The sequence below is a fragment of the Centruroides vittatus genome, unplaced genomic scaffold, assembly GCF_030686945.1.
Source record: "Centruroides vittatus isolate TY-2023 unplaced genomic scaffold, ASM3068694v2 contig_1213, whole genome shotgun sequence".
NCBI lineage: Eukaryota > Metazoa > Arthropoda > Arachnida > Scorpiones > Buthidae > Centruroides > Centruroides vittatus.
In genome coordinates this window covers 592,301-664,389 of record NW_027120776.1, presented here as the reverse complement: position 1 = coordinate 664,389, position 72,089 = coordinate 592,301, and the positions used below count along the sequence as shown (strand labels likewise).

Here is a 72,089-nt window from a genome sequence, read left to right as displayed (position 1 = left end):
AGTTATGACCTTTAATTCTACACAAAAAATATTTTAGGAACTCTCATCTCTTGTTTAAGTATCTTAAATATAATAAGAACTCAATGTATCAGCGTCATTATAAAGTGTCAGCCTACTATCTTCATAGATCCGGATTCGAATCTAAGGCTTTAGTGTTATTTTATTTGGTTAATGTTACCTTAGGTGCCAAGATGGCGGCTCGTCTCTGATCCAGTAAGGAAACAGTGAGACGCACGTTCTAACCTAACCTAACCTATTCTAATAATTTGGTTGCTAATAATTATGGTAATTTATTATAATAGGTTAGGTTAGAACGTGCGTCCCACTGTTTCCTTGCTGGAATTAGAGACGAGCCGCCATCTTGGCACCTAGGGTAACATTAACCATTTATTTACATCTAGCTTGAATAAAGCATTCTTTTATTCACCAGGGATCGTCCCCATAAATTACGAAACGCTATTTTTATACACTTTTCAACTAACATCCCATCCCGTAACACTCCGTAACGCCGTCGCACACACCCATCCCCAAAATTACGCAAGGCATATCGTCTATCGACTCCCTTAATTGTACTGAGGGGTAACGTGGTACCGAATGTTGTTCGTTAATTACACGCTTAGTGTTACTCATTACACATTCCAGAAACAAAAATGAATCATTGCTACTCAAGGATTCAGATCCTAGCATCGTGTAACGCACACCCTCTTGTAACTCATCGTAAAAATTACCTGCATACCCCGCGTTACGTGATTTATATTTAGCCAATTCTTTAAATAAAATAGACACAGCGCTTGTTAGTATACAAGATGGTCCCTTGATAAATAACCACGAAATTCATTTGTATATGAAAAATGACAACATCAATTGCCGCGTGTAAACAAAAACTGTGTGTATATTAAATTATATTTTTCCACGTTTAACTGATAAGAATGCATAAATGAATGCTTGCATTGTGTACTTAAGTAAACACTAATATAAACCGCGTGAACTCCGAAGAGAAACTTAAATCAAAACTTTAGTAAACACGCGACTACACTCTGTCGCGTGTTTACTAACACGCCATCAAATAATAATAAATGACAAAACGCAGTCATTTATTTTCCTAATTAACAATTGCTAAATAGTAATAAATGTCAAGTGCATTTTTCAAACTATCAACACGTTCATCTATTTAAAAAAAAAACTGTACAAAATGGCCGTCCCGTTAGAGATTATGCACGAAACAACCCCGGCATTGTCACGAAACAAATAAACTTGAGATTCCCTGACAGTGGCATCTTAAATTATTACACTAAGTGACTTGTGTTGGTCGGACTTAAAAAAAGGGGGGGGGCTTAGTAATTGGAAGGAATCAGGAAGCCGACGTTTAAACAAGCAATCAGAAAACGTCTACAAAGAACACCATTCTACCCGCATTAAAATGTATGCAAAATGTTTATTGCCGTAAAATCTTTATACAAAACATTTGGCACAAATCGGCAATGGCACCTAAAAGCTAGACATGAAAAATAAATATTCTTAAAAAATATTGTTTTGGTTGGTTTTTTTAAAAATGTCGATGACTTAGCGCGACGGTATATAATCATGTAAATATATATATGTATATATGTATAGTGTATGTATACATCGGTAACATCATTGTTAGTATACGTGAGTATGACGTATTGATCTTCGGTCACCTGATCATGCCGGCCACTTCCGGATCGGCTTTGAGGACATCCAATTGCTGAGCTCGAACTCTTCGGTGTCCGGATCTCAGGGAGTGCACGGAACGTCCCGAACGAACGGAAGTTAACGAACGCGAAGACTTGAGGCTACCCGGTCGGCGATTAACAATACGTCCCGGTGTTTGCCTCTGAGACGTTTCGCAGATCCACAAATGTTCGAGGGCCTGGAAGGCAGTCAGTCGAGATGTCGGTTCCCTCTGCAGAAGGGAGCGAACGAAGTTCTTGCCGTCTTCGGACACGTTCTCCCACACCTGAAACGATAATAAAAGTGAGCAAGTGGGCGACCAGAGCCACATACACATGTTTACATTACCAAAATAGCAGCAAAGCAAGGTCGGGTTCCGATTACCGAGAGAAATGCGGGCGCCCCATCTGGGCCAGCGGCCTCACGGATTTATATATATATATATATATATATATATATAAAGAGGGAGATTGGCAGAGTCAGGAAGTAAAAGGCCCGTTCCCACACAGACAGGAAGAAACGATGATAATGCAGCCATCAACTTTACCCCGCCCTTAAAAAGGATGTCCTGAAAAGACACCTGGATTACCCGTGGCGCCATCTGTCTTTAAAGAAACGCACGTAACGTACAACTATAAATGTCGGATCTTCCTATTTAAGCTGTCAACGAGCGGAAAGATAGTAAGAATAATCAGAAAAGGCACTTGAAAGAAAGCGAATGGTCAATGGCGGGAGGGGGGTTCGGGTCCGATATTCGCTATCTATCAGCTCTTCGAATGTCCGAGAGAGGGGACGAACCCTCGATAAGATAAGCGTGGGTTAAAATAAACAAAATTTCTGTTAGATCAACCTCAGGGACACATCCGAGCACAATGAACAAAAGGCAACACCCAATCTCGGGAATAGAATTTCGTCCCGCTCGACTTTCGAAGGAGAAAACGAGAGCAGTCGAATATATATCTTCCAAAATTTAACCTTTCAAACTCCCGTCTGAAGGCCTTTCGGTTTATTTACTTTCTCCCCCCGCCTTCGCGTGTTTTAGAGCGCGTGTAATCTGGAAAACGTGGATGGGCAAAGCGCACGAATTCAGACGAAAGGTTACGGCCTCGATGAAATCTGTCGAGTGAAACGGTTCAGGGGAACGCATGCGTCTTAGTGGGTGCCACACCCTAAGATTTGGCGCCACATCCTCCGACCAGACACGAGAGACTCGGGTTCAAATGACAGGTCGTGATACAAGTCGGCATCCCCGGAAGGGGAGAAAATGGAAGCGTCCATACAAAACGTAAACAGCCACGCGCATTATAAGGGGAGCAACCACACCCGACCCTGAACACCCGTCTGTTTTTCTTCCTAAATAAATCTCTAACGCCTTATCCGGCGTGGAAGGAGGAAGGAAAAATGGGGGAGGGGAAAAAAAGAGGGATAATAAAACGCTTTGTTTCGTTTTATAATATTTTTATGGCGGTAACCCGACCCACTGAGCTTTTCTGAAGAATAATTAGCGGCGCTAAAAAATTAATTTCCACGAAATGACACCCACTTCGCCTTCCATTCATGTAAGCTGCAAAGAAAAATAAATAAAAACAAACAAAAAGAGGCACAGCTGAGGTCACACACTCCACTAGAACTGTTAAAAACAAACGAAGACATTAAATGCCACCATGTAGAAAAATGGGTGCCGTTTACCTGATTAGACATGGAGAAGCTGCCCTTCAGGATCAACTTGAAGATCTGAGAGTCCTGTTCGGCATCGAATGGGAAAGTTCCACTCAGTAGAATGTAAGTGATGACCCCCACGGCCCACATGTCCACGGAACAGGTGTAGGGCCTCCTGGCCACCACTTCCGGAGCGATGTAGTGTGGCACCCCGCAAACCGTGTGCATGTAAGGATTGCCACTAGCCTTTCTAGTGCTGGCGAATCCGAAATCGGTGATCAAAATCCTCGAGTCGCTACCCGGATGGTAATAGAGAAGATTATCGGGTCTCAAATCGCGATGGGTGATGCCCAATTTGTGTAAGTAGCCCACACCGTTCAGCACCATCTTCAGCACCCTTCCCGCTTCGGATTCGCAGAAGCTCCCTTTCGTTTCCAGTTTGTCCAGCAGGCTACCACCTGTGGCCAGTTCCATCACCATGTAGACCTTGCGGTTGGATTCGAACACCTCCACCAGCCTGATGACGTTGGTGTGGTTGATCCTCCTCAGCACGGACAGTTCGGCTTCGAACACCTCTCTACCTTCGGGCGATTCGATCATCTTGATGGCGTACGGTTGCTTAGTCACTCTGTTTTCCACCCTGACCACGCGGCTGTAACTTCCCTTTCCGATCACCCCTTTGACGTCGTATTTGGCGGTTATCCTGGGGTCGTTGCAGCTTCGGCTCTCTCTCCTCCTCTTCTTGGATCTGCATTCTCCCGAAGTCCTCCTGTTGGGGCTCCTCCTCGATTTCTTCCTGCTCCTCTTGCTCTTCTGCTGCTGATTTCTTCCTATTTCCTTGGCCTGAGATGCGTGAAAAGTCAGAACGGGGGTGATCTTGGCATCGTTGTCGCCTCCAATGGAGTCGTCGTTGCTCAGTTTGCTCTCTCGGCAACCCATCGAGTTAGGCTTAGCGCTAAGATTCGAATATGGCGAATAAAAATGTCTTCCTCTTGCGTTTCATAACGGGAAAACGTTTACAGCCTTCCCTTCACCGTTTCGATCGATCGATCGAGCTTACGGCCTTCCGATTTGACGATTTTTAAACATCGAACGAGACGCAGACGACATACCGACCGTTCCGTACCTCGCCTGCTGCGAGAGTGTTCCTATCCTTATGGTTGCTATGGTAACGTACTCTCGCAACCGAAGACTTTCTCTCTTCCTTATCGTCCACTCTAAAAATCCACGTGTTATACAAACACTCGAAAGTGACAAAAACAGTCCCCCTCCCGATTTCAGAAAAGTTTTTCCACTTCTCTTAATGTTTATTCGGCAGTTTCAATATTAAAAAATAATTTCGATAAGCGCTGGTTTGAGAATAAACGTCGTCATTTAAATACAAATTTAAATATCTTCCGTCAAATATTATTTAAAAATTTAAATTTATTTTCGTTTTTATAGCTTAATTAATTTTATAAATGCCGTATTAATATTTTCACAACAAAAGTTCGTATTTATTTTTAAATTTATTAAAGTTTTAAGTAAATTTTTTTTTAAAACTTATTTACATTACTTTTAAATTTTTATAATAAATTATATAAACTGTTATGTATTAATTTTGCATCTTAATTTTTGAAAATTAATAACGATAAAGTTGTTGTAAATCGTGCGCTTGTTAAAAATTAAATGTAAATTGAAGACGAAGATAACGTTGATGAGTAAAATCAAATATTAATTATATTATATAGATTATACAAACAACTTTAAATTTATCGCGTATAAAGAATTAATAAGAAATAAATTTGAATGTATAAGCAATATTTTATAATGACGTAACGGTATATTATATAAAATTGAAAAATTGAAATCATCCAATCAGATGATTGATTAAGAAATTTAAATTAATATTCTTAATTTAGTTTCGAATTTTAATATATATATATTTCGTTCTTTTAACCATAATTATTCAATTATAATTTTAATTACTTTATCTAATTATTTTTCTGATAGTTTATAAAGAATGCTCTCTACTTTGAAATAAAAATAATAATTAAATTTAACATAATTGTATAATAAAATTTTCGAATAATAAGCAAATTTTTCGCATAAAATAGTAATTTTAACTCATATAAAACGCTGAAAAAATTTTTAAAAAATTTAACAGCCAATAAACCGATGTAATTTTAAAAAAATCGATGGAAATCGAACCCAATTTTGAATCAAAATTTATTATCGGCGGCGGGCATTAATTTGTAAACATTTATTGATAATAAGGAAGAACATTCGGAGCATCCTCTGGCGCAATACAGGATAGAAGTAGAGGATATCCACCTTTAAAAAAAATAATAAAAAGAATAAAGTGAAGTTTGGTAAAGGAAACAAGTGACTTGTAACACGAGAGGCAAAAGACACTTCATTAATCATGGCTATGTGGGGTCAGGAGGCCACTTGGCTTTTGTGTTGTTGGCGAGGGTGGAGACGGAGCGAGGGGGACTTTTTTCCTTTCTTTCTTCCCAATTGGTTGATAAAGAAAAGCAATACTTGACTATGTCCCCGGATGAATGCATCTAAGCTCCTGCGGGGGGGAGTTATGTCAACAGAAAGTTCTTTTATAAATTTTCAACCAGAACAATCAATTCAATCTTTCTTCTTTTTTTTTATTTTGTAAGTTTAGCTTTAGAGGATATCGTCTATAATCTTGTAAAATTAAGAAGTACTTTCTTTTTCTTTTCTTAAATAAAATTAAGAAGTGGAAGCGGGGCCGAGTTTATACGTAAGTTACCACAGCTACAGCGTGGTACCAAGCTACATCTTAAAGCCTTACGATATGAGATTATGGCTTAAGGCTTCGTGAAATCATGCTATAGCTTAGGAACTTGCGGTATGAGGCTACAGTTTAAGGCCTCACAATACTAGATTACAGTATAGAGCCTCGTATACCAGACTACAGTTTAAGGCCGCGAAGCTACGGTTTACCCTTTTAAATTTATTTATTATTTAGTGTAGGAGGAAGGGCACCTCGGGCCACAATACATATAAATTCGAATTTAAGCGGAAGCCATTTTTTATTCTTAAAAATAATTAATATTTCCGATTTCAAGCAAAAATAAATGGTAAAGGCGCAGATCACAGAAAAATTTCTACTCCTCGTTTCTTCCCCCCCACCGGATTTGAAGATGGCGCGTGTTTTAATAAACAAAACAAAAATTGTCTTCCGGATGACGTAATTATCTCGAACAAAGAGTCCGGCAACGTTTGATACTTCACAGAACTAGTCTCGACCGCGGCGACATGAAAAGAGTGTTTCGTCAGAATGGTCCAAGGACCTACCCTGCCTGTAACAATTGGCTCACTTAAATGATTATGCACACTAATTTTACGTTAAAGAGATGGTCCTGTGTTCATAGTTTTAAGAAATTATAAGGCTCCATCCTACGTTAGGGAGAATTTCAAGTAGTTAAATGGCTTCAACTAGAGCAAATAGCCATGAATTCCTTCATTGCAATGGACTACAGGGGGCACAATGCGGGTTGCAAACACCGAAAACTCTTCTCTTTCTTAGTTAACAACAATTGGCGAAAATATTACTAAAATATTCACGCAAACCATAAATTTTTCTTAATTTATCGCCGCCATCGTCACCATCCGGTGCTTACAACTTCCTCCGACTTCAATTTTCTCTTCGAAAGGGAGTGGCGGACATCATCACGTGGTCTTAATTTGAAGGGGACGAAATTCGCCACATTATCAGCCAATCAGAAAAATGTTAGTAATGAACCGTGTCCAACTCGTATAATCACGTGTTCCCCTAACTCATAACGGGGGTGGGAGACTCGCTCTCCTTTTTTTCCACCCCTCTTGGCTCTCCTCTTTCCTTAATTCACGTCTTATAAACAGGGAAGAAAATCTATTGTAAGAACGAAAATGGAAGCCCGGTAGATAAGTGCAGCCATCTGGTCGAATTAAAAACTAGAGGGGGGAGGGAAAAAAATACTTGGAATTCTGTTCCGCGTTTACTTATAGTAGCACACTAACTGATAAAAAGGAGTGTTTCCGCTCCTCCCTTCTCAATGAATTCCTTAAAAATAAATTGAAATTTGAGTCCATCCTAAGAGGTGTCAGTAAATAAACCCAATAAAACTACTTGCCCCACCCCTCACTTTCCCCTTACTGACTACTACTACTACTACTACAGTAACAATTACGCGTCATAATGCTATCGAGACTCGAGAGCTGACGTCACACTTGGAAGTGCAACGGGAAATGAATGACGATAGGATTAAGTCAGATTATCTTACGAAGGGGTGGTTTATAAATTACGATTTTCGCCGTAGGAGGGGGGTAGGGTGTGTTTGCGTGTTCTTTTTTTTCGGTTTAATTATCAATTAAAATTTTTTCCCGGATTTTTCGTGTGAGCGGTTTATATTTAGAAACGGCGAGATAATAATAAATAAAGCTATTCTAAGCTGCTACGATTGCACATTTGATCCGTGGTGTAAACATCGGGTGGGGTGATCATCCGTGTTATTTAAAGTCGGCATGGAGCTTTGGCATTCCGGTAATCCGTAATAATAATAATAATGCTATATTCTGATGGCCGAACATCAATGGGTCCGAGTTCCCCCCCTTATCTGTTTGGCACGGGTTTAAAGGGGCCGAAAGGTGATATCTAAACGCTCGCGCGATTGTCACACAAAACGCGCGACTGTCCTCGACCCCGTAGAGATAATTAAGTTTATCGAAGCAGCAAAAATATTGAGGCTTGGCAGACTAATCGGGGTGCGGATCTGAAACGCTTTTTTCCCTCCTCCCCTCCTCTGTGGGCATTATTAGTTTCCTTGTTTTTTTTTTAGTGTGTGTGTGTTAGAAAAAATGAAATGGAGAATAAAAACACCTTCTATCATCTGACAAGAGTTTAAAAAAGCAACATTTCAGCTGGGTCATTCCAAGAAAAGAATCCAAAGTCAGACAGGTTGAAGGGAGTGTTGGTTAGAAAATGGTCGTGCACAAACGACGGTGATTGATGGATCAGACAGGAAACGAAAGCCAGAGGTGATTGGACTCGATACAAAGAACAACTTTGATCGAGAAGTAAACATTTAATCTACTCAAATTTCACTCCCCCTCCTTCGACTCTTAAATCCTAACTCTTTTGTCATTTCGCACCCCCTTAAAAACACGAGATGGCCCTCTATTGTTTCTAGTAGAAAGTAAAAGAGGAGAGCTTCTGTTTCGACACCCCAACACGTAAAGTAGGTCACGTAATTTCCGAGAATAATATACGACTGACCAGAATAGTAGTAGTAGTAGTAGTAGTAGTAGTGTATCGAGTGTACACTATTACGCAAAAACACTTAAAATCGGGGGTTTTTACCCCCCGTTTTCGATGTTGGCACGCGCTTTTCCCCCCACCTCTTCTGTAACGAGGTTTATTGCGTGTTTGATACGTCGACAGCCAGGAAACGGTGGAGTTGTATTCGTAATACGCGTTATAAAGGGGTTGAAGTTATTTGCTGTCAGTCGGAGATTCATTAATAAATCGGACACGCCCACGTTGTAACCGATCCCAATGGGTCAAAGAGCAGCCATCTCACTCTTCTGTCGGGGTCATAGGGCTCGGAAAGAAAACGTTTATGACCTGACCAAAGTCACGTAACGGCTAATGGTCCATTAATAGGGCATCCTCGGGGACACTAGATGACGTATCTTGCCATAAATAAGGCAGAATAGGTGTGAGCATCGGTTTCGCCTCCCCTCCCTCCCAAACTTACTTATTTCTACAAAAAAAAAAGAAGTGAGTAGTGTGACCTTGAGGCATTCGTCATTATCAATTTACAGAAGAAAATTCCTGTATGTAATTTTATTCTTATTATTTTTAACATTTTTTAAGGCCCGAGAGAGGGCCCGGCCTTTGAACTTTCTCTATTACTTTTGTATCGTGTATTTTACATAAGTGACTCTCTATAAATTTTCAGGTCCTTCTCGTCTGGGGCCCGGGCGGAAGGCCCTACTGACTGCTCCTCTCTATGAGGCCCGATTGTTTAGGTGTTAAATTGATTATTGAGAATTGTTTAGAGGAAATTGTAATCTAAATTGGGCTGTTTTTAATGTTAAATCATTGGAACGATTGGGATCAATAAGCCTTCAGGCCCTAATGTTTGTAGATAAATAAATCAATTGAGAGCGAGGCCCCTGGCATTTGACTAGTCCCAGCATCTCTCTCAGATCTTGATAAATTATGCCAATTTCTTCAAAAATGAAGCCGATTTTACTTATTTTAGCATAAAATATACATATTTTTTTCTTAAACAGTGGCGTTTGTCAAGGCCTTAGGCATACATGACTTGTGAGGCCTCTTATACATAAGTTTATGTACTGTAAAACACGTATCACACGATACTTGATATATATCGTATAAAGTCTAGGGCCCTAGCTAGTACAGGAATATCGAAAAGCATATATTTACGGGTATTTGAGGCCTTTATCTATGCCTAAAATTGTCACTGCTGTTAATTTATGACGACTTTCAATTTATTACTTGTAAACAAACCGTATGTAACCTTGACTAGTGCAGAAAAAGTGAACTTAGTTGATCAACAAGTATCAGACTTCCCATGCGTGCAATATCCAACTGTAATATGAAAATAATTCAAAATTTTATGCCCAAATTTTAATCCCTTTGTGGATCTAGTACTAAAGTGCAGGACAGTCGGATGGCCCAAGCAGAAAGGCACCACCATGCCTCTACGGGCGATCCAGAAATTTTCAAGTGCTTTAACTCACGTACTGTCAGGCCTGTCTTTTATCACTCGACCAAACAATGACGAGTATGGAAAAAGGCCTTTTTAAGGCCCGCAAGGCGGACAGAATATTTAATACTAAAGTAGGCAGAGATCTTACAAACAAGTGAGACTTAACAGGACTCCCCCGAAAATTATCTAGGCTAATCGTTTTCATTATAGGCTACTGTACTCGCTACCTACCCCACTGTGGGCCTGGCCAAATCCACAATGGACTCTACATAGAGGCCCTCTTATCGTCAAAAATAATCGAAGATCAATATGGGGCAATCACGAACAAATGCACTGACTGGACCCATTCTGAATACAGCTGGGATCGCTCCAATAGCAAGGCTTACATTTATGATTTTGCACAATCTTGAGCTGTCACAGATTGCGGCAACTGAAAGGGCTTTCAATATAGACAAATAACTTCAATTGAAAAATATTTACTCCCATAATTACACCAGGTCCTTAAGAGTTTGCCACTTCCCTGGTCTCATTATTAGGGAGCGGATGGCACATCGTGGTAGTAGCACTACTGCATTGAGAAAAAAGAATTGCAGATGGCCTGCCTAAATTGTAACAGGTTTTTGAATCACTTTAAAGCATGCACAAACACCAAAACGATACCACTAAGTGACTCTCCACTTGGTTTCTAGTTCAAGAAGGGATCGTCTAATGATTTTTATCCTAAACGTGGGCAGGTATGTTTATCTTCAATAGGCTGACATCTTAACTGCCTCAGCCATTTGGGACCTATATATGATATTTATCTGTTTATAATAATAAAAAACGATGAAAGTTGTTTCAATGTCACTAATATTAAAATAATGTTTATTGTTCCATAACTGAACATTATTTAAATTCATGATTAGCATTTTTTTAAAACAGTTCTCTCTGTTCTCCTTCCTTTTTCCGATATTAAGAGGGCTCTTTGTATACCCAAAAGAGTTCAGTCGGATCTAGAAATTGGTGGCCGGCCGGTAAGGGGACCCGAGACACCCTATGAACATTTCTGAGGATCCATCCTGGATTTTAACCTAGTTTTTTTCAGAACAGTAAGATAATGTCCATCTATGATTAACTATAGACATATTGTTTAAATATAAACAGGATACTTAATATTATATACTCTGTACTAATATAGAAACAATAAATCAATTATAAACATGACTGTACAAATAAACTGTATGTATCATTCTATCACATTTAAGGAATATTTTTCCACAGAATTTCATGTCGTCAAAACATAAGTGGCAAAGTTTGTTCACTAAGCACTATTGCGAGGAGAGCCGCTTTTTATCTGTCAAAGATCTGTATCCATTTTTAATTCCTTTAAGTTTGCCGGAGGCTCTTTTGCCCATACAATTGGTAATCATTAATGTTAAAATTTTCGAGACCCCTCGAAACTCGAGGTTCTAAGCTACTGCTTACATCTCTTACCTGTAAATCCATCCCTGCATCTACGTATGATGTCATGCAGTGCTTCTCAAACTTTTTGGACCACTGGAGGGTCGTGACTGTTAGTCGTAACGCTCTGTTCTGTGCACACAGAACAGAAATAGGAGATGATCTATTGCTCCCATCACCTCCTATCGTGCCTAATGCCCCTTTGGATAATTCAAATGCCCCTCAGGGGTGATATCACCCACTTTGAGAAGCACTGATGTAATGTATGATAAAGAAGATGTGGTAGAATCTACCTGCAATCCTCCTGCATTTGAAGATGGCCTAGAAACCAGGTTGAAAACATTCTTGGAGTGTATCCCTATTGTTAAGTGGTGGATAACCGTAGAAAATCCAGCTAAGGATACGTAACTTTGAAGTGTATATTGGACTTGTATTCTTTTGTTGTAAAGATAATGGAGAAGATGTCTTTGTTTATTGTTTTTAAAGCATATAAATATTTAAGAAGCATAATTTTAGAATTATCTTAAAATATATCTCAGTAATAGTTGACTTTCAGACCCCTTTGTATGTACAGAGTGACCCATACGTCTGGAACCATAGAAGTTGTGTTGATTTTTGTTTATTTTTCTTACAGATAAAGCATGCCTTAGCGTAAGGAGGAACGAATTCAAATTATTTTGACGAGGTGGATCTGCAGTTTGCATAAAGTCTTATTATTTAACATCATAATTGGTATATAAGATGCTTTTTTTGGGGCAAACTATCAAGAAGTTAACATAAGTACAGTTTCAGCCGAGATATAAAACACCAATAGATTTTGTACATGATTTCTTACTGGATTTTGTTAAACAATGTACTTTGCACATAATCAAATTGGCTGTAGTCATGTCTTTGATTTCAAAAATTTAATATATTATTGTTTTCTGTAAGAAACACATCCACATATTACTTAAGACAGTGCCAAAACTGATAAAAATACACTAAAAATAGAATGCTTTATCTAATCAACTGCTTGAGCCTAGAGTCTAAGTTCTATACAATGAAATCAAATTTACTTTTTATTATTACAGAACCCCGATTAACCAAGGTTCCATATTATCCCAAGCAAACTTGTATGCGAATGCATTAATTTTCTTATACGGTAATTGATATGCCATTTAAAACATATATGTAATTTTTAATCCAAAAAAGCTGCGGGCATCGGTTTTATCTAAATTTTTGGTTATCCGAGGCTGCGTCGGTCCGCGTTACCTCTGATAATTCGGTCTGATGTACGTAAATGTGATTACGACGGACTATCAATGGAAGCTTGGCTTACGGGGAATAAAAACTCTGGATTCCAGCAGTAACCCAAAGAAATATATCTGTTTCAAGTTAGTGTGTTTTTTTGTCAATGTGTAGGCTTATGTTTTAGGAAATGTCACTTTATTAAATTCTTGTAATATAGTTTATCCTACGGAACAATCTTAAAATGATATTTAGTGGATCTTCTAAATTGTTCTGTAAGACATAGCAAATCTTATACAGCAATGATTTTTATTATTTATGAATTTCGAATAAATTTTAAAAAATACCTCGTTATTTTCTTCTTTTTCTTCTATATTATCATAAAATAATATTAAATATATTGCTTTAATTGAAAAAAATTCAAAAAATAAATATCTGTACATCATTTTTTTATTATTTTGTACGGGTTCTAACTGCGTACGGTTTAACATTTTTCGCTTGTTTCTTCAACGACGACGGTTCCTAATAACGAAAAACAATAAAATCGTTCGTTTAGAATATTAATTTAATTAATCAAAAATTCATTTAGTTATCTAACGCCGTATTATTTTTAACATAAGAGATAAAAACGTTAATTCTAATCTATCCTCGACATCTAATACACGGTCTTTTTTTTTTCTTTCGGACGGATACTTACATTATCCAGTCGATTAAATTGATTTTCGAAACGGTACGAGCGGAGGAAGGGAGTAGAGAAAAATGGACAAAACTCAATAAGTTATAATATTACTATTCTCTCTTGTTCTTACATAAGTTCTGTCTGCGCAAGTGGATTAAATGCTAGCATTCAAATATGTAACATTATCTTTCAAAAACAAACCAAGGGTCATTAAGTACAGAAATTTAAGTCTAGCAATACTTCAACCATCCAAAAACTTTATAAGATTCGTCAGAGGAAAAACAAATTATTAATATTTTTATATTACTCAATCCTGTTTATAATTCTGACAATAATTCATTAAAATAATTGTCTAACTTTACTGTTATAAATATATATATATATATATGTAAATAAATAACTTATTTTTACAAGTATGCACTTAGATATATATATATATATATCTAATAATTTAAGTGGTAATTAATCAAAATTTTTCGGTTATAAAAGAAGACTTTTCTAATGTAAAGATAAGAATTTAAATGATCGGAGGTTAAAAACGTCAGTATTTAAAAAATATTATGTAACGTTTACTATAAATAAACGTTTAGACGTTTCACAATTCTTGTTTTCGCGGCAGGAAACTCGTACGCGAGCTTACTTTATAGCAAGGAAATATAATTAAATACGTATATTTTTCGATATTTTACATTAATGTACAGTACCTTACTCTAATTTTCTAAATTTTCATTAGCGGCTAAATAATGTAATTAAGTACTGTTATCGCACCCATTTTTGGTAATTTTGTAAACGGATTAATTAATGACAAGCGTATTAATTGATTCTGATAATAAAATGAAGGTTTTTCCGAATATACATGCATGAAAAACTTTAAATCCGACAAGGCAGTCTTACGTAACGAGCCAAAAACGCTCGATACCTATAATTTTCTTGCCGTATTCTAAAGGTTCCTGGACTTTTTATACGCAGAAATAGATATTTAACAGTAAATAAAATGACTGTCGACATTTTTAACTTGTTCGATACATCATCAACTAGTCACAAGTTAAAGAAAATCCTGCTCAAACTAATAAAGTTAAATGAGTCAAAAATGCTCATTCAAATTATTATTATTTACTGTTAAGGTGCATAGTTCTGTGTATGAAAAGTCTCAAAAAATTTAAGCTGGTAAAATATAAAAAGTAATTAAAGAATTATAAAATTTTATACCTTACCTTTAAAGAATCTGATGGAAGAATTTCATTGTCTTTCTCATCATTTGGCACTTCATTTTCTTGCTAAATTATAATAATAAATACATAAAATCTATTAGATATAAAAAAACACACTAAGTTTCTAATCAAATATTGTATTTCCATACATTTAAATTTAAAAAAAATTGACAAATAATTAATTTTATTTATTTTTCTCCCTTAATTCTTTCTGTTCTTGGGAGTTTTTTATGTCCGAGATGCACTCGAGCTCGGCCTACAATGGGGACTGCTAGGTGGGAGGTAGACCTTGATGTATCCAAATTAATCACAAAAATATCCAAGATTCCAACCTCGAGATTGAACTAGGACCTCAGAATATCAAGCTGATGCCTTACAGTATTAAAGTCGTAACGATCGGTAAAGTCTTTGTTAAGTTCGACTTCACTTGAGATACGACACGCGATTCCCTCCGTCTCCCCACCCCTTGACCTTTGCCATCAAAATTTAATTGCTTTTGGGAACCTATGATCTAATAAAGTGGGCAAAAAACCCTAGGAATTTTTCACGGGCAGTCTGTCCTAGATATATCGAACCCCGTTTGCCACCCAGTCATCTCCCATTGTATGCATAGCCGAACCCACAATAGGGGGTTGCATAAAATAGTTATATGACTAAAATTTAACTACATATGGATTAAGGGATCATGTGTACATTATACATATTTTGATATATCATATACGTAACACAGGGTTTCATACAAAGACATAGAATTTCAATATGAAAGGAAAATACGCTTTCCGAAATTACCGGGACAGAAATTCATTCAAGTATATGAGATCGATCAACTTCTTGTCTTCCTACAGCATCTACGTTATTCAACTGGATAAGTGTACGCGAGAAATTTTTAAAACGAATTTTATCGGCGAGACCCTTTTGCACGCATTCCGACAAATAAGTTTTGCTCTCGTCTTTAAGTAGATCGTTTAATTCATACATTGGAGAGCTTATTTACCAATTTAAATTACAGAAATAGATTTTTTTTGTAATTTACTTCGGCCTTTACGAAAAAAAGTTATTATGATATCATTTTACGTTGAGAATACTTCTTCCAGTTACGTAGTTTTGATACAAATTACCCGTGGATACTAATGAGAATTGCTTCCGAATACAAAGAGAGAAAAAATTTTGAAGAGAGTGAAAGGAAAAAGAAAAGAAATTAAGAATTTTTTTCATTCAAAACAGCATATTCCTTTCAGTTACATGAGTTCGATACTTTAAAACATAAAAATTAAGACTTGCCATGTAGGAAATACAGTAAACGCTTCTTTGGGAATTTCATAATTGCTAGTTCCGTTACATAAGCAAGTCGGATTTTTTTCCCAAAACAAATGTTTTTTAGCAAACTCTGTGGAGTTTTTCATATTTAAACGACCTCATTACAGTTTCTCTGTCATAGATATTGAGTTACAAGTTTGTAAAAAAACGTTTTTCTTCTTAATTTTTTTCACTTTCATTGTTAATATATCCGTCTTTATCCTTGGAAGAATTTCAGATTTGTTTTTATTATGTATTCCATTAATTGTATTATATAATTTTATTATTTATAAACATAAAATAATCTTAAATTAGTAGTAAAATTATATTATTTTACTGATATTATATTAATAAATATAGATCCCGAAACTTAAAATAATAAACTTATCTTATTTGTTTTCACTCCTTATTTAATATTTAAAACGATTAATGAATATTTATTTATTTTTAAGAAACCGGTCGAGAAAAATTGACGATAAAAAGTTGTCGGAACTTCTCGATCCCGGCGTCGCTTCGAACTTTGAAATTGAAAATGCAAAGACTTAATTGTTAGAACAAATGTATTTGAATTAATGATTGGATAGTTGATTGATCTGTGTCGATCGACAGCCCCGAAGACCCGAGATCGAATCTGGGTGAGCAGCCCCGGGAATTTTTCACAAGTGTTCTGCTCGAGATATGTCGAGTCCCATTTCTCACCAAATAGTGACGTGGACCCGGTCAGAAACTCATAATGAGTATGACTAAAAAGAAAAAAAAAGAGCCTCCTCTTAGTGTCGACAGGACAGAAAGCAGTGACATCCACAGACTATAAAAGAAGGGCATCATACATATTATATAATATACAAGGTGCGTCTGAAAAGTTCGGTGAATGGTCCCATAGTTGAATAACCGTGCTGGTTAGGATGTTGCCTCACGCAGACGTAGTGAGAGACTTACCAACTAGTGCCCCCTAGCGTCAAAATCACAACAGTTAAACAGAAGTGCAGGCAGCAAACAATGCAATGCAGTCAGTGTGAGGAGTGTCACTGCAAAATGGAGCAACGCGTGAACATTACGGCACTTCTTCGTTACATGCCAGGTAACAGTTCTTCAACACCCCATATTCTCCAGATCTGGCACCTGCAGATTTCTTCTTGTTCCCCGCCTGAAAGGCCTATGCTTTTCTGACATTGTGCAGATCCAACAACAAGTGACAACGATGCTTCGTGCAATACCGAAAGAAGTGTTTGCTCACAGCTTCCAGTAGCTGTACAACCGATGTCAAATGTGTGTTGCCGCTAATGGTGATTACTTTGAATGCCAGTAAAAGTATTTTGTTTGTCTCTCTTGTTTCCTTTATTTTATGAGACCATTCACTGAACTTTTCAGACACACCTTGTATATATATAGAGGTATCTCTTGATTAACACAGATACTTAATCCCTCGATGCTACCGCATATAACAAAATCGCATTAATCAAATACAGTGGTACCTCTGTACTTGACCGAACAATCACTACCTGCTAGAACAAATTGTCAGTTAATAACAAATACTTTTATTTTAATTTTGTCATCAGTGAAAAAGGGACGGTACGAAATGGCACAATTTCATTGATCAAGCAGACAGTAATTAAAAATATGATATGTTAAATTTTTAAGATGTTGTATTTTTTCTAACGTTAGCTCTAGCAAATTGTTCCTTTCACGGCCAAATAGCAAATGGTAATCTGCCAACAAATCAAATTTCACAATAATTGGACCAAATATTGAAACTTGGCACGCTCGTAAACCACTTAAAACGTAATTTGTGCTTGCCGGTAACCTTGTATTATGTAATTTTCCTATTCGAATGCTACCATACTGCCGGTCGGACAGAAAGAAGGGACTTTTGTGGAAGGGGGAAGTGAAGTAATTCGACCAAAAGTAATAGTCGACCTCTCCTGGAAGAGAGGATGGTCAATAAATACTAATTAATTCCAGTCTACTATTAATTCTTGAAAAGTGATCTGTGTTAGATAGGTTGTGATGACCCCGCACTTCGATCACATGTGGGGTCATCACAAATGAAGCAATGTTGCCATGATAATAAACAGGAAAAATAAACATCACTTACTACTTTGTGCCTTAAAATTGTTGCGCATATATTAATTTGGCTGAACGTTAGAATATCTTTAAGCAGTATGCATTAGTAAGGGAAGACGAAATCAGGAGAGGGGGTGTCCAGGTTTTGTGATAGATATGTCCTCATAAATATTGCATTTATAGAAAAATTATTAGAATTAGTTTGGTTTATTTGGTCACGGCAAATCTGCCAAGAAGAATGCATCCCACGACGACTTTATGTAAAGCTGGCCTCTATTTAAGTGCTATTAATGTGAAGAAGACCCAGAAAATTCCACATGGCCAGTCCGCTGGCCACGCGCAAACCCACGACCGACTACTGGTGTTCAGTGGTTTCATTCACTCTGTTACTGGAGGGAACTTATTGAGCTGCAATTTGAAAAAACTGTAGACCTATAAATTCCCATTGTTGTCCATCCATCTATCCTTCCTTAATCTTGAGAATGGAGTTAGATGGATGAAAGTCGAAACCGGACATGGAAATTGTAAGAGAAAGAGGACAGATTAACTATATATGAACTTCCAATTTGTACCGCAAGTCACATTATTTCAATTCAAAAATTTTCCCCAGAATGGAGTTAGATACATAACCAGCACAATTCTTGCTAACAGGAAAAGTATGACGTACAGGGGCAAAACACTACTACACTCCGCACAGGCAAGTGCTGTGTGCTACCTGTCGCAGCAACGGCGTAATGGCACATCTATTCTGTACTATATCATTATTGCAGTAAGTCAATTTGCTTAAGACCCGGAATACTTTATTCACAGATACAATGTTATCTGAATTATTGGTATATTGGGAGTTTTGGGTACCATCAAAGCTCTGTAGCTCTGGCAGGTCCCTAATCTGAATAAAGATAGAGGTTGGTGGCAGGAAGAGAATCCAGCTTGTCAAACCAGAGTGCCTTCTGTGTAATGGATATTTTCCCAGGTGTGCGGGAAATCCACTGTTCACTACAGAACATATTCTATGATTTTTGGTGGTTTGAGCGATCCACTAATAGGAGATTCTACTGTATGTATATGTACAGTGTAGTACAAAAAGTAATTTTTTCCTAAATGTAAATATTAAACTGTATTCATTTGTAGGTACTGTACATTTCCACAATGAGCATTTTACAGGTACTCCTCACTTTACAACCGAGTTCCGTTCTGACGACTACGTCGTTAAGCAAGGAGCTTGTGTCGGGAATACAAGATTGTTGTAAAATTATACAAATTATGCAACAAACTTCAAATTTATTCACAAAAAAGACTATTATGGTATGCTATTAGCCTATTATAGTACTATAAGGCAATTATAGTAGGCGCAAGCCTATTATAGTACACTTAGTGCACATGTCACTATTTGCCACTGATCAACACTCAAGCTGAGAAAGGGGATTCCCCGAATTGCAGGTCGAAACTCGATTGGTCATAAGTGCGAGTGGTCGTTAAACAGATAGGTTGTAAAGTGAGGAGTACCTGTATTTGCAAATAATTATGTACGCATGTATGTAATGGACTGTTTGGGTACGACTTGTTTCGTGAATCGCGGCTGGGCTGTTAAAATGCACATTAGCGGAGACAAGTCTATTTACTTAGCGAAGGAATAAATTATCGACAAATCTGTGATAAGGTTGTTACCAAAAAGGGTCTCTCAAACTTCTGGAGCCCCGAACAAATACTGCACGTTGCCTGGCCAAGTTATATGAAACGATCTGTAATTGATTACGTAACATTAATCAATACTAAAATTAAATTAGTATAAAATAAAGATTTGTATATTTTTGCTGTCTTTCTTATTAAGTTCTTGTTAAATAGTACTTTTAAATTTTTGTGAGGCTGTACTGGAGCTTTAAATTTATATTAAATAGAATAAAAATATAAAGCAAAAACTCACCTTACAAATGTTTATGGTGTAAATATGATACAGAAAAAATACAATATAATAATAGTAGTGCGCCCTTCTATGTTATCATAGCTATAAATAAATGCTGCCGTTCAAATCGGGTAACTAAAGGAGAGTGAACATAAGATATACGGCGATCAAATAACTAACACTACTTAACTTTCAAACCAATGAGGAAAAAGTGATGACACTTTGGAATTCTCTATTGGAGGTTATATATTTGGAATGAAAAAATCTTTCAACTTATGTAATTTGTTATGTAGCACATAAAATGTAAGATAAAACAGATGTGTAGAGTCGTATAGAGTTTGCGTATGTATCGTAATTTTTTCTTTTGAGATTTAAATTATTAAATATTTGGAATATTATGTCCCTTTATAACTATGACTGAGACGATTGCTTTGTTTATTCATAAAATGTTTGAGTTATAAAGCGGAAATTAGACAACCGTCTCTCTAATTTCACAAATGTTTTAAAAAAACTATACACTTTTTATGTTAGAGGATGCAAATATTGTGACATTTGTTATTTAATTTAACTCGCAATTAGGGCAAGTCAAGAACTCCAGGAATTTTCTGATGGGGTGGTCTGTCCAGGACATGTCAGACCTTATACTCACCATCCAGCAACCCCATTGTAGGCCTGGTCAATCCACAATGGGCTTGCAAAAATGTTCCTTATTCTTGACTCGTATGATTTTCAAGTAAATCTTCATATTTTCCTCATAATTACTCATTAGAAAATCACAAGTATATTATAATGAAAGATTTGAATCCAATTGGATTTTCATAGCACTTCATTTATTTCTTTCGTCGTAGATTAAATCCATTTATTATGAGTAAAACTGATAATAATGTCTCTACCAGAATAAGTTTCAATCCAATGCATATTTATAGTTTCAATACAAATAGAACAGTTTGAAATTATAGAATTATACTACGACATAAACTTTTAAATAATCAAATATTACCTTCGGAGAATCGGGAGAGACTTCGTTATTCTCATCTTTAATATTTAATTTTTCATCCTATAAAACGAATGAAAATTTTTAAATATACATAAAATAAATGTAAAAATTCAAAGATATTTTATAAAAATATATAGAGATGCTTTTATTGAGCACAAATTAAAGCATCTACAGACATATTTTGCCATCCAAAAGCAATCAAGTCTGGTGAGATGATATTTTAGGTTGTGAAAAACATTTATTTAGAAAATAAAAATTAGTACAAAAGCTTGTCACTATGGAACTTTTGGTGCTGCAAGCAACAAAAAAGCGCTTAAAAAGTGTAGTTTATCAAAGACACGTTGCAAGTTCGGCAGCCTTAAAAGACAGTATCACGCTGTGTCTGGAAGCATCACAGAGAACGGTCGGCTTTGAACACACCGTTCGTTGTCTTCGAACCATTTTGAAGGCATAAAACCTTCAAAATAATACTTAACAATGAAATTAATACTCTAAACAATGAAAAATTCCCAAATACAGTAACTAGTAACCCCTCGTTACATTGCGAATTCGAGTGTATCATGCTTTTTTTGGGTCCCCCGAATTTTAGATGCACTCAAATTAATAAATTTTAAAATATTAATTGCTATTGAATTTCTTTTTGGAACAAAATACGATATTTTATTCCGATCGTTGTCCTCGAAACTACCACTGCAAGTAAAATGATAATTTCGTCGAGATATAAAGAAGCAAAATGGGTGGACGGATCAATTATTGTTTGTTTCGTTTCGATATTAAAAGCTGTTTATTTATTGGATTCAAGTACTGTGTCCTCGTTTACAAGTTTCTGTGAATTTGAAATTTCACTGTGTAATGTATAAGGAAAAGATTTCTTTATTTCTGAATGGAAAGTTCTAAAACTTTTATACAGTAGTAACTTTATTTTGCCTTCTAAAGAACCTTTACTTCGTAACTTTATAAGTTTTGGCGCTCTATTATACGTTCAATATTTATTTTTGAAATTTTCGATTACCGTTTGTGGTATCGATGTTTACATAGACGTAATTTAAACGATATAACCACAAATAAAATTCAGTATCGCAAAATTTAGCTTATTTTATATCAGAAACACTTGCCGATGAAAGAATAGAGGATAGAGATTCCATAGTATAATCAGTTATATCGCACTTTTTCTTTATCTCCCGACAAGTGTGATATAACAAGAGGCAACTGTACTAATGCCAAAAATTAGGATATTTATTATTAAATTTAGCACATAAATTCACTTTGTAACATGATGGACTTCACGCCAATCACTGAATAGGCAAGAGACGAGAAAATTAACATTCAGGCGTTAAACTATGTTCTTGTCTCTTGCCTATTCAGTGATCAGTGTGAAGTCCACCATCCTTACAATTAACTTTTACTATGAATTCTGGACAACGAACATCCTTTTTTACCATGTTAAATTCAATTTCATTCCTGAAGTTATTATTATAAAATTTAAAAGGACTTCGCACATCTACATATTTAAAAATTGATATGTAATATGTATTATAGCTTTTCTCTTTATGATAAACAATAATCTTAAAGTCCGACAACCAAATGGCCGAGATGACAAGGCATCGGTCTACTGCTCTAGAGTACTTAGGATTAAATCTGGGCAAACAACTTCTCGTGGGAATCTGTCCCAAATATATTGGGCTCTGTCTCTTGCCATCCAGCAGCCCTGTCATGCGCTTGACCAAATCCACAATAAGTATGTAAAAAAAAGACCTCTTAGTGTCCACAGGGTGGAGAGAGAAAAATATATCATAAAATAAGGTTAACGTTACCCTAGGTATTGAATATGGCAGTGCTTCCGGTAATCTCGATGGCGTGAGTGTTTAAAAGTGATTTCTAGATGGCACATATCGTACTGATGGTTTTTTACGCAAATTTTCTTTAAAATTATCCATTCAGGGAAATATGAGGAATTATGTGTATTCTGAGCTTGGTTATGGTCTAGACGGATGGTGCATGTTGTTATGTTTTCAAATGGTGTTTGTGATTTTTTGAAAGGTTGTACAATATTTTTTTGTTTTTTTTTTTAAGTTAACGAGTAGTAAACTTTGGTTAATGATAATTACTGTTTAATTGTCATCATAAAAAATGTAGGAAGAAAAAATTCTTTGATAATTACTGGTGAAAATGTTGATAGAGGGAGATTTCTAACAACACGTTTTACAAAATATGGAAAACTGAAGAACCCGACGTGAATTGTGGTTGTGCGTAAATATGCAAATTAAGAAACATGACTCGGCAGATAACTGTTTCTCGTGGAAATATGCAAATTAGTAGGTTAAGCGACATTTGCGAATGTTTGTCGTTGCATGCTGCGTGTATCCTACGTTAGTTTTATGTACGATTTTTAAACAACCAAGATATTTAGGTGAAATTTATTCCTAAATTTTTGTTAATTATTATGATAATTGTTATTAATTTTTAATTTTGGTGGTGTTTGTTTGTGCTCCTGACAGACCTCCCTTAAGTTAGTGATTCATCCTTTAACATTCATAATCAAGGATATGTTTCTCGTGTGTTCCGAGATCACGAGACAACGTGGCCGATGCAGCGACAATGAGGTGTGCGAGCATTGCAGGTTCAATCCCCGGAGGAGACGATGCCTATCGCAGCCGCAGTGGCGAAAGAAGTGAGCCACAAGGCAGCAGTTTCCCGTAGGCATAAACTTATACTTAAATTCCAGGCAAACCTTGTTCGAACCGCTGATGTATTCAATCTCGTAATTCACTTTGTCCAGTTATCGAGGATTTTCAGGTATTATGGTGACTTATTTATTTTTCGCCTCCATTCCAAAAGTAGGAAATGAAACAAAAAGCACGAGAAAAAGTAGGTAGAAAATTTACGTTTTAATAATGTTTTATTTTAAAAAACTTTTTAAATATAGGCCCGATTTGGTTATTGTCAACGGTCGCCATCTTGTTTGCACACGTGCGTGTGCAAACAAGATGGTGACCGGAAGCTCTGCCATATTGGATACCTAGGGTAACATTAACCTAAAATAAAATCAATTATACTTAAAAATAACTGTAAAAAATTTTTTATTATACCATTTGCTTAGTTGTAGAATCGATTAGATCTTTTGCATTCCAAACTGATAATTCTCCATTTTCTCCACCAGTAACAAAATTATTCTGAAATGCATTAAGATACATTAAATTTTGTTATAAAAACCTTGAACCACACCTTCTATTTACAGAAAAACAGGATGGGCATTAGTGTAATAGCAAAATAGAATTTTGCTGGAAATGTAAGATGTGGTTTAAGGTGTTACCAAGATTTATTCCAGTTGAACAAAAGGAAATTACAGGAAATTTTATTTTATTTATTAACTTACAATATCATTGCAAACACAAGTCCTAATGACCACATCCTTCTTCCCCTGCATGGTGGCCAGAAGTTCGCATTTATCTTCACATAGTTTCCATAAGCTACTTAAACCACTGTAATTATAACTTGTGATGAAGTAATTCTATCTTTAATTCAATAATTTTATTTAATGTAGAGAAATAATAGAACTATGAATTTAATTATAAAAAACATTTAAATATTTTCATAAGTAAAAAGCTTAACGTTCACATTGCACTAATTAAAAACAGTAAAGCGATGAAGATGCAACAGATTTATCTCAATACTAACAATACAATTAAGTTAAAACACACATGCATGTCATCCCAGTACTTACATATTCCCTTGGAGTTGTACTGTACATTGAACACTCACAGAACTAGAACAACTCTAAAGAGAAACAAACATTGACAAAACATAACAAACACCAACCTAAATTGTCCATAGAAAGGCCAACTCTTCCTCATAAAGAGTGAAGACGCAGTAAATCTTCACTACAGGCAAGGACATTACAAGGGTTTTTCTACAGAAAACACGATTCATCACAGCAACACAAAGCTGTAACTCTTGCAGATATAAACAGCAGACTTACTAAACATACACAACACTGATCTGAATCTAACACAATACACAAAATGCATAGTCTTGGGCTCGGAAGGAGCTCTGCAGTAGGCACCCAAATGATCTCGGTCGGAATTGTGTCGACAGAACGGCATTAAATTGCCGACTGACTCAAGAATGCCTACGAAGAAACAGAAAGATTTATGATTGTCATATAAGACCAGGTCATAAATACAAGAAACTACAAAAAATACATTTTAAAAGATAATGCTTATAGACGACACTTGTAAAAAATGCCATATTATGCACAAAACCAAGCAACACATAATTATACAAATCAAAAGCTCATAAACAAATGCAAACTATTACACATCCAGGAACTATACTACAAATATATCCCTCAGGTAGTCATAAAAAATAACACAAAATATACTATGACCAAGCTATAATCACAGTCAAAACAGTCCATCACAATAGCCCAGACGTAAAATTTATTGTCTAGAAACATTATAGTTTTACAACAGCACAGAAAGCTGCTATGGTAAACGCATTGTATAGTCATGAATTTTTAAACATAGCATTCGCAAATAGCCTGTGAACAAAGTAATAGTTTTTCCGATAGCTATACCTTGATTTGGTATAGCACTAGGCACCAGCATGAACCAAGAAAGGTAAATTCCATCAGCACCACAGTAATAATAAATTAACAACAAAATACAATACATTACTCAAATAATTTGTCTGTAGATATTCCATTATTTTTTATAATAGTAAAAATAATTTACCTGTAATTTCCAGACATCAATTGCATATTGGAATCAGATTTAATAATATCAATAAGATAATCCACATTTACCTAAAATTAAAGAAACAGATATCGTAATTAAATAAATTTGGGTAAATTACATATATATATATATGTTTATATGTAAACAAACATGTTAAGATCATCGGAGGTGTTTAAGTTTTCCCATTACGAATGTGTATGACTCAAAATGGCTCGTTACAAATAACTTTGCACCAGTGAGAGCGAGGGACGAGAAACAATATCCCGACCCATAATTTCCACAATAAATTGTAAATCGACATTTGTCAGACTTTGCGCTCCTCGATTTATACTTGTCGGGGCACCCAAAAAGTGTTATCTATGGCCGAGTCTGTTCCTGATGTGTGAATACTGTGACACGTAACTGCTTGCATTGGGACCTATGGAATTCACTGAGCATTTACTGTGACTTTGCCCGAGATACATATCGCACCCCGGCAAGAAAAGTGACACAACTCAAAAATGCAGTATTTGAGAAAAATCTACTTAAAGAATACTATAAAGCTTATAGTATAAGCTGCTTTTAAATTTCGGCAAGTATTTATGGCGGTATATTCTATAGTATGGTAATTATGGATCTGTAGCGCTGCTCTCGTTGAATGTGGTGTTATCAGTTAAATATAGGTCTTTGAGTTATGTCACTTTTCTTGCTTTTCTAAAAATTTTGTTATTTTGCGAGATAGAGACGTGATGCTTGTTGCGGATGCTGGGCACTTCATACATATTTTTCAATGATATAATCTCAAAATTGCCGTTTTCTGAGTTGTGTCACTTTTCTTGCCGGGGTGTGATATGTCAGTGTTGTGCAACATTACATCTTGTGTGAGCAGTGATGCCTGATGATGTAATTTCAATACTAGTGCATTTCTGGATATATAGTAACCAATTTTGTTCTTTGTCCTGTTAGGAATCCACTCCTTAAGTTTGTTCCCACCCTATATGTGTCTTCTAAAAGATTATATCATTTATTTTTATAGTACAGTAATCATTTACTTCCCTACCTATTCCAGTAATAAAAAGTATGGTTTCCCATTAGAAAAAGCTTATAATTTAAACCTTAAAATAATCTTGACCTTCGACCTAGACCATAAGGTCAAAGGTATATCCGGTTGTGAAATTTTCCGCTTTTTCATTGCCAGGGTCAAAAACATGTGTTCCCATTGAAAAAAACAGACTTGACCCTCAAATGACCTCAAAGGTCAAGGTCACCAATTGATTGGCTCTTCGAAACCCTACAACTTTTGTTTATACCTTTTTCCCAAAATAATGAGATCCAATTAAGTTATTTCATTGTCTCAAGATAAAAAAAAAACACCCTGTATAAATAGTGCATAATTTGATCTAAACTGCTATCTTATATTAAATTTAATACCAGTAATTAGAAATTAGTAAATTAATTTAGAATATTCTGGAAGAAAAGACTGATCTGGAAAGGAATTCAAACCCATAACTTCTGCTTACCGTAGATACGAGTTGTAAATTAAATCAACTCGGCATTCAGTTGATTAAACTTCTATCCCATTCATCTTTTATAAATCTTTTAAAAATTAGAAATAAAGTCACTGCAGCAAATGACCTGTATGATTATAATAAAGTGATTGATTTGGAAGTGAAGAGCCGACGGAAATCCAGGTAGCATCTATACAGATCGTTAGAAACTGCAAATTTGAGTCCCACTCTAAATCAATCTTTTCTTTGAGAACAGTCTAAATTAATTAATTTATTTCTAATTATTAAATTCAAAATAAGATGGCAGTATATATACCTTTATTTAGAGTAAATTATGGAGTATCTGTTTAATCAATTAGCCAAGTTCAAACTAGATAGTTAATTCACTTCTATCGTTAAATTATTAATAGCAAGTTTGAGGCCGAAGTTTTAAAAGTGAAAACGTGTACGTCGGACGTTCGGTGCCGCTTTCCTGTAAGCCTAGAAGTTTGACAATGGTGTTTGGAAACATTCGACATTCCAAATGCCATTATCAAATTTCCAGGCTTATGAGAAAGCGGCGCCGAACGTCTGACGTACATGTTTTCACATTTAAAACTTTGGCTTCAACTTCGTTAATAACTTTATAGATTTAAAACTTAATACAATGAGATAAATATATAAATGATAACAATTACTCACTCCATTGTGTAATTCGGTTAATTTTTCCCTGGTGTAATTTAGGCACGGAGAAGTCTATCAAACGAAAAGAAAGAAAAGACAAAATTAAAGTTTAATTACCGAATAAAACTACAATTACAGAAACAAGTTACGTTATAGTCTTCAATACAACTACAACAGACGAGGATTAAGCATAGCAAACAATGATTTAACTTATGACTTCGGCTAGATCTCGCTTCCGTAATTAGCACGAAGAGATTTTAGAGAATATATATTAAAATTTAATATTTACATCACCGATATTCCAGACTTGAAGATCCTGGTTACTTGTAATGCATGCAAATTTCTTTGATTTGGGAAACCAGTCAAGTTTGTACTGAAAATAATGATAAAAAATATAAACAGGTAGTTGATTAAGTTTATAAAATATAGTGCCGCATAGTATTGATTTATAATAAAGAAATATATTATTAAAGTATAATTTTATTGTCGGTTTATATTACTTAAATCTCAATCTGAACATTTTCTGCAAATCTTGCACAAAGATCACACAGCAAAGTACATTATCGTAAACTTAATGAACATTTTAGACGATACGCAGCAAATTTTTTATGAGCCTTTAGAATTAAACCTGCATTGACGCCCTCAATTTGATCCATTATTGGAAGTTACTCTAAAATTACATTGCAAACAGGTAGGAATAAAATATGATCCGATTCACATTACATATAAAAGTTTGAGCTAGATTTGAAAGTACATCTCTTATAATAGCGAGGTTGAGGTCGAAGTTTTAAACGTGAAAACGTGTACGTCAGACGTTCAGCACCGCTTTTCTGTAAGCATAGAAGTTTGACAATGGCGTTTGGAATGTTGAGCGTGATTCCACTGACTTTCCAAACGCCATTGTCAAACTTCTAGGCTTACAGGAAAGCGACGCTGAACGTCCGACGTACACGTTCTCGCATTTAAAACTTCGACCTCAACCCAGCTAATATTAAAAAACTCCTTAATGTGCAATTGTTCGGACACCAGCCACTACACTGAATAGTTACAGATGATGCGAGTTGATTCTAATGATTATAAAATCATAACACGAGAACATAAAACTAATGAAATGACAAAAACAATTGGCTGAAATAGTTAAGGCATCAACCTACCATTCTGGGAACCCAGAATCAAATTCAAGGATGTAAAAACCTCCCAAAATTTTGTGGGCAGTCTATCCCATATATGTTGGGCCTCATTCCTTACCAACTAGCTGCCTCTACTGCGAGTCTACCTGAATTCGTGACGGATGTGAAAAAAGGCTCTCTTAGTGCCCAAAAAGAGGAGAGAATAAAAGAAAATAAAGATGCTCTGTATATAGCCATCGACTGGAAAAGTACTCGAACGAATTTTATTTTCTAGACGAGACTATTTCTGTAATCGTTTTATCATTATCGCACATTATTATTCTATAATCAAATTATTCATTTTCATTTCATAAAACTTTAGAAATTATTACTTACGATACTACATTCCGTATTAAAAGTAGTAATTAATGCATCGTCTTCACAAGATTTGCTTATATCGAATAAGTTAACCAGTCCATCCACAGAACCGGAAATCAGCCAGTTTTGTCGAGAAGAATGGAATTTGACCTGTATTGAAAAATTCACAAATTTTAGAACAGCAATTACAACAAACAAAATTAAAATATCGATAAGGGGTCTTTCAAAAAGAACGTTACTATTTTAAATTATTGTAATTATGTTAATTATTATCCAAGAATGTTGTAATGTACATTAAAACATTGGAAAACTATTCAAGTTTCACATTTATCCATTACAATTTCTCAACACATGCACATTGTGTCACATGGCACACATCTGACAGATACACCAATTTTTTCTATGCTCACAACAGCATGTTAGTTGTCACTCCTCTCACAGCAGCCACAATTCTATGGCTTCTGTGACTTTGCAAACAGCAGAACACATGTCTTCTCTGTTGTGGAGTCACCATTTTCATTTATGGTGCTTCCTAGAAGTAGGAGACAACAAGATATTTAAATGCTGCATCAGTCTGGATCACTAGGACCCCATTTCTTGGTCTTTCCAATCACCCGACATCATCTCTTTGAGCTTTTTTGCTTGTGGACATCATGTGTAGGCTACGAAAGTGCCATACACAAGGGCCCACATACAAGAATCGTAAATGCCATTAACAGCATGACTTCTAACATGCTTGCATCCTAATGTAAGTAGGGATGCAAGGATGTTAGAAGTCATGCTGTTGACTTGCCATGCCATAAGAAAGGTATGCTTCTTATTACCGAAACAGAACACATTTCAAAAACTCAAACAACTTTAGCACAAAAACATGCTCTTATTTGCAGGGAAATATGGTAGTTTAAATTGTCCGAAGGTCATCCACGTTGATCAGAACTGACACCAGCCAATTGTTTCTTGATAATTGGCTGGAAACGGTTCTATAGAGTAAATTTTAAACCCAAAGAATCAGCCAATTGATCTAATTAGTAATTGATCCCAAAAATATACAGTTGCACAATAGATAAAGAGTAAATTCTGATGATTAAAATGCATTTATACCTTAAATTTATAACTCGCATGTCCAGCCCTTATACAAATATAACACTTGGAAGGCTTATTTGGGTAATTTATGAAGAATTCGTGTAAATAAATGTTAAGGAATAACATATATAAATTAATAATATAAAATTTTGTGTATTCATTATTATACTTCCGAACAAAGACACAAGTAAATCTTATTTAAAAAGCTAATTTAATTAAGCAATAAGATATTTTTGATAGTTTTATTATGTTTGACGAGATAAAAGCTGTCGAACAGTTAAAATATTAAAAAATAAAATACGAAAATCAGTTTAATTTTTAATTTTATAAAAGAAAAAAATTACCTGTGTAACTTCATCAAAATGGCTACGCCAATAACCACCCAAGATGTCCACTTTTCTTGCATCCCTTAACGGTTAAATTTAAATTAAATACAATACGACAAAATATATAAAAATCTCAATTACATAATTGTTAATAGTATAGTTATTTTATAAATTTATAGAATATTCTAATGATTTAATATGAATGACGATAAAATTAATCTAAGATTAGGCTAGTTCCTCAATGCCAGAATGGAACAGGAAGCCGTAGCAGATAAATACAGGATGTCTCTTATTGAAACTTCATCAAAAAAAATGTATGGTACTGTACATTCGGTATTTAATCTTGGCTTTTCTTTCGATCGTAGGAAAACATTCTTTCTACAGAAGCTGTAGATCCTGAAAAACAACTGACTAAGGGTGCAACTATGCCAGTGGTTTCCAACCTTTTTGTACCTGCGCCCCCCTTTAAACAAAAAAAATTGTTGTGCTCCCCCTAATTTTTCTAACAATCTAATTTCATAAATACTCAACTGATATTATAATTTATTTAATGGGCTACAAAATAATATACAATATTATGTAAAAATATATATAAAAAAATAATTATTTATTATAAGAAATAATAATTTTAAATGTAATAAAAACAAATCTTACAAAAATACAAAAAAAGAATATATAATTAATACAACATTATAAAAATTTAATGCGATGGTTGAGCAGCATGCCCCCCTTGCAACAGCTTGGCGCCCCCCCTAGGGGGTGCGCCCCACAGGTTGGAAACCACTGGACTATGCAGACATGAGTGAGCAAGCGAGAATATGTGGCGAGAAGAGGTGAGACGCGATAAATATCAAAACCTGTCAGATATGTGCAAGAACCATAAATTCACTCTCGCCAGCGTTATTTCTCCCTTCTCGCTTGTGCATGGTTTTCCTTTGCAAAAATTAAATCGCTCGCAACCTCTCGCTCGCCCTAAATTCGTCTGCATAGTTGCACCCTAACATCATCAAATTATGAAAATCTTAGAATTCAAAATCATTTTCCTGTATTTCATTAAATATTATAACCCATCTGTCAGCTACGTAGATTTTTTCTTCATTCCACTTATCCAAGTGTTTGGTTATTATGATCTTTATTAACACGCATTAATCAAATAGTCAAATTTCACGTTTCTATTCGTGAAATACGCTCCTTAAATTTGCCAAAACTGTCCTGTATTTCTTGCCACCTGACATCTTCTCAGCCATATCCATAGAATAAACAGTTTCCAACAAGTTCAGAATATACGATATACAAGACAGTACATACGGTCAGCCTATCTATGAATGTAAATACAATTTTTTCGTGTAGATAGGGACAAATTGAGTTGGTTTTTATTATCTCTCGCTACGTGATGATCAAATGAAAAGTTTACTTACGAGGGATACGTTAGACTTAGTTCCGACAGTTTGAACATCAGACTGACTTGTCACACATCACTGGTTAATTTGTCAGGATTTAAAATGTTATTCTTTAAGTAATAAGTACATAAATGTCCAAGATTTAAGTGTTTCCGGAGACATGTAACAGAACAGGAACAAGCGCAATATGCTCGTAGTCTACTCCTTGCAAGTAAACTTTATATTTGATCTGATCATTAAAGATACTACTTATTATTATGTATCATCTTATATGAAATATAATTAGAGAGGAACAAATTAAACAATTCTTTATCAAGTCTTTATGATAATCTCATACATTTGTAATGTGTCACGGTGCTACCAATTTGCATGATACATAGTAGTTAGTAACTAACTAGTATCAAATATTTGCGAAAAATTTGATTAACATTGTCGTTGATTACAGAGATTGACGTTAACAATTAATTAGAATATTAAAATTCTTCAAAAAGTTAAATTACAGAGTAATTTGGTCTTTGTATTACTGTAATGTGATTAGAATTTCTGACCGAAGAGCAAGACACTAGTTCTTGGTGTTCAAATTAGCTTGTTAACTGTTGCGCGACCCCTTAATGCTGGCTGTACACTTAGCGTTATTGTTTTGCCATCGCCCTGATGATTCGTACAGCAGTGCAATCAGTGCCGTATGTGCCTATACACTTTGTGTGAAATGGAAGGTGATTTGCAATGAATTATGAATTATTATAGTTTTATGTTTTTCAATTTAATTTTGTATTTAATTTTTTAATCTAATATTTGGTTTCTTTTGCACCTTTTCAAAATTTCCACATTACACTGTACGTAGCATTAAGGACAATGGGTAAAAATATTGCCACATACACTTGGAATTCTGGGTTCTGCATGCTGATTGACTGCAACAAAATGGCCACACAAAACATATGTTGTCTCAATATTCAGTCACCAAAGTACTTGAAGATGATTCTAATCAGAAGGCAATTTTACTGCGCATGAGCACAGATAGAGACATTTGAATCACCTCAAAATCCTGCTAATTGGAGAGCCAGCATAACAATTGCGTATGAAAAGTATTCGAATACCCAGTACAAGTTCTTGGAAACAACAACAACTTTTACAATTGAATAATTCACAATTCTTGCATTCAGATACTCCTATTCTTAGATGGAATCACTGAATTAAACCTAGCAATGTGATCTTTATAGATATATAAAAACGATTTTAATAGCAAAGTTGAGGCCGAAGTTTTAAACGCAAAAACATGTACGTCGGACGTTCGGCACCACTTTCCTGTATGCCCAGAAGTTTGACAATGGTGTTTGGAAAGTCAGTGGAATCATGTTCCCCATTCCAAATGCCATTGCCAAACTTCTGGGCTTACAGGAAAGTGATGCCGAACGTCCGACGTACATGTTTTCGCGTTTAAAACTTCGGCCTCAACCTTGCTAATATAAACACAATTGCAACTGTGTAACATTTATCTGGTACAGTTTAAAAATAAAAATATATTAAAACCTATTCAAAGTGGAAACCTGCCAAAACAGGAGGAAAAAGATTTGACACAGTGCTATTCCAGTTTACCCAGGTTTTACTGTATATGTAATATGTATAGTGAATATTTAGCAAACAGTAATTAAATAATTATTTCATTATTAAGACTATTTTAATAATATAATTTAAAATATTTACCAAAATAAAATATATGAATTCTGTTCCAATAATTCTGTTCCAGAACATATGTAGCTTCCAGAAAAATCAACATCAAAACATGTTATCGGTTTGATGGTAGCCGAAATATCTATAAAATGTACAAAGTAAATTCTCATGTATTAAATTATGGCATTTCTTTCTAAAAATTAATATTATTAACATAACATAAGCTTTAGAATCTAAAAGTATAAACAGGCATGTACTATGTAACTTCTTATTTCACAAAGCTATAAGCTTATTTCTCTTTAAATACTGACAATAGGACTGATGTTCATATGAGATTTTTTCCTCCAATTACCGTATTTTACAGACTATAAGACGCACTTTTTCTTCAAAAAATTGCCTCCAAAATTAAGGTGCGTCTTACAGTCCATAAAATACGGTACACCGTAGTTGGGATGTTTCCCACAGCAACATTCTTCTGCTCCTCCCTCTCTGCCGATCCCCATTCATGTTTAAAAGTGAACACAGATTGAAAAAAGAATGTCGCAAGCAGTCAACTGCTGGATGAAACAGAAAAGTATACCAACTCAAATAACGAGCATACTTTGGTCCAGAGTCTTACTCGTAATGCGAAACAATTTTTTTCATAGAAATTAATGTAAAATACGATAATGCATTCCACGCCAAAAAAATGCTCAAATGTTTTATGTATAACGTTTATTCAAAAAAAATTGTACAATATACACTATTAAGGAGCGTGAATCATCATCTTTTCTTCTAGCGCAAAATTAACCAACCTATAATGCAAATTTGATTTGCAGAAACCAAAAAAAAAAAAAAAATTCACAGCTAATATGTTTAATAAACACTCCAAACGATATGCCAAATTCTTGGGTTATGTAAAGCCTATAATTAAATATTAGAAATGAATTAATTTGACTAGAGGTAGGCAGTTATTTTTTCATCCTGTATTAAATTTAATAATTATAAAAAGTTCATTTTTAATTCAGACATTTCTAAAATTTAATTTGGAATCGGTCATTAAATTTAATGACCCAAGAATTTGGCATATTGTTTGGCGTGTTTATTATATAACGGGCTACGGTTGTTGATGTTTATAAGTAATATGTATAAACTCAAGTTTGGAAAAATATGTGATTACAAGCGACAGTAAGATGCTAGCGGAACGAGTGCTAAACACAGACTGATGGAGCATGCCGCATATGCACAATTTGGGACTTCCCCTCTCCTTATCACTCGTTATGCGAAATATCGTTTGTTAAGCGAGGCAAATTTCTACAATTTGTCTTGCTCGTTATGCAAAATATTCATTGCACGAGGTGCTCGTTAAGCGAGGTTCCACTGTACTAAGGACACAAACAGCCATGAGGTAAGGAATAATCAAAATTAATACTTGTTCTTATTTAACCTTTTTATTTTCTTATTGAGCATTGTCGCATGTATCAATAGTTGGCATCAATGGTTATGCAAGGAGCTGCCATAGTTCCTTGCACAATAGTATTGGTAGTGGGAGAGGCTATTGCATTTTTATAATAGTCTACCTCCTGTGCTGAGTCTTTGACTTGTAACAACTTGTAATGCTTCTTATAATACTATAATGTTTATTTTTAAGAATTATTCAACCATTGAGAAAATTTTTAAAATAATTACCTTGAAATTTCAGAGCTGGTTCCTTAACAGAATAACGAAGATCCCACAAACTATAAAAAAATTTGTTTAGCATTTTAAAACAGTTATATTGTTAGTTTATACATTAAATAAAATATTAAAAAATGTATGTCTTTTATAATTAATCTTTACACAAATCTTACACAAGTAAATTTTAAATAATTAATATCCAACATCTAGGACATGAGGTTCAAGATTTAATGAGATAAGGCAATGCAACACAAGGTTAATTTGCCAAGGAGGGTATCTCCTGGGAGGATTTTCTACAAGAAACTGGCCCCTATCTAGATGTTAAATGTCACGTTTTGTAGAAAAAAGAAATGTTTCTGTTGAAAAGGCACTTTTCGTGGTGACTGACTTAATTAAGGAGAAGGCAACGATTGTGACTGTTTTCCTAAATAACTAAACTAACTTGCTTAACCATTATTCAAATGAACCCTTATCTGTGTCATTTTCTTGTATACTGGGTCTTTCTTTAATAATTTGAATTTTTTGAATGTTTATATCATTAAAGAGGGCCAAATATCGGTCGTAATCAATTTTGGACAAATTCGTGGAGTTAGTTTGTTTATGAAAAAAAGCTTAATATTGACCAAATTATCCAACATAATTGTGCAATCACATGTTTTATCATATACAGATTGTTCATTAATCTGTCCTCTATTACAGCATCCACAGCAAGAGCGAATGGATAGTTTCTATTAGCGAAATTTACTTTATCATGGAAGCCCTATGTTAGTTTGTTGAATACTCAACGGTCTTTCAGGTCGTTGAGACCACTGAGCTCAAAGGTGAAACAGTGCTGATGTCACTAGTCTCAACCGAGAACTCAACAGTCCATTTAGAAATGTCGTTTTCACACCGTTGAGTCAACTGTTGAATATAGAAACGTACGGAATGTTTAACAAAGGAAGGACAATGTTCGTGATGAGGAGCATAGTGACCATTCATCTCGAGTCAATGAAGACTTACTCACAATATCAAAGAGAGGATTCATTCCATTAGACAGTTCACAATTTCTTATTTCTCTAGAATTTCTTGGAGATTTCTGCTACTTGAAATTGTCACTAAACACTCACACTTCAGAGTTGTGTTTGAGATGGGTGCCAAAAATGATAATGGATGTTCGCAAAACAAAACACATGGGGGCAGCCTTAAAACTTTTGCAGCAATACAAAGAAAAAGATAATAGATTTTTGAAAATAATCGTCATTGGTGATGAAATGTGGATTTGCCAAGCGACACCAGAAAGCAAACAACAATCACTGCAATGTTCAGAAATGGTGGTGGAATTCTATGAACAGGTTATCTCCAATTTAGTTTCAAGATATGATAAGTGCCCCAATTTGCATGGCAATTATGTTGAAAAGCAGATTAAGCTATGTATAATTTAATGGTAATTAAATAATTTATGTTTCAAACACCTACTTAAAAAAGTAGGTGTTTGTATAAATATAATGTGTCTGGTATGTGAGAGTACAAAACTGTATGACATAGTTGGCAACAATGTAACCAAAGATGCGCTGCCTTCTATTGGGTACAGGGTAACTTGAATGAGTATACTGGAGTGGCTCTGCAAAGTCACAACCTTGTCGACAGGTAGACAGGCTTGAAGGGCACAAGTCTTATCAGGACTGCCAGATGACCATATAGATGCCTAGATTTCTAAATTCTAGGCAAAAAATGACAAGCTTAAGCCTACACAAATTTTTTGATTGTACTTAAAAGTAACTTAAAATAAAAGAACAGAATACTTAAAAGTATTTTATTCTATTATTTCATATTCAAAATTCTGTTAGTTCATAATATAAAACCATAAATATAATTGTGTTTTTGAAAGACAAATACAGTAGAGCATCGATTATCCGAATACCGATCAACTGAAAGTGTTCCAGTCGGCAAATTCAAATTTCCACTAATGCTTTGGCACTGCAGCATTCTCCCCCTCCCTGCCAACCTAAACTGTAGGCCTACTTTAATGTACTACTTTATGTAAGATACATATTTATAAGACGTGTGATACAAAATATATACATTACAGTTTTGTGTTTAATATATTTTTTCGTAAATGATCGTTATCTGAAAAAATCAGCTATCCGAACAACCCCAGTCCCGAATTGTTTTGGATGATCGATGCTCTAATGTATATTAATAAATCTAGAAACACAAATGAAAGATTCTATTTCTTCTTTTGTATAATTCATAAAGATTAAAAATTTAATTATTAAATAAAATACAGCAAATCTTACATGTACTTTAGTAAAATTTTAATAAATTTTATTACTTAGTTAACGTCAATATGAATTAAAACAAAAATACCTAATACATCCGTCCAACGAAGATGAAAATAGATGATGTTGATTGACAGGACTGAACTTCAAAGCAGAAATCTTCTTTTTATGAGCTTGAAAAAGTTCGATTAAAGAAAACTAATTAAATTTGATTAAACGTTAATATTCCATTTATTTGTAATGACTGCATTCATTTCATACGTGAAAAACTCACCTTTTCATGATAAATTTCTCATTTGATACGTAAATAAACTCACCTTTAAATGAATATTTTACATCAAGATTTTCTAATTCTATTAATTTGATAGTATTGTCAGAAAGTGAAGCTGCTAATTGAGAATCACTGAAGATAAACATGCAAAGTTATTTACTAATTTCAAATGGAAGAATGTCATTTATTTAATTTTGAGTACAAAGTGATAATACTGACCTATTTGCAACTATATCAAATATGTATGTATCATCCTGATTATTTAGTCCCAAAGACTTTGAAAGCTGTAAAGTGGGGACTGTGTTTAACTTATTCATTTCTACTTCTGAATTCAATGTCAGCATATTTTTCTGTAAAAGAAAGAGTAAAACAAGTGAATTTACAAGTGGCATAATTTTAATTTCTTGTTGATAAATTTGGTTTTCTGCTTGATGTTTTATATATATCCTGATACACAATCAAGATATAAATAAATATTAACAAATAAAAAAAATTATAGTAAATGCTCACACATATTACTGATTCATATATACACAGAGCAATTCAAAAGGTCTTAGACAAACTTTATAGGTGGGTCAGGAATGCAAAAACAAACCATTTTTACCTAGGAACATATAGCCGTAAGCCAGGGATGGAGAGTCAGAGTTGGAGTCAAGAGTCGAGGAGTCAAATCTTTTTACGGGAGTCGTATATTTTTCCGTAGACTCTCCATCCTTGCCGTAAACGCCATCCAAGTGTTCTAATAAACATGTATACCTTATGTGTATTCCTTTCTGTGTGATTCTTCCCATTCTTCTAGTAACTCTGGGTGGTGTTTGTGGCTATATATTCCTAGGTAAAAGTGGTTTGTTTTTGCATTCCTGACCTACCTTTAAAGTTTGTCTAAGACCTTTTGAATCATCCTATATAGGCATCTCTTGTTAAGTGCATAGCTTATGTTTCCAAAGAAAATGGCATAATGGTAAAATTGTTGCGCAAAAACAAAAGTTCTATAGGTAACAGTAATTCATATCATTTCATGTAAGGCTACAACAATACAGATGCAAGAATGAGAGAAATCAATTAATTCAGTTACAGTTTATCCCAAAAAATGAGCTAAACAGTTTTAAAAAAATCGCTAAAATAGTTTGTAAATGTCATCGTGAATGTATTATTTCTGTATTAACTTCTGTACACTTGTACTAAAGAGAAAACGGTACACTTTAACCAATTATTATTTGAAAAACGAAGTACTCTTTAATACTAAGTGTTTTTAATAATTAAATCCTCATTAAATTCAATCATTCAATCCTGGAATCATATTTAGAAATATAAAGAACATAAAACGTATACAAACCTGTAAAAATAACAAACAATATTAAAATATTTTACAGCAAACATAACATATACTAAAACCACGTGGACTCTAGACGAATCGAACAAGCGCCATCTGCATTTTTTTTTAAATAAAAATTAATTTAATATCTAATGAAATTATAGAAAATTAAATTAATCACTTTAAATTAAAATTTTAAAAATATATAAAATTAATTTATTTTAAACAATTTTAAATATTTTGTAGCCAAGATTCGTGTTATTTTTCTGATATATCTTTTCCTTAAACCTCTGTATACTGTCAATTCTAATTGGATAAAACCTTGCTGACCGGATTTTAGTAACTCCTTTAGTTGATTACTTTATCGAAATGGATCAACGGATCCACGCTCATCTATTGTCCATTGAATTTGTCATTGAAATATTCTTACGACATAATCTCATGCATCGACTTTGTGGTCCTTCTGTATACCTGGATATGGTTTCATAATAAAAACAACAAAGCCGGGTGGCCGAGTAATTCAGGTGTCAATCTACAACTCTGAGAGATCCTCTAAGATAGTCCGTTGGTATATAGATAAAAGATCTTCTTAGTGCCTGGTGGGCACTAAGAGGACCTCTTAGCCATTCACGGGCTTGGACAGATCCACAATAGATGCGTTTGGGTATTCTGGAAGAGCACCATTAGGAATTCTTCCATGAAGAATTCCTAATAGTGCTCTCCAAGATTCGATCTCGGATCTCCCAGAGTAGAAGTTAATCCTTTAACCGCCTCGGTCATGTGGCCTCAGTTCTATCTACTGATAAGTGTATGTCAGTTATCATTCATACGCAGTGTACTGTACATATATATTTCTATGCTGTTGAATAACAGAATATGATATATTATAGTTGTCAAAATGTCACACACAATACGAATGGAGTATTTCTGCAGTTTCATATTTTAAGTGTAAAATATTTTAATACATTCACAATTGAATAATGGATGATTTATTTTGTTTACATTACAAATTTAAATGACACGTTCCAGACTTTGTCAATTCTACTATTTTTGAATACTTAAAAGGAAAGTGTAATATTAACTACACCACGAAATTCTATATATATACAAATATTTATTGTATTTTTAAGAGAATTTCGTAGTTTCTAGCTATAGAAATGAGGGATACAGAAAGAATGAAGGATGCCTGACCCCATTGCGGGTCAGACCCTCCGGTAATGAACGTAATTGACTCGTGGACATTAGTGCCATGCCACTGATCTAATTTTTATTAAATTTAATGGAACATATTATGTCCTGTATCTGTGGCATCTTAATTAATATAAAATTAAAACCCTATTTTTTATAAATTGTTTGAAAGATAAAGAAATTTGCAAGATATAAAACAATGTTAAGAATACAAGAACATTTTTACATTATAAACTCTACCAGAGAAGATGAATTATCCATTAAAAGGGTCCCATATTTCATAACGTGATATGATTTTTTACCGTTGCCTGAAGCAGGATAAAGGTACAAGTAGATGGTGAAGAGGTACAGAGGCAGGTGCATAGGTAATGTAAAGGTGCAAGATTAAAGATACAAATGCAAAGATGGTGTAAAGATATGGACAGGTGCATAGGTGGTGTAAACATGCAGAATAAGGGGCAAGTGAAAAGGTGCAGAATGAGGAAGCATGTGTTAATTAACCGCCTTTCAATGGTTTTTATCCATGTGAATGGTACAGAGTATGGCACAAATGTATTTTAAGTGTCAAAATTAGCATTCAGTGAGTAACGCGTGCTGATTTTATAGATTAGTAGAAAAATTCCTCAGTAATAAACTTCCGGCTGTTAACCAATTAGTCGAGAGAAAAAGAGTGGTCGGTCTCTATGGGATCTGAAACCGTGTCTGTCGTTAAACACGTGAAGAAAATGCGTAAAACTCCTCACGGCCAGCCGTTAATGAGGCTCGAACCCACGGCTAACGGTTTCATTCTAGAACTCCTCTCAAAAATCACAAAAATCTCTAAAAAAACAGTATATTTTATTGTTTTATCTTATAAAAAACAGAGTAATTATGTGGTAGAAGCTATAAACAACTACATTTATGATGTATAAAATCTTACATGAAAGTATTTTAACCTTTCAAGCCATCTCCTATTCAGGTACAGTGTGATGTGTACAGTATAAGGACATTCTACTGTTTATAGTAAATTATATAAATACAATTCTATTAAAATTAAATTGTTTGATCAGTGAGAAAGTTCGTTTAGTCTTTATTAGGAAAATTTACATTTCTGATAAATCTTTCGTCTGATAAAAGCAGGAAGAGGATGCAAAGAATTGGCAAAATAATTTAAATAAACACATCATTTTCCTTTTGTTCTCAGCATCCGGATCTTTATCTTGATTGATTTATAAATGAAATTGGATGTTTACTTAGATTATTTTATCCGTATTATTATATTATTATGTCATTCATTTCCTCTTATTGACTTTTCTATATTTAACTTGTTGCTTAAACATGAAAGGAGTGTATATAAAATTTCACTGTTATTGATTTCATTGTTATAATTAAGAAGATAAAATACATTTTAATAAATTAATTTACGTTTATTGAAGATTTCTGCACTATATTTAATTCTATAAAGTGGATATTAAACCTCTAAACACGGTCTACTTAGAGGTTTTTTCCTGTTTTTCTGGACATCATCCTCCATGCTGATAATTGGAGTCATTAAAACAATCTGTAATTGTTGTTTTCAGGTCTTTAAGTATTATAAGGAAGAGATGAGATAAGCAAGTCAACTCGAATGGATAGCACCGCCGAATACTAGTAGTTAATTGTGGGTTCGCGCCTCATCAACTGGTTGGCTGTGAGGGGTTTTACGGGTTTTCGTCACCTGTGTAACATTTAAATAGGGCTAATTAACCTAGAAAATCTTCCTGTATTAAAATCTCTATACTAGACAGTGCTAAAAAATGCTCTTTTCATAAGCTTCTCTGTGATATGGTTGACACTAGGTAACTTTTCTTTATTCATTTTGCTGTTAGGTAGGATATTTTATCACTAAATAAAAATGGAAGGACACTGCAACTGAAATAAGGACGGATGGCAACATTTGTAAGTCTCTGTATTTGTGATTACCTCGGATCCTATCTCATCTCAGTCTCTGCATAAGGATATTTAAGTACTCTACAAACATGCATACACACCCGTAACCATTTATGTATTTATATATATATACACTCAAACCTCGATATAGCGCCATTCTCGTTTATTTGTATACGGCAATGCAATACGTGGGAGATTTGCCGAGGGTGGATGCATTCCGGCAGGAATTTCTATAGAAAACTGACCTTATTTGGATGTTACAAATGTGAAATAAATACGGAAAACTCCACGTGGCCAGTTCGCTGGCGAGGCCCGAACCCACGACCGACCAGTGTTCAGTGGTTTTATTACTCAGCTACCGGTGGACACTCTCTATTTGAAACTGGGCCTTATTTAACTGAAGAAAATCAAGAAAACACGCAGCAATCCCGTACCCTTCAATGATTTTTATCCACTCGATTATTGGTAAGCCAATCCTAGTTCGGTTTAAGATGGATTTTTCAACATCAGAAAGTTTGCAGGGATGCCAAAACCTTGTAAATGGCATCTTCCTTTTAATTTAATAGTCCCCAGTAGTATTTTAGAATAACACGTTTTACTAGAATATCGAATTACAAGAGAAATAGGAGACTTATAAAAGTTTTAATGTTGTCAGCTCATACATTTCTTGCTTTAATCGTCTTTGCTCACACAGAACAATAAATCAAGTTGGAAGGGACGAGAAGGAAAGGATTTTCTTCAAACGAGTATAGAATCGGATAAAACTTGCTGTCTACGGGCCTTGCATTGAATGTGAATACGTTCAGAGAATATTTTAAAATCTCAGTTAATTTGTATTTAAAAAAATTAATTTAATTATCATTGCTGCAAACAGGATACAGTTTAAGGCCTTACGTTTATTTATTTATTTTCATTTATGTCTCTTTCCTCCCTCAGGACACTAAGAGGAAATTTTTAATCATACTCATCGTGGGTTCAACCAGGCCCACAATGGAGATTGAATCGAGGGAATAAGGCAACGCTACATTTGGGCAATCTGCTAAGTAGGGTGCCTCCCGGGTGGTCTTGCTATAGGAAACTGGTGTTAGGCACGTGAAGGAAACCCGAAAAACACGATTTGATAATGGGCGAATCCATGGCCAACTGTTGTTTAGTGATTTCATCCGCTTGACCACTGGTCACTGGCGGGTGCAGACCGTTACTATACAGACTTGTGTCCAGCATTGTATGTCACATAAAAGGCCCTTTCTCTCCGCTAAATAATGTCGTATTTTAAAATGTAAGGCCTTAACTATAGACTCATAGCGCGCCATCCTAATCTCCAGTGTATTTGTAAATCTGGTCCTGGTGTAGGCCCACAACGGGAAAGGCCGTATGATGAGGGACGGGCTCATTTATCCGGGACAAATAGCGCATAAAAAGTTTCTATGAAGGGTCTAACGTTTATAATTATCTGGTGGAAGGAAAAGGCCTCTTATATGTTATATTTTAAGACCGCAATTCAACTCTAATTGCAGTATAGATTTTGTGAAAGTTATAGCGAAAAATGATAAATTTTTAAAATTTAATAATAAAGTTTTTCCTATTTTTTATTTAGTTAACAATTTAATTTTAATATTTTAATTTTAAATTAAATATTATTACATTTTAAATGTGATATAATTAAGATATTAATGTAATTATATAAAATATTACAAGATAAGCTTTAATTAAAATTAAAATTTAGTATATTTAATTATTTACTAATTTTATTTACAGTATAAAAATTACTTTGCGCAGAAATTAATAAAGAATTAAAATTAAAATATAAAGATTCAATGTATACTCAGAATTGTTTTGGCCCTAAGAAATAAAAAGGCCCTATCAAATACATCTAAAAATGTGACGCCCTAAGCTGTAGTAGACCCTTAATGCAAGGCCCTAAATGGGTGTTCAAATCTGGCCTACGTTTATACATTGAGGGATTCATTGAATTGATAGTATAAGGGGAAATCCTCCTGGGTGGACTTTTTATTGAAAACTGGGCCCTTTATGGAGTTTACCAGGTTTTTTTCACGTGTCTAACATTACGTGAAGAAAACCTAAGACTCTATGCGTCCAGCCATTGGTCAGGCGTAAGTGCAATCAGTGTTTTCAGTGGTTTTATCCACTCAACCACTGATGGGACATATTAAAGGAATTTTATAGGAAACAAAAGAAACAAAGCAACGCGTAAAGCTTAAAATAACGATATTTTAAACGAAATTTACACTTTAAAATACAAAAAATGTAAACGTAACTCTTCAAGATGCTCTGAAGTACCCTTCATTGAAATTTAAAAAAATCTTAATATAATATCATTTAATTTGACAAATTATTTGAAATAAATCAGGAATAAACATTTTCTGATCGATTTTTAATAATAAAAATATTTTAAAAGACTCCTTTCATCAAAATTTCACCGAATAAATCATCGTCATTCAAGAACGATGTCGGTCGAACATTTTTATCGTCCGAATCAGATAACATAAATTGTCCAAATATCGATTTTCTAAAGGAACTTTCTCTCTGGCACAAATTTAATTGCATTCTCCAACGAAAGATGTCGGTAGTGACGTATTCCCTACCCGAATTTTATTTATATAAGGATTATTTGTCGACCGCATCCCGCTGTCTCTAGTGTATTTCATAATTGTAAAAGCGTATTTCTCTATTCGTAGATCGATTTAAGTTGCATCTCCTTCGCATCCTCTGTAAGCTCTGCAAACTTAAGTCGTAAATCTAACACCTCTCCGAGTTTGGCAGTTTTATTGTTACACCTGGAAAAAAAAGAAAATCGAATAAAGTGCCTATCTAATATTCAATAGGTCTAAGTAATCTTTCCTGAGAGAATCCCAAGTGTAAGATCTACTCTATTCAATTTTATAACGTCGGCCGGATGGTTAGACGATAAGGCAACATACCACAGTCGAGACGATTCGGGTTCGAATCCCATTTGGATTTTCATGATTTATAAGTAAGATTCGGGCGCCGTTTGACCCCATTGCGGGTCGGGCCTTTATAAAAGACTGGTTAGAACCACTTCTGCTAGCAAACAATGAATTATATCCACTTTTTCACCTGTAAAATCCTCAATTTACTTTGTTCTAATAGTTGGTTTATTAATAATTTAATTAAAATTTTATATAATAGCGCGAATCAGTACGATTGGCTTGACCCCATCGCGGATCGGTCCTTTATATTTGGCACGAATTGGAGCATATTTGGAGCCCGAACTGGGTTGATACTTCAAGTTAACAAGCTGTTATTCAATTTTGTATAAAGTCAAACTAGTGAATAACGGCGGAAACATTAAAAAAATGGCCGTCGTTTGGAGGTTATTTTGTAAGTAACTCGAAGAAGAAGAACCCAGAAAAAATGGCCGCCGTTTAGAGGTGGCCGTTAATGGAGTTTGGCATATTTTTCACGCGTAAAATCTCTATTTTTACCATAATTCAGCACGGAAAATTCCCATTTTTACTCTAAGAAAGTACGCGACAAGTTTTAAAACCCGGATTTATTTTCAATTACAGAAAAAAAATATAGGACTATATAAGAAAAATTTAATTATTTCTTGGCTGAAATAATTTAGTTTAGTATCAGAATTTGGGTTTCTAAATTAAAATTCTTTATAACAATTTTTTAATTTGTAAAAATAAGATTAAAGTCCCTTCGTCCGGCGTTACGCCAAATAAATATTTTTCCTGTAAAAAAAATTATAGTAATAATAAAAGAATGAAACTTTGTAACACCGTTTGGTCATAAAGCGAAAGTATAATTTTTAATTAGTCTCCTCTCTTCGTGTAAATGTTGAATATTAAATACTTTGCAACGCACTCGTCGTGCATCCAACTGGCACGCTTCCAACTTCAGGGATGCTGCAACACACTACCTTTAATATTCATCCGCATCATTTATCATCTTTGATGCTAAACCACGCTTTATTGTCGATGGATATTATGATAATTATTTAGCAAACTTCGAATTACACGGATTGTATAGCGTTATCCACTTTTGTATAAAGGGGATGAGGAGGAGGAGGAGGAGAAGGAGGAAGATGGGGAATCCTTTCTCTAGGTCCTAACCATTAAATTCTAAACCATTTCCACTCGAGATTTATGATCATGTTGTAACTTCACGAATTTTTCTTTCTCGTTTCCAGTGGAATTTGTAACCGGGGTTGTTGAAAAATATTCTTTTATTATAATTTATTCATGGATACATTAAAATTATACGGTAGTTTTAGTTAAAGTCAAAAATGCAATTAAACTGTCGTCTCTTCTGTGCCTATATGTCTTCTACTTTTTGACAAATCTGCTCCTTTATTCCTTTATAAAAATGCCTTTATATCATCTTATATAAGAGCAGAAGCATCTTCTCTAGTTCGATTCTCCATTTTTTTTTTTTCCTCTTTTTTCCGAGAAAATCGCAGCCTATTATTGCATCTTCTCCAGTTTTAAAGTCAAACTAATAAGATTATTCTCGCTTTTTCTAGAAGATTTTTTATATTTTACAAGTTTACAGACTCGAAAATATCGCATCCAATAGTAAAGTTTCGTGTGAGGGATGATTAATGAAGGAAATCTAAACGTGTCTCCATGCTGAAGATAAAAGTTTCCTACAAAAATTAAGCATTTTAAACGATAAAATTGCCATTAAAATACAATTTCCTATAATCCAAAAATCAACAGATATCAATCTTTACTTAATTAAACTCAACTAAGGACTAATTCAACGTTGAAAAAAATGGATGCAGATTTTAAATGAAATTTTATAAATTTAAAAGCTTAAAAAAGGGGAAAATATTGTAGACAAATTATTTTCCGTTATAAAAAGGAGTTTAGAGATTTAATGAAGGAGATAAACACTTTGTTAGTAAGAAAGAAAATAAGGAGGAAGTAAAAAAAGGAAACAACTTATCGCTTAAATTCGATGAAGTGTTCATAGGGTTGACGTTAGTGTGCTCTTTTCTAAGCTTTAAAGGGGCATGTTTACACGGAAATGTCATGATTTATCGACCTCCGGGGACATTCTCCCACTCACACAACAGTAGATAAGGAATATCTCGTTCTACCCGAGATTTAAAAGTATAAAAATACAACTTTTACGATCGAAAAAACAATGTTTGGTAGCGACGTAGTAACTTGTGTTACGTATTGTACCTTTTCCCTTTAATTAAAAGGGAGAAAAAACAGGGAAAAAATATCTGTATTTTCCCTTCCAAATTCTAAAAAAGAAAGTATATATTTCTTCTATTTTTAAAATAAATTTAATTTATTATTATTATTTTTTTAAATTTCTAACAAGGAAGCGCGTGTTAAAACTTATTTTACTTCTCACCGAATTAAAGATTAAAAAAAGTCGATTTTATCACTAAATATTGATGTAAAAAAGTAGTTTATAAGTTATATTTTATACTTTAAAATACTTTTTTAAGGTGGAAAAATAAATTTTATAATTTTATAATCTTACTTCGCGTGTCGGCGAGGTAAATAAATTTTATTGACATTGTTTTTTTGTTGCTCACAATATAAAACGTATCGTATCTCCAGTACAGAATAAGATTTTTTTTTTTAAATTAAATTTTAGAGAATAACTTTTATTTTATTTTATTTTATTTTATTTTTGTGTGTATATTTTTATTTATTTTCTTAACGAGATAGTGGAGAAGTGTATTCATTTCTGCATTCTTTTAGGCATCCCCTTAGGTGGATCGTTGTCAACGTACGTGTCATTAGTCCATCACGTGTCCAAGTGAACCGAGATAAGAGAACATGACTCTGGATTTATTTATAAAGGTAATTGTGCCAAGTTGCTCTAGTTTTCGATTAACTGCGGGGCTTGGAATTTGTATGCATGTGTGAATGAATGGTAAGAATTCGAGAAAGAATGTGGATCGTTAGGTTTTACCATGCGATGTATCGTTTTTAAAAGCTAGATTAGGACATTTTTAAGGGGTGTAGAAAACTTTAAACGTTGTAACGATGCTTCAAAAATTCAGTTTTCTTGTTCTATGACAATACCTCGCTACTGCTATTCTTCTTTTTCGAGGGATAAGAAACCCGTTATTACGCTAGCTTATTCACCTCCTTCTCTTCTTTAAGGTATAAAAATCCCATTATTACATTAGCTCACTCCTACTCTTCTTCGGGGGTAGAAATCTCGTTATTACGCTAGCTCTCTCCACCGCGTCTCCTCTTCGAGGAATAAAAATCCCTTTATTACACCCGCTTTATCCCATATTTCTCCTTTTCCTCAGGGGATAGGAATCCCGTTATTACGCTAGCTCTTCCCTCCTCCTCTTCTTCGGGGTATAAAAGTCCCGTTATTACTCTAGCTCTCTTCCCTCCTCCTCTTCTTCGGGGATAGGAATCTCGTTATTACGCTAGCTCTCCGTCCTCCTCTTCTTCGGGGTATAAAAGTCCCGTTATTACTCTAGCTCTCTTCCCTACTCTTCTTCGGGGATAGGAATCTCGTTATTACGCTAGCTCTCTCCACCGCTTCTCTTCTTCGAGGATAAAAATCCTTTATTACACCCGCTTTATTCCATTTTTCTCCTTTTCCTCAGGGGATAGGAATCCCGTTATTACGCTAGCTCTCCCTCCTCCTCTTCTTCGGGGTATAAAAGTCCCGTTATTACTCTAGCTCTCTTCCCTCCTCCTCTTCTTCGGGGATAGGAATCTCGTTATTACGCTAGCTCTCCCCTCCTCACTCTCTTCTTCCGGGTATAAGAATCCCGTTATTACGCTATCATTTTACTAAGATAAAACTAAAAATTAAACCTTCCGAACACTCAAAAATAAACGATAGCAAAATCAATTTGCTTAACGGAGGCAAAAACGTCGTAAAATTTGTAATAAAACCATGAAAAATCATGGAAGTAAAACGATTTCGCATCTGCATCCGAGAAAAACACACTCCATTTAGTCCTCGATAATGGAGATTTAATGGAAAGCGGTCAATTAATCCTTCTAATCCTTGCCACTCTCACATAATCCGATTATTCCATATAATAAAAATGCTACACGCGGATTTATCCATAAGCATCTGTTGCTCCTTTCAACAAAAAAAAAAAGAAAGAAAAAAATGTATCCCGTGGAGCTTTTATCCGACCGATAAAAACTTTGCTTTTTGCTTTCCTTTCAATAATTTCTCTTCGCAGGGGGTTAAGTAATGTCTTGGAGGACCACGACCGATTGCTTGACTTACTTCATTCCTTTGATTTCCCGACTGAATTCGCTTAAAACGTGACCTTTTGACCTAAATTTGATAATGTAGTCGAAGTGATGTTCTACTCTTGATTAAACTCTGTAAATTAAGTCGAGTAATCGGGGAGAATATTAATGCATCAATCTTCCCTCCAAAAAGGATTTTTCTAGCCTTTGTCTTTTTTTCCCTGCACAAGAACATTTTCAATATTTCTTTAGAAGAATTTTATTTTATATTTTAAAATTTCCCCGATGGGTTTACAAAATTTGATAGTTTCTTTCCCTTTAGTTCCTTAGAGAAGACAAAGATTTCACACTTCGTTTCGGTTGCTGTTTTCTATTGCAGATGCATGTAAAATATATTATTATCAAATCGACCGCTATCTTGGTTTCTTTACTTCTCCAATTCATGAATATAACCGACGATTCGGTTATTTATCAAAAAAACAACGATCCAAAACAGAAAGAGCATCTCCTTTATCATCAGAAAAACTTTCCCTTCTTCTTCTTCTTCTTCATCCGATTAAAAAAACAAACTAAATACTTAAATAATCCATACATTTTAATATTTTTAGATTAAAGTAACTTCTATATTTTAAGATAGAAAAAGAATTCTACCAGATTTTTATTAAATTTATCCTTTAATTTACATTCTTCTACACGTACACACCCACACAAAACAATAAACAGAAGTACAAACTCGTACGAATAGCATCTGTACAAAAGGAAATATTTAATTGTTATACAGTTTTCTTGAATAAAGAGATAATAAAAATTAATTTAAAACGTATTTATTTCTTTTTTTCCAGCCAATGATTTTGATTTTCCTCCTCATTTTTTTTTTTCTTCGAGTTTTCTCGATTATAAGTTCATAAAGAGTAAAGTTAAATTAAATTTAACAGCATTTCGGTTATGAAACGTTACTAATGGATTTCTTCGTTATTTATTTACTAAAAAAAAGAAAAAAAACAGATATTTATTCATATATCTTTCTCTTTTTCAGTCTGTTCAATTTAAACCAATGTCACTTCTGATGTCATTCCGGAGTCGAGATACTTTTCTATATCTATAAAACAAGAAGAAGAAGAGAAAAAGGGGAGAGAGAACAGAGAAGAAAGAGTATCACGTGACAGTTAAGTGATCTTTTGACGTTGTGTAACATTATATTTAATAAATATCCATCTTTTACAAAATTACTTTTCAAAAACGTGACGTTTCAATCTAGTATAACGAAATGTTTTTTAGTTATAAAATAGCTCTTAGAATAAATAAAGCTTAGAAAAAAAATACATAGGAAACTTGTAAGAGGATATTTTGAAATATTATTTTTATTTTTATATATATTTTTGCCTCAAAAAAAATAAATAAAAAATAAAAAAAAACTGGAAAATTCTTCGTATAACAAATGCTAGAGATAAGCGATGGCCCCTGTAAAACTATCTTCACGGCATGACAACCGAGCGATGCGGGAAAGACGACGGATGGAATTTCTGTTTATCTGTCAGCGAAGAAATTTAACAACAAGTTTTAAATATTTAGATTATCGTTATCTTCAACAGATTCTGTACGTTCGAACAGATTATATTTATTCTGATCGTACAAACGACGAGAAATTTCTTGTTTTGTGTACCGTTAACTCCTACTGCATCCTGTCGTCACAGCGGATATGACGGGGCGACAACGTCACTAAAAGACATCCTTCTATCATTTTCCGGTGATTACAAAGCTTAATATTAATTCAGATAAGAGCTGTAACGTAACGGAAATGTTTTACGTGATCAGACATTACCCAGGCAAACAAAGTTACATTTTCATTAATAAACTATAAACTACCCTTTTCAATACACACAGACAGCATAAAATATTAAATATAAGCTGTAAATATTTGGCATTTTATTCTTTAAAATTAGTATATTTTTTTAAAAATCTAATTTAACTACATTAAACGTCGAGCATCCATCACTTAATCAGAGAAAAGGAGGAGGAGGAGAAAAAAAATACGATTTATAATTATAAAAATAAAGAAAAAAATTATAAAATAAATATTATTATCAATTTAAATTAAAAATATAAATTAATAAAATTAATTAATAAAAATTCAATATATTTTTTTTTATAATAAAAGAGAGAAAAATATAGCATTAAATTAATTAAAATTCGCAAAGTGTAAAACGTAAAAAATTGATAATTATCAAGCGAAAAATTCAAATTAAAATTTAAAATAAATAAATAAATAAAACGAATCATTTCACGAAAAGGAGAAGAAAAAAAAATGCTTTTATTTATTTTTTTTTGCAATAAAATTCGACTAAATCTTTATCTATAAAAATACCCCTTTTCAGCATCTTCTCGCATTATTGGTCCTAGTGGAGTCACGTGACAAGTTATTGGTGTTTGTGGATCGAAGAAGATGGTCGAATGTCATTTTTTTTTATTCGCTTTACAACTTTAGAAAGCAATTTAATTTATTCATAAGCTCGAAAAATTCCTTAAATTTCCACGTGAAAAAACATTATTATTTTTTAATTATTTTTTAAAAAATATTATATAAAAAGACAAAAAAATCTATATTTAAATTAATATATATAAATATTTTTTACTACTAAAAAAAATTTTTTTAATTAGATCTCTTGAGAATTTTCAAATCTTTTCTCATAAATTCTCTCTTTCTCTCTCTCTCTTCTAACTCTTGAACTAGAACGATTACGTGTTAAAGACGTCACGATGACGAAATTTAAAAATATTCTATTTATTTTATTGATTTTAAGTGGAAAAAAATCGATATTTAAATTTAAAAAAAAAATAATTCTTAAAAAGTTAATAATTACTTTTTAATTGGTTGAAAAATTCGGATTTTTCCTCCTCCAGTTTAGGCTTGTCTAGTACATAATTACAGTGTATAATATTTGTTTTTTAATCTTTAATTTGTTGAAAAATTTAAATATTTTTGTGTATTTTTTCCTTAAAATTTTATATTAAACACACTAAAATTTTATATAAAAAAAAAATAAAATTTATATATACAAAAGGATATTTGACTGAATAATACGAAGAAACAAACACGTACATCGAAAGTAATGATGAGTTGTTTCTTATTTTTTCAACATTTAAGCGACAATTTAAACTTTAAAATATTCAATAAATCAAAATAAATGTTGTGAATATTTTGATTATTCCTGGAATTTTTATTTTTATTTTATCAATAAATTCTTTTAACTCGATTTAAATTTTCTTTATTTTTTCTACTTTATTCACAGGTTTTGCACGAAAAATTAAGGATTTTCTTTAAAAAAACGTTAATTAAATATTATGATTTATCGAAATTAATTAATTATTTTCCATATTCGCAATCCTTTCGATGACAATTAATTATTCATAACACGAAAATATAGGTCAGAAACTCGAACGTATCGATTGAAATGATGCTAAAAAATGAAAATAAATAATTAAATTATTCATAAATGTATAAACTTGACAGTTTTTTATGGTGATAAGTATATAAAATTTTCAGTTTTGGTTGAGAAATAACAATAAAAACTCATCCCTGAACGTAGAGTAAATCACACACTCCTCCTCCTCCTCCTCCTCCTCTTCCTCATCCCACGATCGTGGAATGAGGAAGAGGAGGAGACGAAAATAGTTTCTGTATTTATAGAATGTTTCGTTTTCGATCTTTCAACTTGTAGCTTTTTACACCCGAAACACGTGAAAAATTATACACTTTCAAGCAGGATTTTCTCGAGAATTTTTACCAAAAAATTTCTTTTTCTTTCAGTTATATTCCGTTCACGCAAGATGACTGCCATCCAAGTCATGTTTTAAATTATTTTTTCTCTTCATAAATATATAAAAGAAATCTCACAAAAGAATATATAAACTATTCATAAAAAGTGTAAACTTTAAAAAATACAGATTAATATTAAAGTTTTTTTTTACATATTTAAGTTTAAAACTCGCCTCAGATCAGCAATTCCAAAGCAATCTTTCGTGATTTCCAGGTAAAATATATTAAAATAATTCGCGAAAATAAACTAAATAATTCGACGGGTTGTTTTCTTTTTTTTTTTTCTCTCTCTCTCTCTCTCTCTCTCTTCTCTATTAATCTTCGCGGATATTGCAACTTTGCAGTAATTTTTTCTGAAATATTTTACGATTTTATCCCCTTCCTCTCCAGCATCAGAAGTGATGCGGATGAGTGATTCCGCCCTTTAAAAGGTAAGATATTAAATCTTTAAAGTAGGAGTAAAGCTAAGAAACGAGTTAGTTTACAAGAGGAAAAAACTCTCAGTTTTTGTCTCTTCCATATATATTAATTCCCATCCGACTCTCCACATCCGAGATGAAGTTGATCACCTGTGATGGGATTAAATATCCATCAGGAGCAGAAGCGGGAGAGGAAAAAAACTAGAAAAATATATATAACTTTTCGTGGGATTTAGAATTTTTACTTTTATTTATTTATTTATTTTTTTTTAAGACGAAATTTTCCTGTAAAACGTAGGATTTCTAACGTCGAGGGGTCAAGTTTTTGGATGTATTGGCTTACGTCTTTCCTCCTCAGAAAGGTTTATTTATTTATTTTTTTTAAAAATCTTGATTCCTCCTTGAACGTCGGAGGAATATTTTTTAAAATATTCTGCGGGGTTTTAAACTGTAAAAAAAGCAAAGGAATATATTGATAAATAATTGCGTTATCCTGCTGAATAATTGAAGAGTCGTGATGGATTCCTGTCTGGAAATTCCAAATAAAAATTGATTAATCTTTGTCTGAAATGGTGGTGTAGAACAGAGAAAATTGTACGAAATGTTCGGTTCGTGAGCGTGATTACTTATGATGATGAGCGTGATTGCTTGTGATGATGGATGTGATTATATTTGATTGGTGTGACAATGATGTGATTATACGAGACGAATGTGATTGCATACGACGATTAGTGTGATTAGATGTGTGGGTATGGTAATAAGTGTGATTACACGAGACGAATGTGATTGAATACGACGATTAGTGTGATTAGATGTGTGGGTATGGTGATAAGTGTGATTACACGAGACGAATGTGAATGAATACGACGATTAGTGTGATTAGATGTGTGGGTATGGTGATAAGTGTGATTACACGAGACGAATGTGATTGAATACGACGATTAGTGTGATTAGATTGTGGGTGTGGTGATAAGTGTGATTACACGAGACGAATGTGAATGAATACGACGATTAGTGTGATTAGATGTGTGGGTATGGTGATAAGTGTGATTATACGAGACGAATGTGAATGAATGCGACGATTAGTGTGATTAGATGTGTGGGTATGGTGATAAGTGTGATTACACGAGACGAATGTGATTGAATACGACGATTAGTGTGATTAGATTGTGGGTGTGGTGATAAGTGTGATTACACGAGACGAATGTGAATGAATACGACGATTAGTGTGATTAGATGTGTGGGTATGGTGATAAGTGTGATTACACGAGACGAATGTGATTGAATACGACGATTAGTGTGATTAGATGTGTGGGTATGGTGATAAGTGTGATTATACGAGACGAATGTGATTGAATACGACGGTTAGTGTGATTAGATGTGTGGGTATGGTGATAAGTGTGATTACACGAGACGAATGTGAATGAATACGACGATTAGTGTGATTAGATGTGTGGGTATGGTGATAAGTGTGATTACACGAGACGAATGTGATTGAATACGACGATTAGTGTGATTAGATTGTGGGTGTGGTGATAAGTGTGATTATACGAGACGAATGTGAATGAATACGACGATTAGTGTGATTAGATGTGTGGGTATGGTGATAAGTGTGATTATACGAGACAAATGTGAATGAATACGACGATTAGTGTGATTAGATGTGTGGGTATGGTGATAAGTGTGATTATACGAGACGAATGTGATTGAATACGACGGTTAGTGTGATTAGATGTGTGGGTATGGTAATAAGTGTGATTATACGAGACAAATGTGATTGAATACGACGATTAGTGTGATTAGATGTGTGGGTGTGGTGATAAGTGTGATTATATGAGACGAATGTGATTGCATTAGTGATGAATGTGGTTGTTGATGGGTGTGATTATGGGTGATTAGTGTCATTACCTGTGACGAGTGTGATTATGTAGGTATGATTGCGAGTGTGATTGTGAGTGATTACCGTGATTGCCTGTGATGACGAAAGTGATTGTGTGCGCGGATGTGGCGATGAGTTTGATTATATATGTTGAATATTGCATGTGGTGATGAGTGTGAGTGGGTGTGGCGATGAGTGTGATGAAAAAGTATTCTTAGCGCCTTTCAAGTTAAAAATAAATATTTTACGAGAAAAACTGTCTGAATAATTAAAATTATGGACAGGGTTTAATATCATAAGAGGCGAGAGATGTGTGTATAAATAATTGGATTATCCTACTGAATAATTGAACAGATGTGATGGATTCGCGTTTAGAAATATAGTAAATAAATAAATTGATTAGCTCTTCCCATAAAAGCTCAAAAATGGTGAAGTAGAATACAAAATCTAAGCATTTATTCGATTTTAGGCGTTTATCTCCCTAAAATTGCTGCAAATGTGTAAATTTAACCAATTATCAACGAGAAAGCTTTGCGGTGAGCAATTTAAAACAAGTTTATTCGGTGATTAATTGCTTAAATATCAGAGAATGCGAATAAATAAACGTGTTTAAAAGTAAAACGACGCGATAAATTTTTGTTTGGGAAAATAACAAACAATAATTGGTTATCTTTGTTTACATAAAAAGACAATTTGATAAACTAGAAACGGTAAATCCTGTGCGAGACGAGCAAATATTTAAATATTTGCTCGTCTTTATCTGGTTTGGTATTTATAAATAAGTAAAAATAAATAAATAAAAATTATAATGTTGAAGAAAGTGTGAAGAAAAATGCAAGATTTTATCAAGATTTTTATTTTAAAAAATACCTTGTAAGCAACTAAAAACGATCAAATTCATATCGAACTGGTTTTAAAATAAGGTTTCCGAGTTTCGGCGATTTCTCTACATCAGAGACTATGCAATTTTCATCAGGAAAATTGTATTTTAATACATGTTATTACCGTTTCGCGTGTGCTGAGGACTTTTTAATCACACTCACTACCAAGCCAACACATGTAATTACGTCCTCAATCACACCTATCACGTGTAATCACACCCATTCCACCATCACACCAATAACTCGTAGTCACATCACATTCACTATGTGTAATCACGCCCATCACGCGCAATTATACCCATCACCACACCAATCACTCGTAATCACACCCACTTCGTGTAATTACGTTTTCAATCACACCAATCACTTGTAATCACACCCACTTCGTGTAATTACGTCTTCAATCACACCAATCACTCGTAATCATGCCAATACGTTAACCACGTCCATACTCACCCCTACACGTGCAAACCCACCCATCACTTGTAATCACACTCACTACGTGTAATTACGTCCTCAATCACACCAATCACGCGGAATTCTACCCAACACGACACTAATCACACACACTACGTGTAATTACGTTATTAATCACACTCACCACGCCTAATCCGATTAATGAGATAAGGTAACGAAACAGGCGAGCAGGGGAGGTCTTTCTACGGGAAATTGATTCCCTATTTAGGTGTTAGACACGTAAAGAAAACCCGGAAAACTCCACGTGACCAGCCGTTGGCCAGGCTCGAACCCGCAACCGGCGGTTTTATCCGTTGGTTCAAGGGAGGGAGATGGAAACACGAGAAAACATTTGAATGGAACCTTTATATTTTGTATTTATCTCGTTAAGTTGTAAAATAAATTTAAAAAAAAAAAAAATGCAAATCTAATCATTTTTTTCCTCGGTAAAGTTTATTTTCTTAGAAAATAAATATGCTTTTAAACACGATTCTCGAATTTCGAGCGCGCGAAAATCGATGGAAATTAAATAAAATACAATCAAAAACTTATATATATATATATATAAAATCTTACGAGAGTAGAAAAATAAATCAATTATCCATTAAATGTTATCTTTGATGTTTCCTAATGCGAAAAACAATTCAATCGGAGGTCCTCCGACGAAATCCAATTGCGATCGCTTCTTATTGGATCATTTTAAAATTCGAAATTTGTAAAAGCAGCCAATTAGCAATTTCTTATATATTTTTTTCTTTTTGTTAATGAAATTATTATTATTTATGGTTACGTTAATTAAAATCTAATTTGATATTTTAATTAAATTAAAATTAATTAGAAATTTTATGATATATTTTTTTCTCCACCCGTTGAATTTTTATAATTATAGAATTCAGAAAGGTAAAAAATTTCTTATAAATTAATTACGAATAGTAAATTTAGCGATATGAATATTAAGTTTTCGTATTTTAAAAATGACTTCCCTTTAAATTTTTACATTTTTGAACACGTGGGACGTTTCAAACGTGGAGAAATTCAAATAAATTCGGGGTTTCTTCTGTATGTAATGGATGTTAATGTGTGTGGGGGGGTTCACTCTCTTTGAAGCTTTATAACTCCTATACTTTTCGTCGAAAATTTCTGAAATTATGTAGGGAGGTTCGTGTATTAGGGGGGGTCGATGCTGTTAAATTTTGAAGGTTAAAGGTCGAGGGGTTGAGGAGGTCACGCGTCGTATCTCGAGTAGGGTCAAACTTAATGACAATTTTCCTCGTTATTAGCATTTACATTTTTTTTTTTTTTAAATAAAAGTCGTCTCTATCCTCGAAATTAAGAGCTTTTTGCCGTTTTGTAATAATTAAAAATATAAAAGTTTTTTTTAAATATCGTAACAGATGGCGCCACACGCAATATTAACTCTTGCCTAGAAAGTTGCACAACTTATTGTTGGATTTTTTTATTTCGTATAATTGTCATTATTAAACGGTAAAGTGACGCATCAAATCATCTCCTTTCTCAGAAATTTATCGTATTAATAATTAAGAGAGCTGTTAGATATGTATTGTGTTATTGGAAGGATGCTGCTCCAGCATCTTCCCAACTCGTTACAGTTATCCAATGATTATAGTTGATACAGCGACAGTGTTACATTTCCATGGATTCCACTTATTTAGGCCACGAATGGCCGAGTGGATAAAGTCACTTAACACTGGTAGTTAGTAGCGGATTCGAACCTGACCAACGTGAAGTTTTCTGACTTCTTCACCTGTCTAACACCCAGTTTCCCGTAGAAAATCCTCACGGGAGACTTTTCTACGTGAAAATGGCATCTATTTAGATGTTAGGCAGATGAATAAAACACAGAAAACTACGTGACCCGCACGTTGGTCAGGTACGAACCCTCCACCAATTATCAACATTCTGTTCTTTATAATAGAACATTGATAAGTTCTAGTTGCAAATAATTTTCTGTAATGGTTAACTTTTAGGCCACCCCCTATAATGCCTCAAACTGTATAATTTCCTCAATTTTAATTACGAATTTTCAAATTATATATTAAAATAACGATCGATTAATTGGTTACTTAACACAAAGATGGCTCCGACTGGGCTCGTTGCCAGTGGGCCTGAGCCGTATGGATTTTGTTTGATTGAAAAGATAGAAAGGTCACCCGTAAGACCTTTCTTTGGAAAAGTGTTCCGTATTCAGGTGTTAGACACACGAAGAAAACCCGGAAAACTCCTCATGGTCTCTAGTATCAGGCGCGAACCCACGCGGTAGTGTTGAGCTACTCGATGAAAATCCATAATGAGGTGGAGCATGGTTAGAAATGGTTTATTTGGTTACGGCATCGAGACAGTTGGGAGATCTGCCAAAGGAGGTGCCTTCCTAGAGGACTTTTATAGAAAACTGGTTCGTTTTTAGGAGTTACAGACGTGAAAAAAATCCAGAAAAACTCTACGTCGCCAGCCAGGTGTTCGGAGGTTCTACCCATTCGGCCACTGGTGGGCAATGGAGAACGATGTTAAGACCCTTACTGCTAATGAGGGTCCGAACAGAATTCGAACCCGGATCCCTCATAACAGTAGATTAGCACCTTAATATAATATTAAATAATTACTTTAGAAGAACGTAGAGAAGTACAAAAACGTTAGAAAATTAGTAAAAAAAAAAAAAAAAAAAAAAAAATTCAAAATTAGGAAAATAAACTTACCTTTAAAGACGAAAAGAAAATAGGCGAAGAGCCTTATAATATTTAAACTTCTTACATATTTTAAGCACAATTTAATGGGCCAGACAAATTGCACAGAAGTATTTATCTTTGAATGATAAAAAGAGAAACCTTGGAAGATAAATACATCAAGACTAAGTTTATATTCGATTGCCATGTTTACCCGACAAACAGGAGGGAAGGAAATTGTCAGTATGGAGATGAAAAAAAGAGGAAAATAATGTAAGATTCGATCGAGCTATCTTTTTCCCTCCCCTCTCCTAATACCCCTCCCTAACTGTACATTTCTCGTGGGATTACTCTTGTATGGAACCACCGATATTAACGTAGCAACTGATTATTTCTATGATCTGATGACAATATTTATCTGAAAAGAATCATTTGTAGCAGATTAACGAAACTACATGAGGAAAACCACGATATAATGTAACAATTTTCCGTAAATAAAAGTTATTTTATAGAGAGATTTATCGATGCGTTTAAGGAATGGCCACGTAAATTAAATGCAGCGAAGGAAATGTTAATAGAATAATTTAAATAAAAGTAAAAAAATATGCGAAACGTTGCTTGTTTTAATATAAAAATTCGAACGGATTGATGGCCGGAGCGGTTATGGTGGCATCCTAACATGTCGAAAATCCCAAAAATTTTTTGAGAGGTGGTCCATCTGGATATGTTGGGCCCAGTTCCATTGTGGGCCTGGCCAAATTTGTAAGGAGCTTGTTAAAAAGACCCTCTTTTAGGCCCCAGAGGAAAAATAGTTACATAAAAATCTTTTTTGGTGAATTTTTGAAGCACTTGTTACAGTGTCTTGAAGATTATTCGTAAGGATTCTTCTCCTTTTCATGTTCAAATTTATAATAATTTACATTTTTTTTTTTTTTTTTTAATAAAATATATGTGATTTTATGTTTTATGATAGTGTTTATCACGTTTCGATTGATATCTTCTTTGGTTTTCTTCACCCGAGTAAATAACACCACTGGTCGTGAGTTCGCACCTCTTCTGGCCACGTGGAGTTTTCCAGACTTTCTTCACACTTAAATATTGGCCAGCTTAGCATAGAAATTTTTTTCGTGAAGCGCCCTAGGCTATTTAAGCAGGCCCTAGTACAGAAAACACTAAAACTTCTGTTTTGGTGTCTCTTTTGCAACGAATGGCATCTCCTTTAAGGCTTCTCTGTATCTTTCGTATTGATTTTATTCACAGACCTTTACGACTTTCGAAGAAGGACGAGGCCCCACACTTGTGGATGACTCCGTCTCTCTGAATTTCGTATGTAAATGGTTAATGGAAAACGCAGTGGCGTAGCGAGAGGGGTGCAAGGGGGTGTATCATGCACCGGGCCCCACTCGCAGAAAGGCGCCCAAATGATCTCCAAGACGAACTATATGTGTTTTTGGAGGGGAGAGGGGCGCCAATAAAGTGTCGGGCGCCAGTTATGTTCGCTACACCACTGGAAAGACGGCAACTGCAACATCTGGGCGATCTGCCAAGGGAATGCCTCTTAGGGGAGTGTTCTACAGGAACTGATTCCTAGTTAGGTGTTAGGATGCCTTTCTATAGGAAACTGGTCCGTATTTAAGTTACACACGGGAAGAAAACCCAGGAAATCATGCGGCCTGCCCACTGGTGAGGCGCGAACCCACGACCAGCTACCAGGATTCAGTAGTTTTTTTTCCACTCGGTCACCGGTGCACAAAAAAGGTAGTGTGTATATAAATATAGGAGTATTATGTCTAGAAAGCTTTCAATCGATATCCATTATGACGTTCCCATCAGATTATAATCGACAGTCTCATACTTCATAATCCATATAATCTTATTGACATTTTTCTTTATCGATCCTACAGAATGCATTCCATTTGATAAATTCAAATATTTAATATGTATTAAAATTTTTCTAAAGGGCACACATATACTGTATATCTTTATGCCCGGAAACGGAGGGGGCTCTAAATTACAATAGCAAAAAATAAGTTTTTTTGAATAAATCGTGAAAAATCTACTTTAATTCCCTTGTTTTATTGCTTTTGGATGGGCGAGGCCCTAAAATTTTGATTGGGCAAGTCCCCTTACATTCTTTCTCTCTTCCTGTATCATTACATCGGATGGATTCGATTGACGGGATAGGGAAACACAACATGTGGTCGATCGACAAAAGAGGAGGGCCTCACGACATGACTTCTACAGTAAGTTAGCTCATATTAGGGTGTTAGGCACGTGAGTAAAACCGGGAAAACTCTACGCGATGGTTCCATGGGATGGGATGTTTAACGATGCTTTCCATCCAACGACAGGTGGGCCTCTCATGATGAAACTCGCGTGTAATTTCTGCAAAATCGTTCTGTAGCTTTTATAATATATAATTTCACTGTCAAAGCTGTTACAAATCCCCTTGATATATATAGCCTATATTTTGGTTATGAGCCGTTCTGTATATGTATAACTATTTTAATAAAGTAAGCGTGGCCTTAACAATCATTCCAAATGCGCGGCCACAGTAATGTTTGGTGTTGCTTTGCCTTATCATATTACTCCTCCAATCCTTCAACAATTCACTATATCGAGTCCAGGTTCAATAATTAATTAATATAATTACATTAATGACGTTTAATTTAAAAGTAATTGTGTAAAATAGAGAGAAATCTTATATTTATTTAAATTTCTTTACTTAATTATCATAAGAATCGCAAGAAAGTAGACGATTGGCGTACATTTTTAAAAAGAGCCAATCACCTGTCTTCTTTTTTTTAAAATCCGCAACCGTGATATCTTACACGTATCTCGAAGGACCGCCGATGTTTTAATTCGAATTTTCTCTATCGTTTATAAAAATAATCGGTAAAAATCGAGCAATTCTAATTCGATTTACAAACAGTGCATAAATTTTCCGCCCAATTTAATTATTAAACGAAATAAAGTTACTTTAAAATCGTAAAATATTCAAAAGGCATTACAAACGGAAACAATAGACCTTTAATATATTATTAAATAATCTAAATAAATATAAATAAAACATCAGAATTTTTTGATTTTAACACTAGATACTATATTATAAAATGTAGCATTTTAGAAAATATTCATGGAGAATAATCAAATGTTACGTATAAAGTATTCATAATATAATTTATGTTGATAAACTGCTCGAAGGCGAGTTTACAGAATTTATTTGTATAATGTATAAACTAAGAAACTATGTATCTGTCGAGACTTTAATATTACTGTATAAATCATGTATGGTATTAAGTTGAGAAGTGGCATTACGGGAGATTCTTGGCCTCCTTATAACGTAGCGGGCAATAAGCAAAATTAATTTTAAAGCATAACTTCATATTTATATGCAGTTTAATATACTTACTTGACAAGAAAATTTAGATTAAAGCTGTAAAATTATTATAACTTATATATAAAATATTTAATGAGAATGCTTAATAATTTATCTTTTACTCTGTAAATGAACATAAAAAAATTTCAATTAAATTCTTGTAGAATGTGTAATAATAATATTAAATAATAATATAAATTCAGTTGTTATATATAACAGAGGGAAAGAACCTTTTCGCCATTTTATAATAATAATATAAAAAGTTTTTAAATAAAATATCATAATAGATGGCGCCACACATAATTTCAACTCTTGCCGGGGAAAGTTAGGCAACTCATTACTGGTTTATTTATCTATTTAAATCTCATCTTTATCTTCCATAGTTTTTAAAAAGAAACTAATATAGAAGCATGTTCAATTTTTACAAATAATCTAAGAAAGATTTTGGATTCAGATTCGTATATATGTATGGGATGCTCCATAATTCTGGAACCATAGGAGTTATGCTGATTATTGTTTCTTTATAGATAAAACTTGGAGTTGCGTAAGGAGGAACGAATTTTATGATTGAAACTCGCAGTCAGCATGAAGTTGAAGAAGAAATTAACATGCCGCATCCAGATCCTTTCGTGTTATTGGTGGGAAAGTCTGGATGCAGCATGTTAAACGCTTCGGCAACTTCACGCTTGTTGCTGAATTTTCCCGGCATTTTTCATTTGTTTTCATCTCCAACAATTGTTACCATTACCTCTAAGTCTGTAGATTGGTTCTGGAGATATTAAGTGGGCAGGGAGCCATATCTCCCGAAGCAACGGTTCGATTTTGCTGAAAATTTCTGGAAGTATTTCTCCCAAATTCATAAACCTCCCTGCAAAATTTCATAAATTTTCGATAAGAGGCACAGGAGTTATTAAGCTTTAAATTGAGTGAACTAACGTGCTCCATACATTGCATATGTTAAAAAAAAACCTGTTCAAAACGGAAACCTGTCAAAGCGGAATAAATATTCTCTACCGTACGAGTCCGGTTTACACAGGTTTTGCTGTAAATATATTTTGATGAAAGCTGAGTTATATTATCTCAAAAAATCTGAAAAATAATTCTGTTATTGAATATTATTTAGTCACGTGTAAAATAAAGCAGCAACGAGTTGCTCAACTTTCCCGGCAACATGTAAAATTTTGGTGGCGCCATCTGTTGTCATATTTTACTTTAAAACCTGAGTAAACCGGACTTTGCACGGTAGCGAATATTTTTTCCGGTTTGGCAGGTTTCTGTTTTAAACAGGTTTCTTTTTTATACAGAGAATGTCTGCGTTTCCGTTTTACTAAGGTTCCGTTTTGTACAGGTTTTAGTGTATTTGACATTTTAAATGATAAAAAAAAATTAATAATAATAATTTTAAATTTTATTTAGCGAAAACAATTTAATATTTTATCAAATAATTGATAAAAATGTATCCATTCTTAATACTTTTCATTCGAAATGAATAAATTAAATATAATTAATCAATTTTTCAGACATTTTTAATATTTAATTTATAAAATTTCCTCATAATTTATGTATTGAAACAATATTAAATATTGGAAAAATTATAATTTAAGTAAGTAATGAAATATTTAAGTAATGTTACTTTCTAAATTGCTGGATAATTTGCTTATAAACACATTGGAAAGTATAAACTAATTGGCAAATCAATAAATAATATATACAGTAAAACCTGCGTAAGCCGGACTCTCACGGTACCGAATATTTTTCGTTTTGAACAGTTTTTTTTTTTAAACAGAAAAATCTGTTTCAAAGAATTCTTTCCGTTTAGGCAGGTTTTATTCATGTTCCATCTTGAACAGGTTTTAGTGTATAAGGAGTAAATCGATCAAGTAACGTTAATTATTGTATATTTTATGAAAGGATATGAAGCTGGAAGCACGTATAAAAGCTAAGACAGTTGTTATTGTAAACAGAAAAATTATTCCAACTAAAAATAGTCTGGTATTTCAATAAAAAGATGTCATACTATTTGAAATCTAACAACACAGGAATAAACAAAGTATTTTTCTTATTTTTTGAATTGAGAATACATCCAAAATTCTTTTCCATTGTATAGATCATATGGCATTCATGTGGTTATTATTATTATTTTTTATATAGCAAACCTCGGTATGAAAGTAAATATATACATTAAAAGCTGTCTAAAACGGAAACGGATTTAAAATTTTTCTTCATAAACAGATATCTCCGGTTATGGATGGAACAGCAAAAAAAAAAAAAAAAAACAATCCAGTAATGAGTTGCTTAACTTTCCCGGCAATATTTAAAACTGCGTGTGTGGCACTATCTGTTACACGGTTATATTTTATTAGAGAGGTTGAGGCGCAAGTACAAACGTTAAACTTGTACGGCAAGCAGAAGTACACGTTTGACGTTTTAAGTCCAAGACCTTGCGGCGCTCGTTCACAACATCACGTGACTCGGTGAACGTCGTGCATTGACTCACGGGAAGTTTGTTGAAAAAATGGCGGATACATTTAACGTCGAGGGTTACCAGCAAAGGTAAATAAACGAATTAAACTGTCTAAAAGTATTTATAGGATGTTTAATAACACTAAATAATTATTTTTAATTAGCGTTGTGTTTCCTACCGTACGATCGGACTACCTCATACTTTTGTCGAGGGAAGTAATGGCTTATGTAAATTCGAAAGCAGCTCGGAAAATTTTTAGAAAATTTACAAACATATTACGCTGTTGATGGTAAAAGATGCTGTGGAAGAACAACCCTACCTTAAGCTAAGCTATTATGAAGACAAATATATGTAGATTCTATAGGCACTTCACATCACTTGCAAAAAATTAAATAATTAAATAATTTCTGGATTAAAATCGTCCGTTCTTTACAATATTATTCGTAAATGCTTAAATAATTATTATTTTAATAAAATACGTCATAATTTTAACCACAAACACAAAAAATGAAGAAGTTTAAACCGATCGTCTACTCTCCATTCTAGACGTAGCAAACGCCATTATCGACCGTATAGAATTGCCAGATGGCGGCGCTCGTCCGTCCGCCGTTCACGTTTTGGGCTGAATACGTGCGTCTCAACCTCTCTATTTTTTTTAAACTTATATTTTTAAATTATTATAAAATGGCAAAAAGCTTAATTCTGAGAGTAGGGATGAATTTAATAAAAAATTGTAAGTGATAATAACGACCCCACTGGAAACACGACACGTGACTCCCTCTATCTAGCCAACCCCTCGACCTTTAACATCCAAAATTTAATATCATTAACCCACCTAATACACAAACCTCCTTGCAAAATTTCAGGAATTTTCGACAAAAGATACAGGAGTTATTAAGCTTCAAACAGGTGAACAAAATCGTTCCCCCATACGTACAGAACCCCCCGAATTTGGAAATTAGTAGAATAATTTTTTAAAACATATTTTAAATTATCATATCATCTTTTATTATGAATAAAAAGTTATTAATAATCACTTTAAAATATATAAATTAATAAATAAAGATTGTCAGAAACTTTATCACATTTAAATATATTATTAATAAATATTTTAAAATATTTATTATAATAAATTAAACAAACAGATCAATATGCGTTAAAAATTAAAATTTGCTTTTAAAATAATGGAAAAAAGTAAATTTTAAAAGTAATTATTTATTGGTGTAACATTAGTCAAAAATACTGTAATAAATTTGTCAGAAATAAAACATTTTAAATACGGTTGCCAACCGTCCTCCATTTAGAAGGATTTAGGAGGACGGTTTGCAACTCTAGTTAAAATGTTTTATGTCATAAAGTATTTATTTAAAGTATTTATGTAATAAAGTAAAATTAAAATCTACTCAAAAGAAGTACAATGCAATTCAATACAGGACTGTCCTCCATTTAGGAGGACAGTCTTGTATTGAACTGTATTATACTCCTTTTGAGTAGACAAACGAATAAAATTTAGGGACTCAATTATTGTGGCTTTGTGCAACAGTTTGTAATAATTATTTAAAATTCTATTTGTTAAATTATCTTTATAACAAAACAACGTTATAAATGTCCTCCATTTTCCTCTATTGTTTTTTTGGTAGAAGAAAGTTGGCAAGTGTAATTTCGACCATAAAAGAAGCAATATTTAAGTCATTAAAAATTCTAGAAATGTAGAATATAAAGCAATAAACGAATAAAAACTTTTATAGGAATATTTTTAAATGACTATTTATGTAAATGGATATAAATATTCACATTGGCAAAGGGATGGCAATAACATTTCACCAAGTTCCAAACTGATGTAAAGTCAATGTCCTCGTTCCTTCAGTTGTAGTTGAAAACTTTTCTTTTGGCGACGAGAACTTCAAGAAACAAATCTGTATTTGGCACATCGCCCCTTTGTAGAAGGCATTTTGGTTTTTTTTTCTTTTCTTTCTTTCTTCCTTTCTTCCCTTCTTTACTTTGGCAAGATATTTGAAAAGTTTGGCTCAACTTCTTGCTATATACAGAAGCCAAAACAAAAATTTTATACTTGGCTATTAACGAGATATAAATCGAATCTATTAATTTGCACCATTATCGATTATTTGGGTCGGTATTTTAATTGATAAGGAAGCTGGCCTAGCGAGCAACACACTGAAAAATTCGGTTAGTTCGATGATAGCATTTACAAGAAGACTTTCGAGAGCGACATTGATTCGTAATAACTTGTTATAAACCGGGGAATTTTCGAGGTTAAACTCAAAAGGAACCTTTTCGGGCGTGAATTCACGCTTACACGATTTTGTCTTCCCGAATTTCCTAACCTCGTAACCCCGAATTTCAGAAACGATTGCAATTACAAGAAAAATCGCTAATTAGTTAGAAACGTAAAGAAATAAAAAGAGGAAAATTAAATCTTCGCAGATCTTACCGAAATGAATTTAATAACATAAAACGGAATTAATTAAATAACTGTTTAATTACCATAAACGAAGCGACGAATCAGATCGATGGAATTTAAAATTTTAAAAACTCGACTGACGTCACGAATTTAAAACGACCAATACGATTACTCATTCGAACGTGCGACGCCACATCGTGTTAAAGATTCTTACGATATTTTACGTAAGAAATAAATAATAATAATAATAATAATAAAACTAAATCCTTTCAAACAGGTTTTAAACCTGGAAGTTATTATTAAAATATTATTGTCATAATTTCATCAATTGTGCTTATACCCTAAAGAGTCATCGTAGACTTCGGCAAGAAGTAATTAATTCGAAACTGAGCCTTGAGCAATGGAGACAAAGGAGACTTTTCATGTCAGTCATACTTTTGACGTCATCGTTTCTATAGGAACAGAACTCGATAACAAATTCGAGTGGAGTAGACGGAAAAAAAACGGAAAAAAAAAAGAAAAAAGAAAACTAAATACCTATCGACTATAATAGAGAAGTTCGAAACGGGTTTAATTTCTTTATTTAGTTGATCGGAAAATCAATTGTCTGCACCGAAAATGCTTATTTTCCAAGGGAAACCGGGGAAATAAACCAACTTTCGGTTTAAATATATTCCAAGATCGATGTATCAGACTAAATAACCACCTTTCCGGTAAGTATTTTTATGAATATAGAAATAATATCGTAATAGTTAGAGTAACCGAGAAAGCGGTAATTTGAATAATGTATGACGTAGAAACATAAAAGATACAAACAGCGCCCCCTGATTAAGTGGTACGGAAGCTTTATATTCGAATATATTTTTGGCTTTATCGCGGGGGTTTGCGATGGCGGCGGATTTATTTTTCGCTGGCGTAACGAATATTATAAATATGAAATCTCTTCCGTACATAGCGCCATATATCATAGTGATATCGGGCTTAAATAAGGCATACTCTTCTCTGCTTAACTTTCAGCAAACATATTTCTTGGGAAGATGGAGAGCGGGGATTATAAGAAGATAAAGGGAGCAACAATAGGATGAATCATTAAATCTACTTAATAGCAGATAATCTAAGGAATTATGCGATTAGATAAATGAACGGTTTAATTATAACCGTCGCCATTAATAAATTATAAAATTATTACGATTTACGAGAGAAGTATCTTGTTTAATTCGCCTTTCTATTTACTATTTTTAGAGGAAAATAAAGCTCCTCTATTTTTTTAAATCCTTAATCAAGCGTGAATTCTGATAAAGTTAATTATAACTTTCCAACCTCTTCAGTTTACGCTTTGAAAGACATTGATCGCGAGCTACTAGTTGAGAAATTCGAGTAGCGGGGTGGATTAAGTGGGTAATTTTAGAAATTTCAATAAAAAATAATAAAAAGATGGATCGATGCGATAAGAAACCTCATTGTTTTTCTAATACATTCGTGTTTATAATATAAAAATTTGAATTTTATGGAGTGTAAACCCGAATAAAGTAACGAAGATAATTATCCAGGATTAGAAGAATCTTAAAATATCTAATTAAAATAAACAACAAACGAAAAAAAGGGATAATAATGATTAGAGATTACACGTACGCCATTATTATTAATGTGACTCTATCAATGAGGCATGTAAAAAGAGATTTTCTTAGCAATTCCTGGCGTTGATTGGTTTATTTTTACACAAGAAATCCTCTTTAAATTCATCAATTAATCTTCTTTTTCTGTTTTTTTCTTTTCTTGTTGGCGGAGGTAGAATCATTGTCGACGTATAACAGAACAATTTCAATTATTAAAGCGGGCCGAGTTAATTAACTCCTTAAGAACGTGTGGCCTATTTCTGTTGAATAATCTGGTCACATGGCATGTCAATAATTTAATTACCCGTTCTGTTACATAAATTTCGCGGATATTCTTGTCAGATGACACGGAAGGAGAATTGTCATTTCGTATGTAATGGAACTTACCAATTTCTCTTTATCTTTATTCAGTTATTGGTTAAGATTAATAATAGCTGGTGAATTCTACTCTGTTAGATAATTTCGAATTTATTCTAACGTCAGTTAAGTTGTAAGAGAACATTTGCTATGGAAATTGTTAACAATTCTCTAACGAGTTTCTTTTTTTCTTCCCCCTTTAATGCAATGTTTTCTCTATAATATTCTCATTAAATTCCAATCTGAAGCAATGATTATAGCATATGAATTTATAGATTTTTTAAACGAGAATTTCGGCAAAAAAATAAATAAATAAAATAAATAGTAGAAAATGGATGCCAAAAACCTATTTTTAAAACGAGAAAAATCAGAATTTTAATGGGAATTTCGTATTTTTATGCTTTAGACAATACCGTTTAATGCTTGGTATAAATAAAATATGGATGCCTTTGTCGACGGCGCTTCGGCGAATTTCTCTCTTGCCAGTGATAAATCAGTCGGGTTTTACCTTAGACCTATCCTTATACTAGTAGAAACTATCGGGACTAGTAAAGTTAACCCCCCTGTTCAGACGATTTTGCAGTAAATCTCGAACAAACGAGTCTCTGAAGTATAATTTTTGCTCGAAGCGCTGTACTTATTTTCTATGGTTATTATGCTAAATAATGCGTTTGGTTCCTTTGGCTTCCCTTAAAAATGAGAGAAGATAAAGTGAATCTTGCCCTCAACCAAATAAACTCAATGGTCGTATCTTTATAATGTGGGGGAAAAGGAGCAGAAAATAAGAAACCAAAGAAAAAAAAAGATTTTATGAGTAACAAACAGTGGTTTTCGGATGATGTAAGCTCTTCAGAGTTATCTAGAATGATCGATTTTTTTCACAAAGAGATCCAATTAAGTCTTTCCTCTAAAGATCAACTGAGACCTTTTACAAACTTGTCACTTGTGAATTCTGCATTTTATATTTATTTTTCATTAATCGGCCTGGTAAATACCAGAATATACGTAATTTATGTTCCTTTGTTACCTTAAAAAGAGAGAGAGAGAGAGAGAGAAAGAAAAAATCAATTGAATCTCTTGAAATGAAATTTTTTGAATAAAATAACATTTTTTCCTTTTTTTTATTCGCTTAAATTATCATTAAACTGTGTTTATTTTTCTTTCTTCTGCATTACACTTTATCACTGTAAATGAGAAAACATTATTTATATCGCTTAATGGCGAATATTTATGATGTTTTTTTAATTCAGGAAAAACCTATTACGTCTGGTTTTCTAATTACATAAAACATAAATGGCGCTAAGAGCAAATTTCATCTCATTTTTCAAAGTCCCCGTGCGTGGCATGTTTTTTTTTTCTTTTAAATTTTAGTTTATTATTTATTTAAAAAATGTTCTTTGACTTAATTACAGTTGATTTATTTAAATACATATATGTATATTTTTAAATTAATGCAATAAAGTAAAAAAATTCAATTATGAACAGTACTAGTAATAGTTCTAAATACTGCTAACGATGGCGCTGCTGCAGCGATCCAATTCCTTTAATTAAGACTTTTTTAAACGAAAATTAAATTTTAATATTAAAAAAAAATAATAATAATAAAAAGAATCTTTGTGTAAATTTCTTAAAGCAAATATTTGACTTTTACTTTAAAAGTTTATAATTAAAGAAAAATACTTTTCTGATAAAAGATGGCGCTGATATTGGGAAATTAATCACGTGACGTTATAATCACGCTTTGAAAGTCTCGAACAAAATGGCGGCTCTTCGTACGAGTTAACGTGTTGTGTAAACGCTAACGGGGAAGTTAATATTCTAGCAAATTATTATTTATTTGTTATTAATAAAAAATGAAGTAAAGGTGTTATATTTAATGAGGGAATATTGAATAAGCTTGATAAGATACGACGATGCAACACGTGGTCGATATGTCAAGGAGGTTGCCTCTATTGGAAACTGGCCGATATTTACGTGTTAGACACGTGAAGAAAACGGGGAAAACTTCACGTGAGTGGTGAGGCACGAACCCGTAACTATCAGTGTTCAGTGGTTTTATCCTCTTAGCCACTGATGGGCCCACGTAAAATTAAGATGTATATATCAAATATATCTAAAGACACTTATAATCTATAATGTTATTTATTATATATACTTTCATATCGAGAAAA

The 72,089-nt window shown here is 33.7% G+C and overlaps 2 protein-coding genes across 3 annotated transcripts; both read right to left on the bottom strand.

Moving 5' to 3' along the window:
- Positions 1-1,415: 1,415 nt before the first annotated feature.
- Positions 1,416-4,597, bottom strand: LOC136986137 (serine/threonine-protein kinase H1 homolog). The gene is made up of 2 exons (XM_067283610.1): positions 3,382-4,597; positions 1,416-1,978 (listed from the first exon to the last, which is right to left on the bottom strand). The coding sequence occupies exons 1-2, from the start codon at positions 4,288-4,290 to the stop codon at positions 1,676-1,678; spliced, it is 1,212 nt and encodes a 403-aa protein (XP_067139711.1). The 5' UTR covers positions 4,291-4,597; the 3' UTR covers positions 1,416-1,675.
- Positions 4,598-13,184: 8,587 nt separating this feature from the next.
- LOC136986123 (WD repeat-containing protein 89) lies at positions 13,185-67,886 on the bottom strand. 2 transcript variants are annotated; one of them, XM_067283591.1, is made up of 17 exons: positions 67,637-67,886; positions 67,348-67,561; positions 38,163-38,293; positions 37,990-38,075; positions 37,761-37,845; positions 35,424-35,473; positions 33,789-33,897; positions 30,703-30,766; positions 29,294-29,425; positions 28,078-28,161; positions 27,807-27,860; positions 25,636-25,706; positions 24,279-24,384; positions 23,992-24,075; positions 20,906-20,962; positions 14,646-14,708; positions 13,185-13,274 (listed from the first exon to the last, which is right to left on the bottom strand). In XM_067283591.1, the coding sequence occupies exons 3-17, from the start codon at positions 38,285-38,287 to the stop codon at positions 13,206-13,208; spliced, it is 1,239 nt and encodes a 412-aa protein (XP_067139692.1). In that variant the 5' UTR covers positions 38,288-38,293; positions 67,348-67,561; positions 67,637-67,886; the 3' UTR covers positions 13,185-13,205. The 2 variants fall into 2 exon arrangements, with proteins under 2 accessions (XP_067139692.1, XP_067139699.1); XM_067283598.1 differs by lacking the exons at positions 67,348-67,561; positions 67,637-67,886 and adding an exon at positions 39,280-39,349.
- Between the last annotated feature and the right edge of the window lie 4,203 nt (positions 67,887-72,089).

What these genes read in the sequence shown, in the direction of transcription:
- LOC136986137 (XM_067283610.1), bottom strand. Translation starts at nt 4,290, where the DNA reads ATGGGTTGCCGAGAGAGCAAACTGAGCAACGACGACTCCATTGGAGGC. An exon ending in GCTTCTCCATGTCTAATCAG is followed by an intron (nt 1,979 to 3,381) that starts GTAAACGGCACC and finishes TTATCGTTTCAG; the next exon opens with GTGTGGGAGAACGTGTCCGA.
- LOC136986123 (XM_067283591.1), bottom strand. Translation starts at nt 38,287, where the DNA reads ATGCTGACATTGAATTCAGAAGTAGAAATGAATAAGTTAAACACAGTC. An exon ending in TCGTTGGACGGATGTATTAG is followed by an intron (nt 35,474 to 37,760) that starts GTATTTTTGTTT and finishes ATTTTTTTATAG; the next exon opens with TTTGTGGGATCTTCGTTATT. An exon ending in ATTTTGATGAAGTTACACAG is followed by an intron (nt 29,426 to 30,702) that starts GTAATTTTTTTC and finishes TTTTCAATACAG; the next exon opens with GTCAAATTCCATTCTTCTCG.